The 72,089-nt window shown below is 38.0% G+C and overlaps 3 non-coding genes across 3 annotated transcripts; 2 read left to right on the top strand and 1 right to left on the bottom strand.

Moving 5' to 3' along the window:
- Positions 1 to 40,356: 40,356 nt before the first annotated feature.
- LOC130948595 (small nucleolar RNA R71) lies at positions 40,357 to 40,463 on the top strand. Its single transcript, XR_009073106.1, has one exon. It is a non-coding gene; the product is annotated as a small nucleolar RNA R71 (small nucleolar RNA).
- Positions 40,464 to 57,120: 16,657 nt separating this feature from the next.
- LOC130954124 (small nucleolar RNA R71) lies at positions 57,121 to 57,228 on the bottom strand. Its single transcript, XR_009076191.1, has one exon. It is a non-coding gene; the product is annotated as a small nucleolar RNA R71 (small nucleolar RNA).
- A 12,339-nt stretch (positions 57,229 to 69,567) lies between these two features.
- Positions 69,568 to 69,675, top strand: LOC130948221 (small nucleolar RNA R71). Its single transcript, XR_009072983.1, has one exon. It is a non-coding gene; the product is annotated as a small nucleolar RNA R71 (small nucleolar RNA).
- The last annotated feature ends 2,414 nt before the right edge of the window (positions 69,676 to 72,089 follow it).

Raw genomic sequence — 72,089 nt, 5'->3', positions numbered from 1 at the left:
ATAGAAAGTAATAGTGATTGTATTGAAACTTGAGGTACAGTAGAGCTCTACACCCTTAATCTATGGTGTGCAGAAACTCCACCGTTGAAAATACATAAGTGAAAGGTTCAGGCATGGCCGAATGGCCAGCCCCCTGAATGATCAAAAGACCGAATGATCAAAGACTAAACAGTCAAAAGATTAAACTGTCAAAAGATGTCTAATACAATAGTAAATTATCCTATTTATACTAGACTAGCTACTAGGGTTTACATGAGTAAGTAATTGATGCATAAATCCACTTCCGGGGCCCACTTGGTGTATGCTTGGGCTGAGCTTGATCTATCCCCGAGCTTAGGCTTCTCTTGGAGTTGAACTCCAAGTTATAACGTGTTTTGGGCGTTCAACTCCGGATCATGACGTGTTTCTGGCGTTTAACTCCAGACAGCAGCATGTACTTGGTGTTCAACGCCAATTTACGTCATCAATTTCCAAATAAAGTATGGACTATTATATATTACTGGAAAGCTCTGGATGTCTACTTTCCAACGCCGTTGAGAGCGCACCGTTTGGAGTTCTGTAGCTCTAGAAAATCTATTTCGAGTGCAGGGAGGTCAGATTCTAACAGCATCAGCAGTCCTTTTGTTAGCCTTTTTCAGAGTTTTGCTCAAGTCCCTCAATTTCAGCCAGAAATTACCTGAAATTACAGAAAAACACACAAACTCATAGTAAAGTCCAAAAATGTGAATTTAACATAAAAACTAATGAAAACATCCCTAAAAGTAGCTTGAACTTACTAAAAACTACCTAAAAACAATGCCAAAAAGCGTATAAATTATCTGCTCATCAAAAACCTTTTCAAAACCCAAAAATACTATTTTTCATAACCAATAATAAATCATACTTCCCTGCAATTCCTTGAGAAGATGACCCGAGGTTTGAATACTTCGGTTTATAAATTTTATTGGGTTTGTTACTTGTGACAACAAAAACTTTTGTAAGAAAGGAATTCTTGTCGGTCTAGAAGCTATACTTACAATGGGAATTTATTTGTGAAAATTTTAGATCGTGCGAGAGTTTCGTTCTTCAAAATGGCGCCGTTGCTGGGGAATTACAAACGTGTGCCTTATTATTTGGTTATTGTAAATACTTTTCTTTTACTTGTTTATTTGTTTCTGTTTTCCCTTCTTAATTCTAATAACTACTATGAGTTCTCACCCCTCTCGCTTTGAGTTTGGTTCTAATTTTGTTGAAAGGAATGGAAGCTATAACAGGACTATGCATCACGGTCAAAGCAATCAAAGATGGATAGAACCAAGAGGATCTAATCAACCCTTTAGGCAACAACACCTTCCTAGATATCATGGACAAATACCATTCTACAATGCATACCAAGCTGATAGATATGGTGGACCCCCTTGTAGTTACCAACAAGCCCCACCTTGTGCTCATAGACCGTCCTCTCAACATAGCTTCGAACCACCACACTCACAAGCTCCTTTTCACCATTCACCACCGTATGATCCTTATCCGCCCCAATTCTAATCCAATTACTCCCAAGAACCACCACTTTCCTATGTACCATGTCCATATCCATCACCTCAAGAATCACAGGCTCGCCTCAAGGAATCAGTAGATCAATTTCATGCAACCCTTCATCAACTGGAGTAAGTAATAAATCAATTATCTTCCAGACGTTCGGACACTCAAGGAATCCTCATGACTTCATGTGGAGAATCTAATGAAGAACTTATCATGAAGGAGACACTAGAAACTTCAGTGGACAATAAGGAGCTTGACTACGTACTGGAACAAGTAGAGGAAGCTGTCATTATAGAAGAAGAAGAGTTGATTGAAGACTTAGGAGACGCTGAACCTCCATGGGAATCCAGAGTTGCGGAAAATTCCGTCAAGGACGTTACAATTGATGGTAAGGAGGATAGTGCACAACCCCCAAAGCAGCAACCTTATGAAGAACGGGACGAAATAACCCAAGACACAAGTTTCCTTGATGATGATAATCACAAGTCAAGTTCTCCTAGCAATGAACTTGCATCCGCAAGTGAATTCTTTGAGACAGAGGAATCTTCCCCGAGTGAATACGAAGATGACACTAAGGTAGATTTTTCTCAACCTCCAACTTATGACTTGAGTGATGATGAGGAAGATATCGAGGACTTTGATCAAGACATGGTTGAAATTGAAGAAGTTTGTAAAGAAGTGGAGGAATTCACAGAAGAACATAAGGGAGTAGAGCTTGCAGAGTGATAAACCCCATTTGTAGGGTTTATCTTGTGCTTGATTTAGGGGATTTTATAACATTTTACCCACATTTATTCAATGAAATAGCATGGTTTTATAACTTCTCCTTTAATTGTGCTTAAGAGTGAAAACATGCTTTTTAGGTCTTAAAATAGTTAAATTTAATTCACCTTGATTCCATTAGATGCCTTGATATGTTTGTTAAGTGATTTAGGCTTTAGGAGGCAAAGATTGGATCAAGGGAATAAAGAAAGAAAGCATGAAAAGTTGGAGAACTCATGAAGAAATGAAAGAACCAGAAAGCTGTCAAGCCGACCTCTTTGCACTTAATCGGCCATAACTTGAGCTACAGAGGTCCAAATGATGCGGTTTTAGTTGGGTTGGAAAGCTAACATCCGAGGCTTCGAAACGTGCATAGTACGCACATGCACTGTTGCTGCCACCTGGTTCACTTAAAGCAAAACGTGGCCACCGAATTCTAAAGCCTTGTGAGCCCAATCCAACTCATTTCTGATGCTATTTAAGCCAAGGATTGAAGGGGGAATGAATATACTTTTCATACTTTAGAAGTTAGTTACCATTAGTTTAGTTTAGCTTAGTTTAATAGTTAGAGTTAGTTTCTAGAGAGAGAAGCTCTCACTTCTCTCTAGAATTAGGATTAGGTTTAGTTCAATAATCTTAGATCTAGATTTTAATTCATCTTCTTCTACTTCTATCTTCTCAATTCCTTGTTGTCACATTAATCTTCCATTCTTTTATTGCAATTTCCTTTATGTTGTTCTTATGTTTTGTTGTAGATCTACTATTGTTCCTTCCATTTTCTTTCAATTCAATAAGAGGTAATTCATGTAGATCTTGTTTCTTTTAATTGTTGTTGTTAATTACTTACATTTGATTGTTGTTAGAATTAATTCTTGTTGTTGATTAACTATGCTTTTCTTTTGTGCCTTCCAAGTGTTTGAGAAAATGCTTGGTTGGATTCTAGAGTAGAGTTTTATGTTCTTGGCTTGGAAAGGTAATTTAGAAACTCTTGAGTTACTAATGTCCAAGTAATTGATGATTGGGATCCATTGACTCTAGTTCTCACTAATTGAATTAGTAGAGAGTTAGGACTTATGGACTAGGATTGATAAAGCTCATTTGACTTTCCTTTACTACTAGTTGGAGGATGATTTAATGAGATTAATCCTTGCCAATTCTCATATTATGGTTAGTGATTAGGATAGAGATCCTTGACCACCAACCCTTGCCAAGACCTTTTTAGCCATTAGTTTACTTTCTTGCCATTTATCTTTCATGCCTCTTATCAAAACCCCAAAAATAACTCATAACCAATAACAAGACACTTTATTGTAATTCCTAGGGAGAACGACCTGAGGTTTGAATACTTCGGTTTATAAATTTTAGGGGTTTGTTTTAGTGACAAACAACTTTTTGTATGAAAGGATTAGTGATTGGTTTAGAAACTATACTTGCAACGAGAATTCATTAGTGAAATTCTAAACTGTCAAAAATCCAATCAATCAAAATGGTGCCATTGCCGGGGAGTTGCAATGGTGTTGTGTTATTGGTTATTGTACATATGTGAATAGTGTGAATATCTTGCTTTTTGCTTTATTTGCTAGTTGTAGAATTTTGTTTCTTTTGTTTTCTATTAGCTTTTGTTTTAATTTTATCTTTTCACCATGAATTCTTATTTTGGCTATGAGTGTGATTACAACTATGTTGTAGGTGATGGGAGCTACAATGAAGATGTGTATCAAGGATGGGACAACCAAAGGTGGGAGGAGCCATACGCATATGATCAATCCTCATGGCAACAACCTCCACCAATGCACTATGAAGAAGAGCCATTCTATGATGCATACCAATCAAATGGCTATGGTGAATCTCCTTGTGATTTTCAAGAACCACCACCATATGCCTATGAGTCATATCCTCAACATGAACCTCAACAACACTCACAAGCCTATTTTCAACAAACACCTCCATATGATCATGATCCTTACCCACCATACCAACCTCCTTTTGAACCATATGAGCCATACTGGAACCACAATTCCAAGATTACTACTCCCAAGAACCACCTCAATACACACCACCACCTTACCAAGAAGAACCACCTTCCTATAATGAACCCTTTCTCTAATACGATGAACCCTCCCATCCACCCCAACCTCTAATGGATGAAACCCTCGGTGTTCTTCTTCAAGGACAAGAGGAGATGACAAGGGATGTGCAACAATTTATGACCGCCTTGGATGAGGTGGTAAACCGGCTAGCATCCCAACTTTTGGACACTCAAGGAACTCTCATGGATACATGTGGAGAATCTAAAGAGGAACATAGCATGAAAGAGAGATTGGAAACTCTGGTGGAAAAGGAGGAATGCTACTTTGTGTTAGAACAATTGGAGAAGCCTATGATTATTGAAGAAAAGGAAGAAATGGTTGAAGACTTAGGAGATGCGGAACCTCCATGGGAACCTAGAGTTATAGAAAACTCCTCCAAGAAGATTGAAGTTGATGTTGAGGAGGAATGTGCACAACCTCCAAGGCATATCCCATATGAAGACTTGGAAGGAGTGAAGCAAGAATTGAGTTCCCTTGCTGATGAAGATCATGCGTCCAATCTTCTTGGTGAAGAATCCTTTGAATTTGAAGAACCTTCTCCTAATAAATTTGAAAGTGATATGGAGGTAGATTTCTCTCGTCCTCCCATTTATGATTTGAGTGATGGAGAAGAGTGGGATGAAAATGATGAACAAAGGATTAAAAGTGAAGAAGTTTATGAAAAGGTGGAGGCAATCAAGGAAGAAAACAAGGGAGTGGAGTTTACTAGCACATTGGAAATACCTCTCCCCAAGCCACCACCATCCACTTTCTCATTCAAGTGGGTAAATTCCTTATACTCAAGCTTTATTATTCCCCTTGAATATGGTTTGCTTGAAACGGATGGTCAACTTAGATATATTTGTGGCTTTAAGAGTAAAAAGGAGATGGTTAGTGGTTGGAAATGCCATTCTAGGTTCACCATGGTTACATGTTCAAAGCTTAATAGCAAGAGTTGGTGTAGAACTAGATTGCGTGGGTCTAGGATGATGTTTGGTCATTTCTTTGAGAATTCACCTTACTCACCACCCACATGGACTAATAATGATGATCAACCTCAAGACGGGTGTGAAAACAAAGTGTGGGATCTCGGATTACAAGAAGAGGATCAACTTTGAGAGCCCCAAGCTTGTGAAGAACTCCATCAACACTTGGCTCAATCCATAAGAAATCTTGGGGCACAATGGAGAACCAAGCATTGGTGGGAGTTCCAAGATGAGTACAAGCACAAGCCACCTTGATGAGGAGCTCCCAATAAGTCCAACTTAAGGACAATAAATAAAAATGCTAGGTGGGAGACACCCCACCATGATAATATCTTTTCCTTTTCTCTTTTGTACATATTGGTAGAATTAGTTTGATTTCATGTTCTGTTTAGATAGTCGAGTTTAATTGGTAGTTTAGTATGTTAAATAAAGGTTTATGGTGTTTTGGTAGATGTTTGGAGGTTTCGAATGCTTAGATTGGTGCAAAAACATAGCAAAACTTTTTGAAAAACAGAGCACCATCCACGCGTACGCACACTGCGTGCGTACGCGCACCTCAAGCATTCTCGACCACTTACGCGCATGCGTACATGGCGCGAGCGCGTAGATGAAGAAGTTCCATTCCCAGCCAACAAACCAGGGAGTTAGGCCTTCACTGTGCGACTGTTGAGCCCCAGGCCCAACACCATCCGCGCGCGCGCACCTGGCGCGTACGCGCCTATCATGCTGAATTCGAAATGTACGCGCAGGCGCACAGGCCGCGCGTGCGTCGATTATACCACCTGCACTCCTGGTACTTTTACCAGAGAGTTGTGCCAACTCTGGGCCAACATTGAGCCGACGGCCTAGCTAGCTATCCACGCCGACGCGCACTGTACGCGTCCGCGCCCATGCCCACATCCCCATCTACGCGCTAGCGCACTGTCTGCGGCCGCGCCTCCCTCTCTGTTCCACCACGCGCGCGCGCGCGCCATGCGTGCGTACGCGTGGATACCCTTTCTTCCATCCACTTTTTTTCTTCTCCTTTTTCTATTTCTTTCCTTCTCCTTTCTTCTTCCCTCCTCCTGCCCCTCATCCAACACTTCCAAACACCATCGATAACCATTTATTTTAGTTGGTTGTTAGTTAGTTAGTTAGTTAATTAGTTAGTTAGTTAGTCGATTAGTTAGTTTTAGTTTAGTTTTCATTTTATTTTCTCTCTTTTCATCATAAGTGTTGGATTATTGACTTTGTTTACTATACATTGCTATACCCCTTATTGCCTAAATGCTATTTTAGCATGAATGTTTTTAGATAATCTTTGTTGGATTCTATGATTGAGACTATATTTTGCTACTTAGTTTTGAGTTTTTCATGCTTACCTTTTGAAAAATACCAAGTGATGAGAATTGCCTTCGAGCTTATAACTCTTTTGAATTGCATGTTGTAGCTAGCCATCATGTGATTTGAATCCTTTTTCTCGATTAGGCAACCTCTTGATGGATGAAGTTGTGCATTTACCTTAATGCACTGTATTTTATGATCATATGCATCCATATGTGTTTGACTTGAATGCTTTCATGCTTCTTTAATGCTTGTTTTACTTTACAAGTTCACTTAGAGCATCTCAAGCATACTAGAATGAGTACAGTGCATGCTTCTTTTGTGACATTGCCCTTTTATGCTAATGTGTGTTCTAAATCGCGCAATTTAGAATTCACACACATATTTGTCATTAATGTCACACTAATTCACTCACTCAATTCTAGTGATTAGTACCTCATTCCAACAATGTATGCTTCCTTTTTTTTATATCTTCTCATCTTATGGTGTTATATTTTTATTTTTCATGAACAATGCACCACAAGCAAACATGGAAGCGGAAGAAAGAACACGCAGCAATCTGGAGATTCGCCGTACCCCCTTGCTCATCCTTCAATGCACCGAGGACGGTGCAAACTTTTAAGTGTGGGGAGGTCGTCCGACTGGTCGGCGATTTCGGGTGACAAATTTCTAATCCCAACACTTTTGTATTTCATTCTAGTTTTTTAGGATTTTTGTTGCATTTTCTTGCATATATATACACAATAAGCTTAGTCAAAATAATGAAATACCAATTGATTTGAGTGAAGACTTTTCATAAAACTTGCTTGAATTATATATCTTGTGGAACATGATTTATGAGCTAAGAACACAAGCAAGTGAGTTTTGAGCCTAATGGTGTGGTTACATTTTATAACCACTTATTTTTCCTTCTTGTGTGCAATTATTCTCTTTCTATGAATGTAATCTTTGATTTGTTTGATTCTTTATGTCCATTATTTTGTGTATTCATGCATTTATATGATTGAGGCCATCATTTCATTTAGCTCACTTACCCAAATAGCCTTACCTTTTATCTTCCATTGTTAGCCAATTTGAGCCTACGCTTAACCCACTTGTTCTTATTTTAGCACATTACAAGCCTTAAAACGAAAAACAATAATTGTCCTTATTTGGATCTTTGATTAGCTTAGGCTAGTGTGTGTGAGTATCATTCAAGTGTGGGAACCTTGGGACATTGGGTGAATAAAAGGGTAGTTTGTATTTTTATTGAAAATATTGGGAATTTGGTACATACTCATGTATTAATCAAATGTAAAACCTTATGCATTGATGCTTTTGTATAAAAAAAAAAGAAAAAAAAATGAGAAATACAAAATAAAAGAAAAAGAAAAAAAATAGAAAAAGAAAGAAAAAAAATAAAAGTAATAAAAAGGGGACAAAATGCCCCAAGTAAAGCAAAGTCTAATAAAGATCAATGCATAAGTATTGTGAAATGAAAAGGGATACATGAGTATGTGAAAAAAATGAGAAGAATGGGTAGTTAGGTTAGAACTTAATTGTATAGGATGTCATAGGTTAGGTGAGAAGTTTAAGCTTATCAAAGATTCAAATTTCAAGCTCACTTAACCAAATATGCATCCTACCTTGACCCTAGCCCCATTACAACCTAAAGAAAAGACCTCATGATACTTGTATGCATGCATGAAATATTTGTTGATTGTTAGAAGAAAAACAAATCTTGGAAAGCATGATTAGGAGAGAATTGAGTGAATCAACCCTAAACACTTGAGCGAATAGAGTGCAAACACATCCGGTGAGGGTTTGATGCTCAATTACATGTTTTCACCTATGATCATAATTTTCATGCAAGTTTGTAAAAATATTTAATAACTCAATTCAATTGTGGATTAGACTTGCTAGTCCTTAGCCCTTGTGCATATATGCTTCTTGGGAATTGATTTATTTTGACCAAGCAATTGCATTCATTTAGATAGTTGCATATAAGTAGATTGCATTTAGTTAGTTCCCATTGAATAAATGCCATACCCTTACTTCATTCTTGGTTTTAGCATGAGGACATGCTTGGTTTAAGTGTGGGGAGGTTGATAAACCCCATTTTTAGGGTTTATCTTGTGCTTGATTTAGGGGATTTTATAACCTTTTACCCACATTTATTCAATGAAATAGCATGGTTTTATAACTTCTCTTTTAATTGTGCTTAAGAGTGAAAACATGCTTTTTAGGTCTTAAAATAGTTAAATTTAATTCACCTTGATTCCATTAGATGCCTTGATATGTTTGTTAAGTGATTTAAGGTTTAGGAGGCAAAGATTGGATCAAGGGAATGAAGAAAGAAAGCATGAAAAGTTGGAGAACTCATGAAGAAATGAAAGAACCAGAAAGCTGTCAAGCCGACCTCTTCGTACTTAATCGGCCATAACTTGAGCTATAGAGGTCCAAATAATGCGGTTTTAGTTGGGTTGGAAAGCTAACATCCAGGGCTTCAAAACGATATAAGATTTGCTATGGTTGAACCGCGCATGGGAACACGTACGCGCATAGAACACGCACGCACCGTTGCTGCCACCTGGTTCACTTAAAGCAAAACGTGGCCAGCGAATTCTAAAGCCTTGTGGGCCCAATCCAACTCATTTCTGATTCTATTTAAGCCAAGGATTGAAGGGGGAATGAATATACTTTTCATACTTTAGAAGTTAGTTACCATTAGTTTAGTTTAGCTTAGTTTAATAGTTAGAGTTAGTTTCTAGAGAGAGAAGCTCTCACTTCTCTCTAAAATTAGGATTAGGTTTAGTTCAATAATCTTAGATCTAGATTTTAATTCATCTTCTTCTACTTCTATCTTCTCAATTCCTTGTTGTCACATTAATCTTCCATTCTTTTGTTGCAATTTCCTTTATGTTGTTCTTATGTTTTGTTGTAGATCTACTATTGTTCCTTCCATTTTCTTTCAATTCAATAAGAGGTAATTCATGTAGATCTTGTTTCCTTTAATTGTTGTTGTTAATTACTTACATTTGATTGTTGTTAGAATTAATTCTTGTTGTTGATTAACTATGCTTTTTGGTGGACGAAATTGTGATCACATGTTCTTTATACTTTGATGAGTTTACTCTTAGGGCACTGTTTATTTTCACAACTCCGTTCAACTAACCAGCAAGTGTACTGGGTCGTCCAAGTAATAAACCTTACGTGAGTAAGGGTCGAATCCACAGAGATTGTTGGTATGAAGCAAGCTATGGTCACCTTGCAAATCTCAGTTAGGCGGATTAAACATTGTTTATGGGTTCGAAAGTAGAAATAAGAAAATAAATAATAAAAAAGGATAGAATACTTATGTAGATTCATTGGTAGGAATTTCAGATAAGTGAATGGAGATGCTGTATGGCTCAGGGACGCCTGCTTTCCTACTGCTTCAACTCAGTCTTTCTTACTCCTTTCCATGGCAAGCTTTGTATAGGGGTTCACCATCAGCTGTGGCTACTTTCATCCTCTCGGGAAAATATCCTATGCGGCTGTCACTCGCACAGCTAATCATCTGGAGGCATCACCCATGGTTGATGGCTACATCCCATCCTCGCAGTGAAAACTAATGCTCACGCACTCTGTCACAGTACGGCTAATCACCGGTTGGTTCCCGCTCCTACTGGAATAGAATCCCTTGATTCTTTTGCGTCTGTCACTAACGCCCAGCAGGTTACAAGTTTGAAGCACGTCACAGTCATTCATTACCAGAATCCTACTCGGAATACCACAGACAAGGTTAGACTTTCCGGATTCCCAGGATCCTACTCGGAACACCACAGACAAGGTTGGACTTTCCGGATCCTCATAAATGCCGCCATCTATCTAGCTTATACCATGAAGATTCTGTTGGGGAATCTAAGAGATACACATTCAAGCTCTGTTGCATGTAGAACGGAAGTGGTTGTCAATCACGCGCGTTCATAAGTGAGAATAGTAATGAGGGTTATCTAACTCATCACATTCATCATGTTCTTGGGTACGAATGAATATCTTGGAATAAGAATAAGAGAGATTTGAATAAAAGAAAATAGAACTTCATTAATACTTGAGGTACAGCAGAGCTCCACACCCTTAATCTATGGTGTGCAGAAACTCCACCGTTGAAAATACATAAGTAAAAGGTTCAGGCATGGCCGAATGGCCAGCCCTCTCCATGATCAAGTGATCGAATATTCAAAGAGATTAAACTGTCAAAAGATGTCTAATACAATAGATAAATGTCCTATATATACTAGACTAGCTACTAGGGTTTACATGAGTAAGTAATTGATGCATAAATCCACTTCCGGGGCCCACTTGGTGTGTGCTTGGGCTGAGCTTGATCTATCCACGAGCTGAGGCTTCTCTTGGAGTTGAACTTCGAGTTATGACGTGTTTTGGGCGTTCAACTCCGGATCATGACGTTTTTCTGGCGTTTAACTCCAGACAGCAGCATGTACTTGGCGTTCAACGCCAAGTTACGTCGTCATTCTTCGAATAAAGTATGGACTATTATATATTGCTGGAAAGCCCTGGATGTCTACTTTCCAACGCCGTTGAGAGCGCGCCAATTGAAGTTCTGTAGCTCCAGAAAATCCATTTCGAGTGCAGGGAGGTCAGAATCCAACAGCATCAGCACTCCTTTTGTCAGCCTTCTTCAGAGTTTTGCTCAAATCCCTCAATTTCAGTCAGAATTTACTTGAAATCACAGAAAAACACACAAACTCATAGTAAAGTCCAGAAATGTGAATTTAACATAAAAACTAAGGAAAACATCCCTAAAAGTAGCTTGAACTTACTAAAAACTATCTAAAAACAATGCCAAAAAGCGTATAAATTATCCGCTCATCACAACACCAAACTTAAATTGTTGCTTGTCCCCAAGCAACTGAAAATCAATTAGGATAAAAAGAAGAGAATATACTATAAATTCCAGAATATCAATGAATATTAATTATAATTAGATGAGCGGGACTTGTAGCTTTTTGCTTCTGAACAGTTTTGGCATCTCACTTTTTCCTTTGTAGTTTAGAGGGATTGGCGTCTCTGGGGAACTTAGAATTTGGGATAGTGTTATTGACTTTCTTAGTTAAGCATGTTGATTCTTGAACACAGCTACTTATGAGTCTTGGCCGTGGCCCTAAGCACTTTGTTTTCCAGTATTACCACCGGATACATAAATGCCACAGACACATAACTGGGTGAACCTTTTCAGATTGTGACTTAGCTTTGCTAAAGTCCCCAGTTAGTGGTGTCCAGAGCTCTTAAGCACACTCTTTTGCCTTGGATCACGACTTTAACCACTCAGTCTTAAGCTTTTCACTTGGACCTTCATGACACAAGCACATGGTTAGGGACAGCTTGATTTAGCCGCTTAGGCCTGGATTTATTTCCTTGGGCCCTCCTATCCATTGATGCTCAAAGCCTTGGATCCTTTTTACCCTTGCCTTTTGGTTTTAAGGGCTATTGGCTTTTTCTATTGCTCCTTCTTTTTCTATATACTCTTTTTAGCCATTTTTTTATTGCTTTTTCTTGCTTCAAGAATCAATTTCATGAATTTTTCAGATCATCAATAACATTTCTCTTTGTTCATCATTCTTTCAAGAACCAACAATTTTAACACTCATAAACAACAATATCAAAAGACATATGCACTGTTCAATCATTCATTCAGAAAACAAAAAGTATTGTCACCACATCAATATAATTAAATTAAATTCAATAATAAATTCGAAATTTATGTACTTCTTGTTCTTTTGAATTAAAACATTTTTCATTTAAGAGAGGTGAAGGATTAATGGATTTTATTCATAGCTTTAAGGCATGGTTACATACTAATGATCATGAAATAAAGACACAAAACATAGATAAACATAATACTAAAAACCGAAAACAGAAAGAAATAAAGAATCAAGGAATGAATCCACCTGAGTGAGGGTGGCGCCTTTTTGAAGAACCAATGGTGCTCTTTGAGCTCCTCTATGTCTCTTCCTTGCTTCTGTTGAATGATTCCTAGTAATTTTTGTGTTCCTCCCCTTAGTTGCTTCCAATACTTTTGTGGAGGATAACTTATCCCCTGAGGTATCTCAGGGATCTCTTGATTTGCAGCCACATGTTCTAACCAACTGAGCTATTCCAGCTTATATTAGTCTTTCCATCTCCCATGACTCAGAGGTGGAAGCTTTTGTCTTCCTTTTGAGGTTTCTCTGGCTTTAGGTGCCATTAATGGTAATGGAAAAGCAAAAAAGCTATGCTTTTACCACACCAAACTTAAAATATTGCTCGCCCTCGAGCAAGAGAAGAAAGAAGAGAAGAAGAAGAAGAAGAAAATGGAGGAGAGTGAGGGGAGATGGGTTCGGCTATATGGGTGGGATTGGGTGGGAAGGAGAAGTTGAATTGTAAAGGTAGGTGGGGTGTATGGGGAAGAGTGGATAAATGTAGGTGGTGAATGAAAAACAGAAGGGATGACCATGAATGGAGAGAGAGAGGGCGAGGTAGGTGGGGATCCTGTGAGGTTCACAGATCATGAGGTGTAAAAGAAATACCATTCCTTCACCCTATAGGCATGTAAAATGCCTACATGCATCATTCTGGCGTTCAAACGCCCATTGGTGCATGTTCTGGGCGTTCAACGCCCATGTAATGCATGTTTCTGGCGTTGAACGCCAGTTTCATGCTTGTTCCTGGCGTTCAGCGCCAGTTTGTCCTCTCTGTGCATATTCCTGGCGTTCAACGCCAGGTTGTTGCTTGTTTCTGGCGTTCAGCGCCAGAATGGTGCTCTGTTCTGGCGTTGAACGCCGGCCAGATGCACCTTACTGGCGTTGAACGCCAGTCTGCGCTGCCTCCAGGGTGAAAATTTTTTTCTTCTGTTTTTGACTCTGTTTTTATTTTTTTTGATTTTTTTCGTGACTCCTCATGATCATGTACCTAATAAAACACAAAAATAAACAAGAAACAAAATAAAATAAAATTAGATAAATAAAATTGGGTTGCCTCCCAACAAGCGCTTCTTTAACGTCAATAGCTTGACAGTGGCTCTCATGGAGCCACATGGTGATCAGGTCAATTTAGTGTGTAGTCCCAACACCAAACTTAGAGTTTGGATATGGGGTTTGAACACCAAACTTAGAGTTTGGTTGTGGCCTCACAACACCAAACTTAGAGTTTGACTGTGTGGGCTCTTCTTGACTCTGAACTGAGAGAAGCTCTTCATGCTTACTCTCTTTTGTCACAGAGGGATGGCCATGTGCCTGAAACACAAGGTAGTCCCCATTCAATTGAAGGACTAACTCACCTCTGTTGACATCTATCACAGCTCCTGCTGTGGATAGGAAGGGTCTTCCTAGGATGATGCATTCATCATCTTCCTTCCTAGTGTCTAGGATTATGAAATCAGCAAGGATGTAAAGGCCTTCAACCTTTACTAGCACGTCCTCTACTAACCCATAAGCTTGTCTTACTGACTTGTCTGCCAATTGTAATGAGAACAAGGCAGGTTATACCTCAATGATTCCCAGCTTCTCCATTACAGAGAGTGGCATAAGATTTATCCCTGAGCCAAGATCACATAGAGCTTTTTCAAAGCTCATGGTGCCAATGGTGCAAGGTATTAAGAATTTGCCAGGATCTTGTTTCTTTTGAGGTCGAGTTTTCTGAATCCAAGTATCTAGTTCACTAATGAGCAAGGGAGGTTCACTTTCCCAAGTCTCATTACCAAACAGCTTGGCATTCAGCTTCATGATAGCTCCTAAGTATTGAGCAACTTGCTCTCCAGTCACATCTTCATTCTCTTCAGAGGATGAATATTCTTCAGAGCTCATGAATGGCAGAAGGAGATTTAAAGGAATCTCTATGGTCTCTAGATGAGCCTCAGATTCCTCAGGATCCTTAATAGGAAACTCCTTCTTGCTTGAGGAACATCCCAGGAGGTCTTCCTCCCTAGGATTTTCGTCCTCCTCCCCCCTTGTGCATTCGGCCACATTGACTATGTCAATGGCCTTGCACTCTCCTTTTGGATTTTCTTCTGTATTGCTTGGGAGAATACTGGGAGGAGTTTCAATAACTTTCTTACTCAGCTGGCCCACTTGTGCCTCCAGATTTCTAATGGAGGATCTTGTTTCATTCATGAAACTGAAAGTGGCCTTTGACAGATCAGAGACTATATTGGCTAAATTAGAAGTATTTTGTTCAGAATTCTCTGTCTGTTGCTGAGAAGATGATGGATATGGATTGCTATTGCCTAGCCTATTACGTCCACCATTGTTAAAGCCTTGTTGAGGCTTTTGTTGATCCTTCCAGGAGAAATTTGGATGATTTCTCCATGATGAGTTATAGGTGTTTCCATAAGGTTCACCCATGTAATTAACCTCTGCCATGGCAGGGTTCTCAGGATCATAAGCTTCTTCAGAAGCTGCCTCTCTAGTACTGTTGGATGCATGTTGCAATCCATTCAGATTTTGAGAGATTATGTTGACCTGTTGAGTCAACATTTTGTTCTGAGCCAATATGGCATTCAGAGCATCAATTTCAAGAACTCCTTTCTTCTGAGGTACCCCATTATTCACGGAATTCCTCTCAGAGGTGTACATAAACTGGTTGTTTGCAACCATGTCAATGAGTTCTTGGGCCTCTTCAGGTGTTTTCTTCAGGTGAATAGATCCACCTGCAGAATGATCCAATGACATTTTCGAAAATTCAGAGAGACCATAATAGAATATATCTAATATGGTCCATTCTGAAAACATGTCAGATGGACATCTTTTGGTCAGCTGCTTGTATCTTTCCCAAGCTTCATAGAGGGATTCACCATCTTTTTGTTTGAAGGTTTGAACATCCACTCTCAGCTTGCTCAGCTTTTGAGGAGGAAAGAATTTATCCAAGAAGGCAGTGACCAGCTTATCCCATGAGTCCAGGCTATCCTTGGGTTGTGAATCCAACCATACTCTAGCTCTGTCTCTTACAGCAAAAGGGAAAAGCATGAGTCTGTAGACTTCAGGATCAACTCCATTTGTCTTTACAGTCTCACAGATCTGCAAGAACTCAGTTAAAAACTGATAAGGATCTTCAGATGGAAGTCCATAAAACTTGCAGTTTTGTTGCATTAAAGCAACTAGTTGAGGCTTAAGCTCAAAGTTATTGGCTCCAATGGCAGGAATGGAGATGCTTCTTCCATCAAACTTGGACGTTGGCTTAGTGAAGTCACCAAGCATTCTCCTTGCATTATTATTATTATTTTCAGCTGCCATCTCTTTCTCTTGTTCGAAAATTTCTAGAAGGTCTCTTCTGGATTGTTGCAATTTAGCTTCTCTTAATTTTCTCTTCAGAGTCCTTTCAGGTTCTGGATCAACTTCAACAAGAGTGCCTTTATCCCTGTTCCTGCTCATATGAAAGAGAAGAAAACAAGAAAAGAAAGAGGAATCCTCTATGTCACAGTATAGAGATTCCTTTATGTTAGTAGAAGAAGAAAGGGGTATAAGAAAGAAGAGGGAAGGTTTCGGATTTTTGGATGAGGAGAGGTGAAGAGAAGTGTTAGTAATTAAATAATTAAATAGAAGAAGAAAAGAGAAGAGAGATTTTGAAAATAATTTTGAAAAAGGGGTTAGTAATTTTCGAAAATTGGAGATAAAATGTAATTAAAATTAAACATGAAACAATTAGTTAATTAAAAAGAATTTTTTTTTGAAAAGGGATGTGATATTTTCGAAAATAGAAGAGGGAAAAGTAGTTAGGTGGTTTTGAAAAAGATAAGAAACAAACAAGAAGTTAGTTAGTTGATTGAAAAAGATTTGAAATCAAAATTGAAAAAGATAAGAAGATAGTAAGTTAGATAAGATATTTTAAAATCAAATTTTGAAAAAGATAAAATTTTTGAAAAAGATCAAATAAAAGATAAAAAGATTTTTAAGAAAAAGATATTTTGAAAAAGATTTAATTTTTAAAATTACTTAGCTAACAAGAAACTACAAGATAAGATTCTAGAACTTAAAGATTGAACCTTTCTTAACAAGAAAGTAACAAACTTCAATTTTTTGAACCAATCACATTAATTGTTAGCTAACTTTCGAAAATTTGATATAAAGATAAGAAAAAGATTTTGAAAATATTTTGAAAAAGATTTTTGAAATTTTCAAAAAATAGAAAAAATTGAAAAAGATATGATTTTTGAAATAGATTTTGAAAAGATAAGATTTTTAAAATTGAAATTTTGACTTGACTTGTAAGAAACAACTAATTTTGAAAATTTTTGACCAAGTCAACCCAAAATTTCGAAATTTTGGAGGAAAATAAGGAAAAGATATTTTTTTTTTGATTTTTGAATTTTTAATTATGAGAGAGAAAAACAACAAAAATGCTTAATGCATGAAATTTTTAGATCAAAACAATGAATGCATGCAAGAATGCTATGAATGTCAAGATGAACACCAAGAACACTTTGAAGATCATGATGAACATCAAGAACATATTTTTGAAAAATTTTTAATGCAAAGAAAACATGCAAGACACCAAACTTAGAAATCTTTAATGCATGGAAAATATGAATGCAAAAATGCACATGAAAAACAACAAACAACATAAAACAAAAAAATCATCAAGATCAAACAAGAGGACTTATCAAGAACAACTTGAAGATCATGAAGAACACTATGAATGCATGGGATTTTCGAAAAAATGCAAGAAAAATTTTTAAAGCATGCAATTGACACCAAACTTAAAATTGACTCAAGATTCAAACAAGAAACACAAAATATTTTTAGTTTTTATGATTTTCTAATTTTTTTGTATTTTTATAAAATTTTTTTTTCGAAAATAAAATTTAGAAAAACGAAAAATAAAAGAAAAATTTTTGAAAAAGTTTTTGAAAAGAAAATTACCTAATCTGAGCAACAAGATGAACCGTCAGTTGTCCATACTCGAACAATCCCCGGCAACGGCGCCAAAAACTTGGTGGACGAAATTGTGATCACATGTTCTTTATACTTTGATGAGTTTACTCTTAGGGCACTGTTTATTTTCACAACTCCGTTCAACTAACTAGCAAGTGTACTGGGTCGTCCAAGTAATAAACCTTACGTGAGTAAGGGTCGAATCCACAGAGATTGTTGGTATGAAGCAAGCTATGGTCACCTTGCAAATCTCAGTTAGGCGGATTAAACATTGTTTATGGGTTCGAAAGTAGAAATAAGAAAATAAATAATAAAAAAGGATAGAATACTTATGTAGATTCATTGGTAGGAATTTCAGATAAGTGAATGGAGATGCTGTATGGCTCAGGGACGCCTGCTTTCCTACTGCTTCAACTCAGTCTTTCTTACTCCTTTCCATGGCAAGCTTTGTATAGGGGTTCACCATCAGCTGTGGCTACTTTCATCCTCTCGGGAAAATATCCTATGCAGCTGTCACTCGCACAGCTAATCATCTGGAGGCATCACCCATGGTTGATGGCTACATCCCATCCTCGCAGTGAAAACTAATGCTCACGCACTCTGTCACAGTACGGCTAATCACCGGTTGGTTCCCGCTCCTACTGGAATAGAATCCCTTGATTCTTTTGCGTCTGTCACTAACGCCCAGCAGGTTACAAGTTTGAAGCACGTCACAGTCATTCATTACCAGAATCCTACTCGGAATACCACAGACAAGGTTAGACTTTCCGGATTCCCAGGATCCTACTCGGAACACCACAGACAAGGTTGGACTTTCCGGATCCTCATAAATGCCGCCATCTATCTAGCTTATACCACGAAGATTCTGTTGGGGAATCTAAGAGATACACATTCAAGCTCTGTTGCATGTAGAACGGAAGTGGTTGTCAATCACGCGCGTTCATAAGTGAGAATAGTAATGAGGGTTATCTAACTCATCACATTCATCATGTTCTTGGGTACGAATGAATATCTTGGAATAAGAATAAGAGAGATTTGAATAAAAGAAAATAGAACTTCATTAATACTTGAGGTACAGCAGAGCTCCACACCCTTAATCTATGGTGTGCAGAAACTCCACCGTTGAAAATACATAAGTAAAAGGTTCAGGCATGGCCGAATGGCCAGCCCTCTCCATGATCAAGTGACCGAATATTCAAAGAGATTAAACTGTCAAAAGATGTCTAATACAATAGATAAATGTCCTATATATACTAGACTAGCTACTAGGGTTTACATGAGTAAGTAATTGATGCATAAATCCACTTCCGGGGCCCACTTGGTGTGTGCTTGGGCTGAGCTTGATCTATCCACGAGCTGAGGCTTCTCTTGGAGTTGAACTTCGAGTTATGACGTGTTTTGGGCGTTCAACTCCGGATCATGACGTTTTTCTGGCGTTTAACTCCAGACAGCAGCATGTACTTGGCGTTCAACGCCAAGTTACGTCGTCATTCTTCGAATAAAGTATGGACTATTATATATTGCTGGAAAGCCCTGGATGTCTACTTTCTAACGCCGTTGAGAGCGCGCCAATTGGAGTTCTGTAGCTCCAGAAAATCCATTTCGAGTGCAGGGAGGTCAGAATCCAACAGCATCAGCAGTCCTTTTGTCAGCCTTCTTCAGAGTTTTGCTCAAATCCCTCAATTTCAGTCAGAATTTACCTGAAATCACAGAAAAACACACAAACTCATAGTAAAGTCCAGAAATGTGAATTTAACATAAAAACTAAGGAAAACATCCCTAAAAGTAGCTTGAACTTACTAAAAACTATCTAAAAACAATGCCAAAAAGCGTATAAATTATCCGCTCATCACTTTTCTTTTGTGCCTTCCAAGTGTTTGAGAAAATGCTTGGTTGGATTCTAGAGTAGAGTTTTATGTTCTTGGCTTGGAAAGGTAATTTAGAAACTCTTGAGTTACTAATGTCCAAGTAATTGATGATTGGGATCCATTGACTCTAGTTCTCACTAATTGAATTAGTAGAGAGTTAGGACTTATGGACTAGGATTGATAAAGCTCATTTGACTTTCCTTTACTACTAGTTGGAGGATGATTTAATGAGATTAATCCTTGCCAATTCTCATATTATGGTTAGTGATTAGGATAGAGATCCTTGACCACCAACCCTTGCCAAGACCTTTTTAGCCATTAGTTTACTTTCTTGCCATTTATCTTTCATGCCTCTTATCAAAACCCCAAAAATAACTCATAACCAATAACAAGACACTTTATTGTAATTCCTAGGGAGAACGACCCGAGGTTTGAATACTTCGGTTTATAAATTTTAGGGGTTTGTTTTAGTGACAAACAACTTTTGTATGAAAGGATTAGTGATTGGTTTAGAAACTATACTTGCAACGAGAATTCATTTGTGAATTCTAAACCGTCAAAAATCCAATCATCACAGAGCCACCGGAAACACTTCTCCCAAGGCTACTACCACCCAACTCCAACTTCATGTGGGTAAAATCCTTGACCTTTATCTTTACTTTTCCACTTGAATATGGTTTACTTGAAATAGATGGACAGCTTAGAGCTCTCTGTGGCTTTAAGAGTAAAAGGGAATTGACTCACACTCAGAGTTGATATGCAAGATTCAATAAGGTTTCACACTTCAATTTGAGGTGCAAGGATTGGTGTCAAGCTCAATTGTATGGATCTCGAAAGCTATTTGGTCACTACAATGAGAATTCAGATTACTTATCACCCGGCTGGAAAAATGCAAATCAAGACAAAAACAGGTGTAAAAGTGAAATTTGGGATCTTGGAATCTGTTCTGACATTCAGCACACTGGAAGCCTGAGAACCTGTTTGAACTTGCTCAAGGGCTTTACGTGTCTTATTTGGGATCCCGGAGGCTGTTGGCATTCCAAACACTGGTGGAGATTTCTGGATGAATTCAAACACAAGCCGCCATAACAAGAAGCTCACCAGAATGTCCAACTTAAGGACTCTAACTAAAAGTGCTAGGTGGGAGACAACCCACCATGGTATAATTGTTCCTTTCCCATTTGAGTCTGTTTTAGAATTCTGATTGAACCTGGAATTGTGCATAATATTCATTGCACATTGAATTAGGCATACTGCATAAAAAAAATTTTCACCCCACATGAGCGCGCAGGCCACGTGGGCATGGACTGGAAATCGGCGTAAAAATCCAACGCCCAGAAAGTTGGGCTGGAATTGTGCGGCTGGTGTGTGTTTAGCACAAAATGGCCCACGCATCTGCGTCTCTGACGCGAATGCGTCACTTGCACAACAATCATCCCATGCGAAAGCGTGAGTGACGCGTCCGCGTCACGTGGATATTATGGCCCCTTAAATGGAAACAGAGAGTTGCGCCAAAACGACGCTGGAACTGTGCATCTAGCACGATTCACAGCGACGCATTCGCGTGCCTCACGCGTCCACATCACTCATCTTTTACCCAACTTACGCGATTGCGTCAATCACGCGACCGCATCATACCCTTTTTGCCCTAATCACGCGATCGCGTGCTTCACGCGTTCGCGTGGATTTGAATCCACTAAACTCAAATCACGCGAAACCCTACCTGTCGCGCCTCCATTCCCCCTTTCTCCTTCCTTCTCTGCAACCCCCCTCCACTGGCAACCTCTACTGCTAACCACCACCACCGCCGCGCCTACCACCCCCAACCACCCAGACCACCCCGCGACACCCCCTCTCTTCCTTCTTCCCTTCTTCTCCTCCCTCATCTCCCCTCATTCTCACCCACCCCCTCTGCCATTATACCCTACCCGAGCCCCAACCACCGAACCACCTCTACAATGCCGCCTCCCAACTCCGACCACCACCACAGCCCCATCCCCTCGCCCCCTTCCTCTCCCTCCCCTCCTTCACCATAAACCAGCCCCACAAACACAACCCTCCGTCACTGCCCCTTCCGAACCACCGCCGTGCCACCACCGTGCCACCGCCGTACAGCCACCAGCGCCACTACTCCCCTCTCTGTCTCAACTTCTGGTCCTACCCACACCAGGTTCCGCCGTACACCGATTTCTCTATCATTCGTAGTTAGTTGCATATTTTTCAGATTCTGTTCAAATCAGGATAGTTAGAGATGCATGATTGTAGTGGATTCTAGGTGATTAGGTAGCTAGGATGTTGTTAGTGGATTTAGGCCTGATAATTGCACCATTCTTGATTACTTGTTTATCTATTTCGCAAATTTTGATCTGGCTATGATAATAATTCTGTTCATATGCTGTTCTTTCATGTTTCATGCTGCTATTACACTGTTCTTTACTGTTCCTGCTATTTATGACTCTTTGCAGCACCTTTTAATCTCATATGAACTATTTTTCTTGCTATTTATTACCTGGGAAGATCAAATTTTAGCCGGAATGCTACCCAATTTTCTGTAAATTGTTTCATCTTTACCCCATTCATGTATTGGTTTTGGCAATTTTGAATTTTGCACTACTTGGCTACAACCAAACCAATTCATGAATGTACGGCCTATCATTCTTATTCCTTTTGATTCCCTGTTAATAAATTGCTTTTTTGATGATTTCATTTTCATTTTGCAACTCTTGTATCTATCTGAATTGTCATCAATAAACTGTTATCTTTGCTTGAATATGAGTTGATTATTTTATAAATTTGTGGATTTCTTGTTAACTAGAAAACCCATCATCATGCCACTTACCTTAACTGTCTTTTTACTAACTCACTATTTTCACTTTCTAACTTCCTTTTTACCTACTAACCATTTTAACTTTCCAATTTCTCTTTTTACCTGACTACTTTAACTTTCTAACTCAGGGCATGATCATTGTTTTTCCTAATTAACATGACTTCCACTTATCATATATTTTGGATTATGATTTCTATTTTTAGACTTTTCCACTTGCATAAAATCCACAATGCACACATATTTAACTCATTTCATGCTTCTCTTGCTCTTTTGCCACTCTGTGCTTATATTGCTATTATTCTATTTGCCTACTTATTTTCCTGCTTTTATTCTTCCATTATATCCTGGAATTTCTGCTTTTCAAGATGTCTGACCCTCAAAGCAAAGGAAAGGGCAAAGCAACCACTGACAAAAGGAAAAGAGGCGAATCCTCTATATCCATCCTTGGCATCTTACATGATGATTCCTGGCGGGAGAAGAACTTTACCCCGCAGAAAAAGGCTGATCAGTTAGTACCTACAGCTGACCCAGTAAAATTTGCGAACAAATACTGTGAGCTGAGGTACCCAGTTTTTGTCACATCCAGAAATCTATACCTGGAAAGGACACTCAAAATTCCAGTAGAACTCAAGCCATACACTTCAGACCAAATTAAACAAAGAGGCTGGTTCTTCCTGGAGAGAAACTTGACTAAGATCAACTCATCCTGGGTCAGAGAATTCTACTGTAACTACTTTAAAACATCCCTGGATGTAGTGCAGCTCAGAGGCAAGCAAATTCTGGTTACTGAGGAAGTCATAGAAGACATCCTCCAGCTCCCACCTAAATCAGATCAGCCAGACGGTTACCAAAAGGCTGAGGAGGATGTGAGATTCCTGAGATTTGACTGGGATGCAGTGAAATGGGCAATAGCTCTTGATCCTACTGTTCCATGGGTCATGGAAAAGAGCACAGTGGTACCCAAGGGAATCAGGCTAATATATCTGAATGATGAGGCTCGACTATGGCAGCAGATTCTGAGTAACTACGTAATGCCGAGCACTCATGAGACAGAGGTGCCAGCTGCTATGATTATCCTCATCTGGTGTGTGATGGAGGGTAAGGACCTATATCTGCCCCACTTCATCCGGCATTACATGACCAGGGTCCATGTCAGAGGCACCCTCCCGTTTCTATTCCTGATTACTCAGTTGGGTCGCCGAGCTGAGGTACCTTGGGAAATTTCTGATGAAAAGCCATCCACCGCGGACTGCAAGAAGATCATCCCTCAGCTCTTGGCTACCAACCTCCGTTTCTCACTGACTCTGCTGAGGCAGCTACCTCTTTAGCTGCCCCTTCAGCATCCATTGCCCCAGCTCCATCCACTGCACCCACACCTGCTCCTGAGCCAGTTTATCTTCTGGTGCACCGATTCTTTGACCGCTTAGACCAGATGGAGTGCCGCCACCAGTAGAAATTTGAGAGGTCTGAATGTCACAACAGGCGATGTTTTGAGAGGTCTGAACGTCGCCACAAGTGACGCTATGAGCACCTCAAGTTGATGATCCATTCTGGTGGCGACATCCCCTCCGAGCCAGACACACCATCAGAGACATTTGAGGAGGAGGCGAGCGATCATGAGGAGGAGGTACATACTCAGGCTGTGCAGGCAACACCTGAGTAGGCTGCACCACACCGTGTGGAGCCCCATCCAATACAGCCAGCTGACCCAGAGATCCCTCTACAGACTGAACCTCCCCTTCAGTAGACAGACCTCCTTCCACTCACAGAGACACCGACAGCCCATCCTTCCGGAGATGACACTTCTTCACACCTAGTTTGAGTGAGCATCGAGGACGATGCTATTATTTAAGTATGGGGAGGTCGCCATCTCTGTCATATATTTTTTGGTGAACCACTACAGACTCTTATCTTATTTCGTTCATTTTCTGTATTTTATTTGCACATTTTTCTTTTGCTTTTGCTGTATTTTTGCATTCTGCACTTTGGGTTGTATATATCTTAGATATTTTAGCTTAATTTGTACTTTTAAGTTTATAGTTATATATTAAGTGGCTTAATTAGTATAGTTTGGCCTTTTAGCATATGATAAGTTGGTTTAATTGAAAATAAAAGAGTAAACTAGGAACTTTAGTAAATTAAAACAATCCACACACCTTGTATATATAGCATTACATGTTAGTTAAAAATATTTCCTCAAGAAGGAACACTAAGATTTTAAGGGGCACCTTAAGATTTACATTGAGTTGAATGGAAACTCTTGATTTCTACTTGCATGACATACATAACTGATATATGGTTTATGAGCTTGAGAACACACAACCCGTGAGTTTTGAGCTTAATTGTATGGTTACATCAAACCATAAATTTCATTCCTGTGTGTTTCGTACTTCTTTTCTGTGCTTACAATCTTTATTTTGTTTTAATCTGTATGTCCAAATTATAGAATATAGATACATACCAAGAGATGATTGAGGCCATTATTTGTATTTGTGCTCACTTGTCCCAAATAAACATACCTTTTATGCTATCCTTGTTAGCCCCCTTGAGCCTTTTAACCCCCTTCTATTTCATAACCACATTACTAGCCTTAAGTAGAAAAATAAAATAAAAATCCCAAGTTGAATCCTTGTTTAGCTTAAGATAGATATTGTGTATAATTTAAGTGTGGGGAATTTTATGGGAACATGGGATAATAGAAAGAGTAGGGAATTAAATTAAATAAGTTATCTAAAAAATTTGGGAGCATGCTCATGTGAAATCAAAATAAATTAAATTATAATGTGCATTGAAAAAAAAATTAATAAAGGGATACAAAAATTACCCCAATGCAATTGTAAAGAATCAATGCACATGGGACAAAAAAATCAAAATTAAATTTGGTGCATGTGCATGTAACACAAAAGTGGAAAATTTGGGTAGCTAAGTAAAGAACTTTGAAATTGTATAAAATGTGTATATGTTAGGTGAGATCTTAGACTAGTCAAGGATTCATTTTGTTAGCTCACTTAGCCTTATACATATATCCTTACCCTTACCTCAGCCCCATTACAACCTGAAAAAAGACCTCATGATTTTTGTATGTCTATATTCCATATTTGTTGATTGGTTAGATGAAAAATAAGGTTTTAGAACGCATGACTAGAAGAGAAGAGAGTGATTAACCCCAAACACTGAGTGATTAGAGAGTAAACACAAAATCTAGTGAGGGTTCAACAGCTCATTCTCAAATATCCATATTTAATTATTAATTATCTTGCAAGTCGTGAACTATCTTAACTCAACTCAATTGTGACTGTGCTTTAATATGATTTGGCCCTAATTGTACATATATGATTCCTTGAAGATATGAATTAACTTAACTACATGTAAGCCTTATATACAAGTGAATAATAACTAGAATTGCATGACTCATTTAGGTAGCTTGCATCTAGAATAGATTGCATTGCATAAGATTTCACCATTTTACCTTTACTCTTTTCTCTTGGATTTATAATGAGGACATACTATTGTTTAAGTGTGGGGAGGTTGATAAACCCCTATTTTATGATTCATCTTGTGCTTAAATTGAGTGTTTTTATCAACTCTTCACCCACTTATTCATACGAATTTGTATGGTTTTACAATTCCTTCCTTATGATATGACATATGAGAAAACATATTTCCTATGCTTTAAAAATATTAAATTCAATTATCCTTTATTACCATTCGATGCCGTGATTTGTGTGTTGAGTACTTTTAGGTTTTATAGGGCAGGAATGACTTAAAGGATGGAAAGAAAACATACAAAAATGGAAGGAAAGCACAAAATGGAGTTATTGAAGAAACTGGCAGTGACGCATCCGCGTGAACGACGCGAACGCGTGCTTTGCGAAAAGTGGCATCTACACGAACGCGTGCATGGCGCGAACGCGTGGCTCATGCGAAACACAGATGACGCAGACGCGTAACTGACGCGACCGCGTGGAAGAGCAACACTCCAGATGACACGACTGCGTGACCCACGCAGACGCGTGACATGCGCGATCTGCAGAAATTACAAAAGTCAGCCCCAGCAACTGCTGGACCCCTTTTTGGTCCAGATCTAAGCCCAGATAACACAGATTAAAGGCTATAAATTGGGGAATCCATCCATTCATCGATATAGATGATACAACATACATTCATACATAGTTTGAGGATTTAGATGTAATCTTTAGAGAGAGAGGTTCTCTCCTCTCTCTTAGAAATTAGGATTAGGATTTAGGATTTTTATTATGTTCAGACTACTTCTCTTCATCACAGGTTCAATGTTCCTTTTATTTTTCCCAATTTGACTTATGAACTTTCCCATGTTGAATTTAATTTCTTTTATTAATATTTGAGGTATTTCAGACATATGAATTTTATTTGGTTTCTTATATTCTTGGTTCAAGTTGATTAATTGGTAACTCTTGAGTTGTCAAACTCATCGTGATTGATAATTGTTATCTTTGCTGATTGATTTAGATTTCTATAACTCTAGTCTTTCCTTAGGAGTTGACTAGGACTTTAGGTGTTAAATTGATTTATCCACTTGACTTACCTTCATAGTTAGAGGTTGACTGAGTGGGAGCAAAAATATAATTTCCATCACCATTGATAAGGATAACTAGGATAGGACTTCTAATTTTCATACATTGCCAAGAGTTTTATTAGTTATTAATTTACTAATTCCTGCAATTTATTTCTCTTGTTCAAAACCTTTTCAAAACCCAAAAATACTATTTTTCATAACCAATAATAAATCATACTTCCCTGCAATTCCTTGAGAAGACGACCCGAGGTTTGAATACTTTGGTTTATAAATTTCATTGGGTTTGTTACTTGTGACAACAAAAACTTTTGTAAGAAAGGAATTCTTGTCGGTCTAGAAGCTATACTTACAACGGGAATTTATTTGTGAAAATTTTAGATCGCGCGAGAGTTTCGTTCTTCACATGCCTCAACGAGGAGCTTCATGTCTTGCATTTGAAAACCACAAAATCCGCATGGGGTGAGAATCAGAGGTTCTTAGCATGGTAACAGTGCCCACATATCTAACATTAATGTCCTGGGAAAACCGAAGGCAATCCTAGAACTTCTGACATATAATTAAAGTTTATAAATATAACTAAACCATAAAAAAATGAAATAGGCAACTAGCTAAGGGTCTTCAAACTATCTAATACTCCCCTTTACAACTCCTCCGTACCTCCCAACCCACTACCGGAATCAAATGTCACAAACACATTTATTACAAGCAAGGAAATCACAAATAGAAAGCATATACAGCAAATAAACGGGTAGCAAATAGTTTATGCAATCACTTTGGCAATCCAAACAAAGCACGCCAAATAAACACATAGATTCATATGATGCATGCCTGTCCTATGGCAGATGAGTCTCATCTGTTGGTTATCAAGCCAACCTGACGTGTCTGGTAGCTAACTTGGGCACAGTCGCTCTGTTGCACCTTAATACCATTAGAGAAAATCTGTGTCCTGTCACCACTAGAGGGTATCTGTGCCCTGTCACCACTAGAGGGTATCGGTGCCCTATCACCCTTACAACCAGAGAGAAAAATACAAGCATACCACATTCATTCATTAATCATATATGCATCTTCGATATACTCACCACATTTTCACGCTTTCTCAATTAATCATAATCATTTAATTATCAATCATGTTTCAGTAATAATTCTTTTTCATTTTAACTTACATTCATTTATTCACTCAATAATTCATTTTTCCAACTTTCTTCATGTCCAAGTTATCACTCCTCTGTACCTTCTTCTCACTACTTAACATACAACTAAGGTTTAGGGGCTAAAAGAGTAGAATAGAGGTTTAGAGGTTCAAAATTAAGTTCTAAAACATGAAATTAAGTTTGGTGAAAACAAGGGTCACGTGAGCACGTATTTTGGCCCATGTCACATACGCAACACCTGCCCACATACGCACGCGCACCAAATAGAAACAAATGGCCGCATATGATAGGGTCCGCATACGCATGTAATGCAGAAATGCAAAAAAAGCTGGTAAGTCCAGAATTTTCAGCTTTGTATACCAAACTTTGATCGAGTATAAATTCCTCATTTTAAAACAATTTTCCTCTGTTCTTCAAACGGCGTAAACATCTCAGACCAAATTTTCTTTCTAAATAAATTTGATACAAAAAGAAGGTCCGGAGATCAATATATGCTCCGCCAAAGTTGGTCAAAACATGGTTTTTATAAAACTTTACAAAACCTCCATTTTCAAAACATACCAATTTCAAACCCTTTTTATAATCAACCCAAACCTTTACCAATTCAGCATCCTTCATAGATCTCAACTCTATATTTCAAGTTCAACAATATACAATACACATCCATCATCCTACCAATTCTCCATTTTTATCAAATTCCAATCCAATACTTTCAATTCCACAATATTCAACATACATCATCAAATATCTATATCAAGTACAATATCAACTTCCAATCAACCTTTATACATGCCAATCATCATCATATACAAACCACCTGCATCATCAACAAGGACATTAATTACACCCTCAAAAACCCAATAACCACATAATCAATACAATCTATTTCAACCAATCAACAACATCACAAATTCAATTCAAATCCAAGGGTCACTAGCCTAAGTTTTCATATTACATTATATTTTAGATACGAGAAACCGAAACCATACCTTGGCCGATTCCTCTCTAAACTCAAACCACTAAAATTCAAGCTTCAAAGACTCCAATTCACACCCAATGATTCTAGCCACCAAAGGTTTGTTCCTAGAGCTCCAATTTGACAAATTCAACTCTAATTCAACATAAATTCAACTAGTTCTTATAATTCAATAATTTGGCACAAGGACACACTTAATTGGGCAAACCACAAGAGTTTAGTGTTTTCTTACCTTACCCATTGATGATTGGGCTAAATCCAACAATTATCCAATGTTAGATTACACCTAAACCACCAAAAGTATCAAAATCACTAAATAAACATACAAAAATGTGAAACAGAAAGGGGATAAAAACTGGGAGCAAATTATAAAGTTTCTTACCATTTTGTTTAGATATAATTGAAGAGAACTCCGAGACGAATGCGTGACCACAAATGGCTTGTTAATCGGAGCTCCGGATTGAAAGTTATGGAAGATTGAATTTGGAAGTGGATATGAAACCCTCACCTCACACCTCTCTTTAATTCAACGTGGATGCCAAGAATGAAGGGGAGGGAGGCTGATAATCTTGGACTAAATTCTTTAAAATTAGTGTCAAAATTCTTATTTTAATTAGTTCTACCTCATTAAACTATAAAATTTTATTTTATAATTTCTTAGATTAATAATTAACTATTAGCTAATTATTCACTAATTTATCATATTTTACATCCTACCCCCTAACAGAAATTTTTGTCCTCAAAAATTTACTCTCAAATCTTCATATACGCCCTCTAAGTTTTAACCGACCTCTTACCATACATTTTGTCATTCTCCCAACATTAATTAAAACACTAAAAAATTACCTTATCTCTTATTCTGAGTCAAATCATTCTAACCTAAACCCATATACACGCACTCTCCATTTTCTTAATCCTATGTCAATCCTCAATTCATTCTCATATCCCAATACTCCATTCTCACGTCACTACAGTTCTAGAGTTACGAAAATCAATGCGCTTCCACTGTGCCACTCTGATCCTAAGACATTAAGGACTTAACCTCTCGTCTACTCTGCCAGAACACTCCTTGAGTCTCTTTATCTCTCTAACTAGCACTATCGACCTTTACTCCAGTTGTACGAGTTCGAATCCCTTGGTTTCTTTCATTATTAGGTCCATTACCGCCTCCATTGATGTAAGGGTTACCGTTGGTCTAGAATTTATCAATAAAAATTGCGTTGCAAGTATAGTTCCAAACCAACAAAAAACCCTCAATCAAAATTTAATTTTGGTTGTCACAAGTTCAATCCAATATAAATAACCGAGAGTATTACTCTCGAGTCGTTCTCTCTAGGAATTGCAATCGAATGCTCAATTATTGGTTATAAGTTTCACGAGGGTGGGTTGATAAAGAAGCAAGAAATTAAATGGCAAGAAATTTAAATGATAAGGAAGTAAATCAAACAACTAAATATAATAATTACTAAAGAGGCATTCATGGCAATGATTGAGAATCAAGATTTTCTATCCTAGTCATTAATCATAACACAATAATTATCAAGAGATAATCCTATTTTGTTATCTCCAACATCACGAGAAAATTAAATAAGACTAGTTAATCTCAATCCATAAGTCCTAGTCAACTTACTAATTGAATTAGCAAATGATTAGCGTCAATGGAAACAATATTAACTAACAACTCTAGATCACCAAAATAAGTTGGGTATTAATGACTCAAGAGCACCTAATTTCTCTTTCCAAGCTAAGAATGCACAAAATCTACTCTAAAATTCAACCAAACATTTTATCAAATACTTGGAAGGCAGGAAAATAAAGAATGATAAAATTGCAACAATAATAAAATCTAAAACTACTAAATGCGAGAAAGTAACAATAACAACTCAATTAAACAATAAGAAACAAGAAAAGATAAAATTGCATTAAATGAAATGGAAATTAATAAGAGTTCATCAACATAAAAAGTAACCAAAATGAGAATTAACAAGAAGAACTAAGAAAATTAGAGCAATGGCTCAAGAAAAAGTAAAAGAAACTAGATAAAAACAATAATTAAAACCTAAATTTAAGAGAAATTAACCTAAATCTACCTTAATTCTAGAGAGAAGATGGAGCTTCTCTCTCTAGAAAATGACCTAAAGCATGTTTCTACACTACCCTAATTGCTCCCCCCTTTGTTCTCTCTTGAATTCTGCATCAAATAGCTTTAGAAAATGAGTTGGATTTGGGCCTGGATGAGCTCAAAAATTTCCCCCAGCGTGTTCCTTTAATGAGGTCACGTGACAAGTGTCACACATACGCGTGACCTGGCAAGTTCCTCTACATCTGTAAGCGTGGGTCACGCATACGCGTCACCATGAATTCACCAAATCCTCATTTTTTTATGACTTCTCCATCTTGCATGCTTTTTCTTCACTTTTATCCAATCCTTGCCTTCTAAACCTAAAATTACTAAAGAAACACATCAAAGCATCGGGTAGAATCAAAGTGAATTAAATTTAGCAAATTAAGTGCCTAAAAAGCATGTTTTTAATCTTAAGCACAATTTAGGAGAAATTCACAAAACCATGCTATTTCATTGAATACATATGGGATAAGTTAATAAAATCCACTAAATTCAACATAAGATAAACCACAAAATTGGGGTTTATCATTCATCACTGTGTTTGTTCGCTCCATCCCTTCAGTAGAAGCTTGCACAGCAACAGTCAGAGAATCAACCGTATTACCTCACTCACGTCCATGAGACGCCATTTGGGTCTTGTCCACACCAAACAATTGATATGAAGGTGATTGATGAGTAGATAATTTATACGCTTTTTGGCATTGTTTTTAGGTAGTTTTTAGTAGGAACTAGCTACTTTTAGGGATGTTTTCATTGGTTTTTATGATAAATTCACATTTCTGGACTTTACTATGAGTTTGTGTATTTTTCTGTGATTTCAGGTATTTTCTGGCTGAAATTGAGGGACCTGAGCAAAACTCTGATAGAAGGCTGACAAAGGACTGCTGATGCTGTTGGATTCTGACCCCCCTGCACTCGAAATAGATTTTCTGGAGCTACAGAACTTCAAATAGCGCGCTCTCAATGGAGTTGGAAAGTAGACATCCAGAGCTTTCCAGCAATATATAATAGTTCATACTTTATTTGAGATTAGACGACACAAACTGGCGTTCAACGCCAGTTCCATGCTGCATTCTGGAGTCAAACGCCAGAAACACGTTACAACTTGGCGTTTAACTCCAAAAAAAGCCTCTGCACATGTAAAGCTCAAGCTCAGCCCAAGCACATATCAAGTGGGCCCCGGAAGTGGATTTCTGCATCAATTACTTATTTCTGTAAACCCTAATAGCTAGTCTGAAATAAATAGGACATTTTACTATTGTATTAGACATCTTGGTTTTTCATCTTTTATCTTAGCATCCATCTTTAGACGTTTAGTTCTTAGACTTTGGGGGCTGGCCATTCGGCCATGCTTGAACCTTGATCACTTATGTATTTTCAACGGTGGAGTTTCTACACACTAAAAATTAAGGTGTGGAGCTCTGCTGTACCTCGAGTTTTAATATAATTACAACTATTTTCTATTCAATTCAGCTTATTCATGTTCTAAGATATTCGTTTCACTTCAACATGATGAATGTGATAATCCATGACACTCATTATCATTTTCACCTATGAATGTGTGATTGACAACCACTTCCGTTCTACTTTAGACCGAGCGTGTATCTCTTGGATTCATTAATCAGAATCTTCGTGGTATAAGCTAGAACCCTTTGGCAGCCATTTGATGCACAAAATTGTGATCTCTAATAATGGCATTCAACTTAGTATGCGCATCTACTAACTCAGCACTTTCTTCACAACTTCGCACAACTAACCAGCAAGTGCACTGGGTCGTCCAAGTAATAAACCTTACGTGAGTAAGGGTCGATCCCACGGAGATTGTTGGTATGAAGCAAGCTATGGTCATCTTGTAAATCTCAGTTAGGCGGATTTAAATGATTATAATGGTTTTCAAAATTAATAATAAATAAAACATAAAATAAGGATAGAAATACTTATGTAAATCATTGGTGAGAATTTCAGACAAGTGTATGGAGATGCTTTGTCCCTGTTGGATCTTTGCTCTCCTACTGCCTTCCTTCAATCCTTCTTACTCCTTTCCATGGCAAGCTGTATGTAGGGCATCACCGTTGTTAATGGCTACATCCCAGCCTCTCAGTAAAAAAGGTCCAAATGCTCTTGTCACTGCACGGCTAATCATCTGTCGGTTCTCGATCATGTCAGAATAGAATCCATTGATTCTTTTGCGTTTGTCATCACGCCCAGCAATCACGAGTTTGAAGCTCGTCACAGCCATTCAATCCCTGAATCCTACTCGGAATACCACAGACAAGATTTAGACTTTCCGGATTCTCATGAATGCCGCCAACAATTCTAGCTTATACCACGAAGATTCTGATTAAGGAATCCAAGAAATATGCGTTCGGTCTAAGGTAGAACGGAAGTGGTTGTCAGTCACGCGTTCATAGGTGAGAATGATGATGACTGTCACGGATCATCACATTCATCATGTTGAAGTGCAACGAATATCTTAGAACATGAATAAACTGAATTGAATAGAAAATAGTAGTAATTGCATTAAAACTCGAGGTATAGCAGAGCTCCACACCCTTAATCTATGGTGTGTAGAAACTCCACCATTGAAAATACATAAGTGATGGTCCAGGCATGGCCGAATGGCAAACCTCCACAAATGGCATATGAATTCGAAAAATAGGGAAAAGGACCAAAGATGTGGTCAAAAAGAGACCCCATGGTCAAAAGACCCTAATACAATAGTAAAAAGTTCTATTTATACTAAACTAGCTACAAGGGTTTACAGAAATAAGTAATTGATGCAGAAATCTACTTCCGGGGCCCACTTGGTGTGTGCTTGGGATGAGTTTGAGCTTTACACGTGCAGAGGCTTCTTTTGGAGTTAAACGCCAAGTTGTAATGTGTTTTTGGCGTTTAACTCTGGTTTGTGACGTGTTTCTGGCGTTTGACTCCAGAATGTAGCATGGAACTGGCGTTGAGCGCCAGTTTACATCGTCTAATCTCGAATAAAGTATAAACTATTATATATTGCTGGAAAGATCTGGATGTCTACTTTCTAACGCCGTTAAGAGCGCACCATTTGGAGTTTTTTAGCTCCAGAAAATCCATTTCGAGTGCAGGGAGGTTAGAATCCAACAGCATCAGCTGTCCTTTGTCAGCCTGAATCAGATTTTTGCTCAGGTCCCTCAATTTCAGCCAGAAAATACCTGAAATCACAGAAAAATACACAATCTCATAGTAAAGTCCAGAAATGTGAATTTAGCATAAAAACTAATGAAAACATCCCTAAAAGTAGCTTGATCCTACTAAAAATTACCTAAAAACAATGCCAAAAAGCGTATAAATTATCCGCTCATCACAACACCAAACTTAAATTGTTGCTTGTCCCTAAGCAACTGAAAATCAAATAGGATAAAAAGTAGAGAACATACTATAAAGCTCAGAATATCAATGAATATTAGTTCTAATTAGATGAGCGGGACTTGTAGCTTTTTGCTTCTGAACAGTTTTGGCATCTCACTTTATCCTTTGAAGTTTAGAATGATTGGCATCCATAGGAACTCAGAGTTTGGATAGTGTTATTGATTCTCCTAGTTAAGTATGTTGATTCTTGAACACAGCTACTTTTATGAGTCTTGGCCATGGCCCTAAGCACTTTGTTTTCCAGTATTACCGGATACATAAATGCCACAGACACATAACTGGGTGAACCTTTTCAGATTGTGACTCAGCTTTGCTAAAGTCCCCAGTTAGAGGTGTCCAGAGCTCTTAAGCACACTCTTTTTGCTTTGGATCACGACTTTAACCACTCAGTCTCAAGCTTTTCACTTGGACCTGCATGCCACAAGCACATGGTTAGGGACAGCTTGATTTAGCCGCTTAGGCCTGGATTTACTTCCTTTGGCCTTCCTATCCATTGATGCTCAAAGCCTTGGATCCTTTTTACCCTTGCCTTTTGGTTTTAAGGGCTATTGGCTTTTTCTGCTTGCTTTTTTTTTGCCACAATTTTTTTCGTAAGCTTCTTCTTTTTTCACTGCTTTTTCTTGCTTCAAGAATCAATTTCATGATTTTTCAGATTATCAATAACATTTATCTTTGTTCATCATTCTTTCAAGAGCCAACAATTTTAACGTTCATAAATAACAAGTTCAAAAATATACACTGTTCAAGCATTCATTCAGAAAACAAAAAGTATTGTCACCACATCAATATAATTAAACTAATTTAAAGGACAATTTCGAAATTCATGTACTTCTTGTTCTTTTGTATTAAAAACATTTTTTCATTTAAGAAAGGTGAAGGATTCATGAAATTGTTCATAACCTTAAGACATAGTTACTAAATACTAATCATCATGTAGTAAAGACACAAAACATAGACAAACATATAGCATAAAATCGAAAAGCAGATAATTAAGAACAAGGAAGTTAAGGAATGAGTCCACCTTAGTGAGGGTGGCGCCTTCTTGAAGGATCAATGGTGCTTTTTGAGCTCCTCTATGTCTCTTCCTTGCCTTTGTTGCTTCATCCCTAGTGATTTTGGTGCTCCTTGATGTGTGGAAAACGATCCAACACAAAACTCACCGGCAAGTGTACCGGGTCGCATCAAGTAATAATAACTCACATGAGTGAGGTCGATCCCACAGGGATTGAAGGATTGAGCAATTTTAGTTTAGTGGGTGGTTTAGTCAAGCGAATCAAGTGTTGGTTGGGTGATTTGTGTTTAACAGAAAGTAAATAACAGCAAAAGTAAAGGGGAGAAGGAAATATGCAGTAAATTGTAAAGTAGAGAAGTAAACTTGCAGAATCTTAAAGAACAAGAAACTAAATGACTGAAACTTAAAGTGCAAGAAAGGTAAAATGCAGTAACTTAAATGGCAAGAAATATAAATTGCTTGAAAGTAAAAGGGAATTGAGGACAGGGATTGCAGAATTTAAACAAGAGAATGTGAATTGCAACAATTAAGAGAGCAGAAATTGAATTAGAAGCAATGAGAATTCAAACAGCAAGGAAATAAAAGTGCAGCAGGGTTCACAGAAGAACCAAAGGTAAAATTGGGTCTCAGGTCTCAAGAGACTAGGTAGCAGAGCCTAGGTCTTTATTTGCCTTCCTAGATCCAAGCTCACAAAGCAATTGACAAGAATTAGAAGAAGAAGCAGTAAAGAGAAGGTAAATAGATTCAATTATGCAGAGAAGAATTAAAAGAGAATTTGAATGGGAATTGAGACAGAATTTCCTCAATTTCTCACACCCAAAACTCAGAAACAGAAAATTAGAAGTGCTCAGGCAAGAATGAGGAAGAAGAAAGATCAATTCTCCTCCCCAATTCTCAGAAGTCTCGGTGAAATCACCAAGGATATTCCAAAGCTCAAAATAAAAGTGAAAGTCTAAAGCTCAAAAGTCAAGGTAAAAGTGTGTGTGTAAAGGTTCTAATTACATCAAACTAACTCCTATTTATACACTTTCTATTCTTGGATATTGGGATTTGGATGGGCTTTTGAATTGGTGAAGAAATGAATTCAAATGGATTTTTAATTGAATTTTTCGGCCCAAAATTGTGACTCCCAGGAGGCTGCCCTGCCCTTGTGGAGGGCAGGGCAGAAAATTGATGCTTGGTGCGTGCTTTTGGTGCGGCCAGGGGCAAGGATTGGTGCGGCCAAGGTTGCGCGCGATGCGCGTTGGTGCGAGAGATGCTGCCCTGCCCGCGCCAAGGGCAGGGCAGGAAAGGTTTGGTGCGCCAGGGACGAGTGTTGCGCGCGCTGATGCTGCCAGGGGAGAAAATTGGTGCGCCAAGATTGAAGATGATGCGCCAGGATTGTGCGCCATTTCAAATGCTGCCCTGCCCGCGCCAAGGGCAGGGCAATGTCCCTTCCTTCACGTCCCAAGTTCGAATCACGGAGGAGGCAAACACGCTACATTTTTTCTCGGCTTCTTGGCACGGCAATGGGTCTTAGTGCTTGGCTTCCTCATGGTTCCAAGATCGATCCTTGTGGCACGCATGGTTGATATTTTTCGTTGAATTTATTCTTTGGAGAGCCCGATTCTGCTCTTGTGGAGGGCAGGGCAAGGTTCTCTTCCTCTTGATCCCAAGGCACATTTTGTGCTCTGCCCTTGGAGTGGGCAGGGCAGAGTTGGCTTCCTTGGTTGGTTCCTTTATGTTGCCCTCCGAGAGGGCATTGTGCCCTTGTGGAGGGCAATGTTGCTTCCCCCATTGTGTTGCGGCACGCTTCTCTCCTCTTTGGCCACGCTTTCCTTTTCTTGTGCTACGCTTCTTAGGCCACGCTTTTCATTTTCTTTTCTCTTCTTCACCTATAATAAACCAAAACAACCACTCAAAGTATCACTAAATTCAAGAGGTTTATAAATCAATTAAAATTCAATTAAAATTAGCTTAAACCTCATGATTTAACATTAATTTCATGGTAGTTGCTTGATTTAGAGAAGTTATGCATTTTCACTCCAAATCACTTACTTAGGATGCAAGAAAGTGCATAAATGCTAACAAAACAAGTGAAATTAGCTTGAAAAATGGGTATATGATGACTTGTCATCACTCCTATCCTTAGTTGCTCCCAATAATTGTGTGGAGCAAACTGTATCCCCTGAGGTATCTCAGGGATTTCTTGATGAGGAAATTCCTCATGCTCTTGTTGAGGTCCATGAGTGGGCTCTCTTGATGTGCAGTCAAATGCTCTACTACTAAGCTATGGACCCTTGAGATGAATCTCTCCATCTCTCATGACTTGGAGGTGGAAGCTTTTGTCCCTTTCCTCTTTCTAGAGGTTTCTCCGGCCTTAGGTGCCATCAATGGTTATGGAAAAACAAAAAAGCTATGCTTTTACCACACCAAACCTAGAATGCTGCTTGCCCTCGAGCAAAAGAAGAAATAATAGAAGAATAAGAAGAGGATATGGAGGAGAGGGAGAGAGGTGTGTATTCGGCCATGTAGGGTGGGTTTGGGTGGGAAAGAGATGATGGATGTGAGTGGTGAAGAGGTAATGGGGAAGAGTGATTAAGGTGATTGGTGAATGATTTTGGGGAAGAGTGTTTATTGGATTGTGTGAAAAAGAAAGAGGGTGAGTTGAGGTAGGTAGGGATCCTGTGGGGTCCACAGATCCTGAGGTGTCAAGGATTTACATCCCTGCACCAATGAGGCGTGTAAAACGTCCTCTGCATGCAATCCTGGTGTTTAACGCTAGATTGATGCTTGTTTCTGGCGTTAAACGCCAGTTCTATGTTTGTTTTGGGCGTTCAACGCCAGTCTGCAGCATGTTTCTGGTGTTGAACGCCAGCTTTCCTCAGTGTGCAATCCTGGCGTTTAAACGCCAGATTGCTGCATGTTTCTGGCATTCAACGCCAGATCCATGCTCTGTTCTGGCGTTGAACGCCAGCCAGATGCTCCTTACTGGCGTTTAAACGCCAGTAAGCCCTTCCTCCAAGGTGTGCTATTTCTTCTGCTGTTTTTGATTCTATTTTTAATTTTAGTATTTGTTTTGTGACTCCACATGATCATGAACCTAATAAAACACAAAAGAATAAAAAAATAAAATTAGATAAATAAAAATTGGGTTGCCTTCCAATGAGCGCTTCTTTAATGTCAATAGCTTGATAGTGGGCTCTCATGGAGCCTCACAGGTGATCAGGTCAATGTTGTAGACTCCCAACACCAAACTTAGAGTTTGGATGTGGGGATTCAACACCATACTTGGAGTTTGGCTGTGGCCTCCCAACACCAAACTTAAAGTTAGATTGTGGGGGCTTTGTTCGACTCTGTACTGAGAGAAGCTTCTCATGCTTCCACTCCATGGTTGCAGAGGAGTATCCTTGGGTCTTAAACACAAGGTAGTCCCCATTCAATTGAAGGACTAATTCTCTTCTGTTAACATCTATCACAGCTCCTACTGTGGCTAGGAAAGGTCTTCCAAGGATGATGCATTTATCCTCCTCCTTCCTAGTGTCTAAGATTATGAAATCAGCAGGGATGTAAAGGCCTTCAACCTTCGCTAACACGTCCTCTAAAAATCCATAAGCTTGTCTTTGTGATCTGTCTGCCATCCGTAATGAGAATATGGCAGGTTGTACCTTAATGATCCCCAGCTTCTCCATTACAGAGAGTGGCATAAGATTTATCCCTGACCCCAGGTCATACAAAGCCTTTTCAAAGGTCATGGTGCCTATGGTGAAGGGTATTGAGAATTTACCAGGATCTTGTCTCTTTTGAGGTAGAGTTTGCTGAACCCAAGTATCTAGTTCACTAATGAGCAAGGAGGTTCACCTTCCCAAGTCTCATTACTAAACAACTTGGCATTCAACTTCATGATATCTCCTAGATATTGAGCAACTTGCTCTCCAGTTACGTCTTCATCCTCTTCAGAGGAAGAATAGTCTTCAGAGCTCATGAATGGCAGAAGAAGGTTTAATGGGATCTCTATGGTCTCTACATGACCTTCAGATTCCTTTAGGTCCTTAATAGGGAACTCCTTCTTGTCTGGGAGACGTCCCATAAGGTCTTCCTCATTGGGATTCATGTCCTCTCCTTCTTCTCTAGGTTCGGCCATGTTGATTATGTCAATGGCCTTGCACTCTCTTTTTGGATTCTCTTTAGTATTGCTTGGGAGAGTACTAGGAGGAGTTTCAGTGACTTTCTTACTCAGCTGCCCCACTTGTGCCTCCAAATTTCTGATGGAGGATCTTGTTTCACTCATGAAACTTAAAGTGGCCTTAGACAGATCAGAGACTATGTTTGCTAAATTAGAGGAGCTCTGCTCAGAATTTTCTATCTGTTGCTGAGAAGATGATGGATAAGGCTTGCTATTGCTGAGCCTATTTCTTCCACCATTATTAAAGCCTTGTTGAGGCTTTTGTTGATCCTTCCATGAGAAATTTGGATGATTTCTCCATGATGAATTATAGGTGTTTTCATAAGGTTCACCCATGTAATTTACCTCTGCTATTGCAGGGTTCTCAGGATCATAAGCTTCTTCTTCAGAAGATGCCTCTTTAGTACTGTTGGATGCATTTTGCCATCTATTCAGACTTTGAGAAATCATGTTGACTTGCTGAGTCAACATTTTGTTCTGAGCCAATATGGCATTTAGAGCATCAATTTCAAGAACTTCCTTCCTCTGAGGCATCCCATTATTCACAGAATTCCTCTCAGAAGTGTACATGAGAATTGGTTATTTGCAACCACGTCAATAAGTTCTTGAGCTTCTGCAGGCGTTTTCTTTAGGTGAATGGATCACCTGCAGAATGGTCTAATGACATCTTAGAGAACTCAGATAGACCATAATAGAATATATCCCAAGTGGTCCACTCAGAAAGCCTGTCAAAAGGACACCTTTTGGTCATCTGCTTTTATCTTTCCCAAGCTTCATAGAGGAATTCACCATCTTTTTGTTTGAAGGTCTGAACATCCACTCTAAGCTTGCTCAGCTTTTGAGGAGGAAGGAATTTAGCCAAGAAGGCTGTGACCAGCTTATCCCAGGAGTCTAGGCTATCTTTAGGTTGTGAGTCCAACCATGTTCTAGCTCTGTCTCTTACAGCAAAAGGGAAAAGCATGAGCTTGTAGACTTCAGGATCTACTCCATTAGTCTTAACAGTCTCACAGATCTACAAGAACTCAGTTAAAAACTGGTAGGGATCTTCTAATGGAAGTCTATGGAATTTGCAGTTCTGTTGTATTAGAGCAACTAGTTAAGGTTTTAGCTCAAAATTGTTTGCTCCAATGGCAGGGATTGAGATGCTTCTTCCATTAAACTTGGAAGTAGGTGTAGCATAATCACCAAGCATTCTCCTTGCATTATTATTTTCGGCTGCCATCTCCTCCTCCTTTTCGAAAATTTCTGTAAGGTTGTCTCTGGATTGTTGTAATTTAGCTTCTCTTAGTTTCCTCTTCAGAGTCCTTTCAGGTTCAGGATCTGTTTCAACAAGAATATTCTTATCCTTGCTCCTGCTCATATGAAAAAGAAGGGAACAGAAAATAATAATAGGGATCCTCTTTACCACAGTAGAGAGATTCCTTTATGTTAGTAGAAGAAGAAAGGAATAGAAGAATGAAAAGGTAAGAATCCAAACACAAGGGTGAAGATAGGTTCAGATTCTTGAGATGAATTAGTTAATTAAAAGAATTTTGAAAAAGATGGAGGTAATTTTCGAATATTAGAGAGAGGAAGTAGTTAGGTGGTTTTGAAAAAGATAAGAAACAAACAAAAAGTCAATTAGTTAGTTGAAAAAGATTTGAAAATCAATTTTGAAAAGATAAGAAGTTAGAAAATATTTTTGAAATAAAATTTTTGAAAAAGATATGATTTGAAAAAGATATTTTAAAAAGATATGATTGAAAAAGATATTTTGAAAAAGATTTGATTTTTTAAAATTAAAATTGATTACTTGACTAACAAGAAACTAAAAGATATGATTCTAGAATTTAAAGATTGAACCTTTCTTAACAAGAAAGTAACAAATTTCAAATTTTTGAATCAATCACATTAATTGTTAGTAAAGTTTTCGAAATTTTGAAATAAAGATAAGAAAAAGATTTTGAGAATAAATTTTAAAAATTTTCGAAAAATAATAGAAAAATGAAGATTTGATTTTTGAAAAAGATTTTGAAAAGATAAGATTTTTAAAATTGAAAATTTGATTTGACTTATAAGAAATAGCTAAGTTTTAGAAAATTTTGACTAAGTCAACTCAAATTTTCAAAATTTTGAAAAAAATAAGGAAAAGATATTTTTTTTATTTTTTTGAATTTTTAATGAGGAGAGAGAAAAACACCAATATGACCCAAAACATGAAAATTTTGGATCAAAACCAATGATGCATGCAAGAACACTATGAATGTCAAGATGAACACCAAGAACACTTTGAATGTCAGGATGAACATCAAGACTTATTTTTAAACAATTTTCAAGAAAAGAAAAACATGCAAGACACCAAACTTAAAAATTTTCAATGCTTAGACACTATGAATGCAAAAAGGCATATGAAAAACAATAAAAAACACAAAACAAGAAAATATCAAGATCAAACAAGAAGACTTACCAAGAACAACTTGAAGATCATGAAGAACGCATGCATCAATTTTCGAAAATTGCAAGAAAAAGATGAACATGCAATTGACACTAAACTTAAAACATGACACAAGACTCAAACAAGAAACACAAAATATTTTTGATTTTTTTTCGATTTTATAAATTTTTTTTGGATTTTATTTTATATTTTTCGAAAACATATTTTGGAAAAAGGAAGTAATGAATCCAAAGTCCTCAATCAGAATTCCCGGAATCATGTAATGTTAGTCTAAAGCTCCGGTCCAGGAATTAGACATGGCTTTACAGCCAACCAGGCTTCAACATGTTCCATGAAACTCTAGAATTCACTCTTAAAAACTCTAAAAATTTTCGAAAATAGGTGATAAATTTTTGAAAGATTTTTGAAAATTTTTTGAAAATAAAACAAAAAAAAAAAAGAAAATTACCTAATCTGAGCAACAAGATGAACCGTCAGTTGTCTAAACTCGAACAATCCCCGGCAACGGCGCCAAAAACTTGATGCACGAAATTGTGATCTCTAATAATGGCATTCAACTTGGTATGCGCATCTACTAACTCAGCACTTTCTTCACAACTTCGCACAACTAACCAGCAAGTGCACTGGGTCGTCCAAGTAATAAACCTTACGTGAGTAAGGGTCGATCCCACGGAGATTGTTGGTATAAAGCAAGCTATGGTCATCTTTTAAATCTCAGTTAGGCGGATTTAAATGATTATAATGGTTTTCAAAATTAATAATAAATTAAATATAAAATAAGGATAGAAATACTTATGTAAATCATTGGTGAGAATTTCAGACAAGTGTATGGAGATGCTTTGTCCCTGTTGGATCTCTGCTCTTCTACTGCCTTCATTCAATCCTTCTTACTCCTTTCCTTGGCAAGCTGTATGTAGGGCATCACCGTTGTAAATGGCTACATCCCATCCTCTCAGTGAAAAAGGTCCAAATGCTCTTGTCACAGCACGGCTAATTATCTGTCGGTTCTCGATCATGTCGGAATAGAATCCATTGATTCTTTTGCGTTTGTCATCACGCCCAGCAATCGCGAGTTTGAAGCTCGTCACAGCCATTCAATCCCTGAATCCTACTCGGAATATCACAGACAAGGTTTAGACTTTCCGGATTCTCATGAATGCCGCCAACAATTCTAGCATATACCATGAAGATTCTGATTAAGGAATCCAAGAGATATGCGTTCGGTCTAAGGTAGAACGAAAGTGATTGTCAGTCACGCGTTCATAGGTGAGAATGATGATGAGTGTCACGGATCATCACATTCATCATGTTGAAGTGCAACAAATATCTTAGAATAGGAATGAACTAAATTGAATAGAAAATAGTAGTAATTGCATTAAAACTCGAGGTACAGCAGAGCTCCACACCCTTAATCTATGGTGTGTAGAAACTCCACCGTTGAAAATACATAAGTGATGGTCCAGGCATGGCCGAATGGCCAGCCTCCACAAATGGCATATGAATTCAAAAATAGGGAAAAATACCAAAGATGTGGTCAAAAAGAGACCCCATGGTCAAAAGACTCTAGTACAATAGTAAAAAGTTCTATTTATACTAAACTAGCTACTAGGAATTACAGAAATAAGTAATTGATGCAGAAATCCACTTCCGGGGCCCACTTGGTGTGTGCTTGGGCTGATTTGAGCTTTACACGTGCAGAGGCTTCTTTTGGAGTTAAACGCCAAGTTGTAACGTGTTTTTGGCGTTTAACTCTGGTTCGTGACGTGTTTCTGGCGTTTGACTCCAGAATGCAACATGGAACTGGCGTTGAGCACCAGTTTACGTCGTCTAATTTCGAATAAATTATAAACTATTATATATTAATGGAAAGCTCTGGATGTTGATGAGCGGATAATTTATACGCTTTTTGGCATTGTTTTTAGGTAGTTTTTAGTAAGTTCAAGCTACTTTTAGGGATGTTTTCATTAGTTTTTATGTTAAATTCACATTTCTGGACTTTACTATGAGTTTGTGTGTTTTTCTGTGATTTCAGGTAATTTCTGGCTGAAATTGAGGGATTTGAGCAAAACTCTGAAAAAGGCTGACAAAAGGACTGCTGATGCTGTTGGAATCTGACCTCCCTGCACTCAAAATGGATCTTCTGGAGCTACAGAACTCCAAATGGCGCGCTCTCAACGGCGTTGGAAAGTAGACATCCAGGGCTTTCCAGAAATATATAATAGTTCATACTTTATTTGGAAATTGACGACGTAACTTGGCGTTGAACGCCAAGTACATGCTGCTGTCTGGAGTTAAACGCCAGAAAAACGTCATGATCCGGAGTTGAACGCCCAAAACACGTCATAACTCGGAGTTCAACTCCAAGAGAAGCCTCAGCTCGTGGATTGATCAAGCTCAGCCCAAGCATACACCAAGTGGGCCGCGGAAGTGGATTTATGCATCAATTACTTACTCATGTAAACCCTAGGAGCTAGTTTATTATAAATAGAACATTTAACTATTGTGTTAGACATCTTTTGATCACTTTAGATCTAAAGAGCATCTTGGGACGCATAGTTCTTAGACCATGGGGGCTGGCCATTCGGCCATGCCTGAACCTTTTACTTATGTATTTTCAACGGTGGAGTTTCTGCACACCATAGATTAAGGGTGTGGAGCTCTGCTGTACCTCAAGTATTAATGCAATTCTATTTTCTTTTATTCAATTCTCTTTTATTCTTATTCCAAGATATTCATTCGCACACAAGAACATGATGAATGTGATGATTATGTGACGCTCATCATCATTCTCACCTATGAACACACGTGATTGACAACCACCTACGTTCTACATGCAACAGAGCTAGAATGTGTATCTCTTAGATTCCCCAACAGAATCTTCGTGGTATAAGCTAGATAGATGGCGGCATTTATGAGGATCCGGAAAGTCTCACCTTGTCTGTGGTATTCCGAGTAGGATCCTGGGAATCCGGAAAGTCTAACCTTGTCTGTGGTATTCCGAGTAGGATTCCGGTAATGAATGACTGTGACGTGCTTCAGACTCGCAAGTGCTGGGCGTTAGTGACAGACGCAAAAGAATCAAGGGATTCTATTCCAGTAGGAGCGGGAACCAACCAGTGATTAGCCGTGCTGTGACAGAGCGCGTGAGCGTAGTTTTCACTGCGAGGATGGGATGTAGCCTTCGGCCAGTGTGATGCCTCCAGACGATTAGCCATGCGAGTGACAGCCACAGAGGACCATTTTCCAGAGAGGATACAAAGTAGCCATCGTCGAACGGTGAACCCCTATACACAGCTTGCCATGGAAAGGAGTAAGAAGGATTGAGTTGAAGCAATAGGAAAGTAGGCGTTCTTGAGCCATACAGTATCTCCATTCGCTTATCTGAAATTCCCACCAATAAATCTGCATAAGTATCCTATCCCTTTTATTATTTCTTCTATTTTCTTATTTCTATTTTCGAAACCATAAACGAATTTAATCTGCCTAACTGAGATTTACAAGGTGACCATAGCTTGCTTCATACCAACAATCTCTGTGGGATCGACCCTTACTCGCGTAAGGTTTATTACTTGGACGACCCAGTACACTTGCTGGTTAGTTGAACGGAGTTGTGTCCACTCGTGCCAATTTCAAATTCCATAAAAGTACAATTTAAAGAATAGTGATCACAATTTCGTCCACCAAGTTTTTGGCGCCGTTGCCGGGGAACAATCAATTTCGAACAACAATTCAAACAATTGTTTCCAACCCACAATGGTGCCTAGTTTTTAATCCGGCAACAACACCAAGTTTTTGGCGCCGTTGCCGGGGAATTGTTCGAGTATGGACAACTGACGGTTCATCTTGTTGCTCAGATTAGGTAATTTTCTTTTCAAAAATCTTTTTCAAAATTTTTCTTTTCTTTTTCGTTTTTATCAAAAATATTTTCGAAAAAAATTAAAAATCCAAAAAAAAAAAATTAGAAAATCATAAAAATCAAAAATATTTTGTGTTTCTTGTTTGAGTCTTGAGTCAATTTTTAAGTTTGGTGTCAATTGCATACTTTAAAAATCTTTTCTTGCATTTTTCGAAAAAAATCCATGCATTCATAGTGTTCTTCATGATCTTCAAGTTGTTCTTGATAAGTCCTCTTGTTTGATCTTGATGATTTCTTGTTTTGTGTCTTATGTTGTTTTTCATGTGCATCTTGGCATTCATATTTTCCATGCATTAAAGATTTCTAAGTTTGGTGTCTTGCATGTTTTCTTTGCATAAAAAATTTTTCAAAATTATGTTCTTGATGTTCATCATGATCTTCAAAGTGTTCTTGGTGTTCATCTTGACATTCATAACATTCTTGCATGCATTCATTGTTTAGATCTAAAAATTTCATGCATTGAGTATTTTTGTTGTTTTTCTCTCTCATAATTGAAAATTCAAAAATAAAAAAAAATATCTTTTCCTTATTTCCCTCCAAATTTTCGAAATTTTGGGTTGACTTGGTCAAAATTTTTAAAAATTAGTTGTTTCTTACAAGTCAAGTCAAAATTTCAATTTTAAAAAAATCTTATCTTTTCAAAATATTTTTCAAAAATCATATCTTTTTCAATTTTTTTTTTATTTTTCGAAAATTTTAAAAATTATTTTTCAAAAATCTTTTTCTTATCTTTTATATCTAATTTTCGAAAATTAGCTAACAATTAATGTGATTGGTTCAAAAATTTGAAGTTTGTTACTTTCTTGATAAGAAAGGTTCAATCTTTAAATTCTAGAATCTTATCTTGTAGTTTCTTGTTAGTTAAGTCATTTTAAAAAATTAAATCTTTTTCAAAATATCTTTTTATTAAAATTTTTATCTTATCTTTTTATCTTATTTTTCTCAAAATTTTATTTTTTTTAAAATTTGATTTCAAAATATCTTTTCTAACTTCCTATCTTCTTATCTCTTTAAAAAAATTGATTTCAAATCTTTTTCAATCAACTAACTAACTTTTTGTTTGTTTCTTATCTCTTTCAAAACCACCTAACTACTTTTCCCTCTCTAATTTTCGAAAATATCTCATCCCTTTTTCAAAAATTCTTTTTAATTGTTTTAAATTTTAATTTTAATCTTATTTTATTTCTAATTTTCGAAAATTACTAACTTCTTTTTCAAAATTATTTTCGAATTTTCTCTCTCTCTTTTCTTCTTCTATTTAATTATTTAATTACTAACACTTCTCTTCACCTCTCTTCATCCAAAAATCCGAATCTCCTTCTTCATTCTTCTACCCCCTTCTTCTTCTACTAACATAAAGGAATCTCTATACTGTGACATAGAGGATTCCTCTTCTTTTCTTGTTTTCTTCTCTTTCATATGAGCAGAAACAAGGATAAAGGCACTCTTGTTGAAATTGATCCAGAACCTGAAAGGACTCTGATGAGAAAATTAAGAGAAGCTAAATTACAACAATCCAGAAACAACCTTTCAGAAATTTTCGAACAAGAGAAGGAGATGGCAGCTGAAAATAATAATAATAATACAAGGAGAATGCTTGGTGACTTCACAAAGCCAACGTCCAAGTTTGATGGAAGAAGCATCTCCATTCCTGCCATTGGAGCCAATAACTTTGAGCTAAAACCTCAACTAGTTGCATTAATGCAACAAAACTGCAAGTTTTATGGACTTCCATCTGAAGATCCTTATCAGTTTTTAACTGAGTTCTTGCAGATCTGGGAGACTGTAAAGACGAATGGAGTTGATCCTGAAGTCTACAGACTCATGCTTTTTCCTTTTGCTGTAAGAGACAGAGCTAGAATATGGTTGGATTCACAACCTAAGGATAGCCTGGACTCTTGGGATAAGCTGGTCACTGCCTTCTTGGATAAATTATTTCCTCCTCAAAAGCTGAGTAAGCTGAGAGTGGATGTTCAAACCTTCAAACAAAAAGATGGTGAATCCCTCTATGAAGCCTGGGAAAGATACAAGCAGCTGACCAAAAGATGTCCATCTGACATGTTTTCAGAATGGACCATATTAGATATATTCTATTATGGCCTCTCTGAATTTTCGAAAATGTCATTGGACCATTCTGCAGGTGGATCTATTCACCTGAAGAAAACGCCTGAAGAGGCTCAAGAACTCATTGACATGGTTGCAAACAACCAATTCATGTACACCTCTGAGAGGAATTCTGTGAATAATGGGATACCTCAAAAGAAAGGAGTTCTTGAAATTGATGCTCTGAATGCCATATTGGCTCAGAACAAAGTGTTGACTCAACAGGTCAACATGATCTCTCAAAATCTGAATGGATGGCAACATGCATCCAACAGTATTAAAGAGGCAGCTTCTGAAGAAGCTTATGATCCTGAGAACCCTGCCATGGCAGAAGTTAATTACATGGGTGAATCTTATGGAAACACCTATAACCCATCATGGAGAAATCATCCAAATTTCTCCTGGAAGGATCAACAAAATCCTCAACAAGGCTTTAACAATGGTGGACGCAATAGGCTGAGCAATAGCAAGCCATATCCATCATCTTCTCAGCAACAGACAGAGAATTCTGAACAAAACACTTCTAATTTAGCCAATATAGTCTCTGATCTGTCAAAAGCCACTTTCAGTTTCATGAGTGAAACAAGATCCTCCATCAGAAATCTGGAGGCACAAGTGGGCCAGCTGAGTAAGAAAGTCATTGAAACTCCTCCCAGTATTCTCCCAAGCAATACAGAAGAGAATCCAAAAGGAGAGTGCAAGGCCATTGACATAGTCAATATGGCCGAATGCACAAGGGAGGAGGAGGACGAAAATCCTAGTGAGGAAGACCTCCTGGGACGTCCCTCAAGCAAGAAGGAGTTTCCTATTAAGGATCCAAAGGAATTTGAGGCTCATATAGAGACCATAGAGATTTCATTGAATCTCCTTCTGCCATTCATGAGCTCTGAAGACTATTTATCCTTAGAAGAGGATGAAGATGTAATTAGAGAGCAAGTTGCTCAATATTTAGGAGCTATCATGAAGCTGAATGCCAAGTTATTTGGTAATGAGACTTGGGAAAGTGAACCTCCCTTGCTCATTAATGAACTGGATACATGGATTCAGAAAATTCTACCTCAAAAGAAACAAGATCCTGGCAAGTTCTTAATACCTTGTACCATAGGCACCATGATCTTTGAAAAAGCTCTGTGTGATCTGGGGTCAGGGATAAATCTTATGCCACTCTCTGTAATGGAGAAGCTGGGGATCATTGAGGTACAACCTGCCTTGTTCTCATTACAACTGGCAGACAAGTCATTGAGACAAGCTTATGGAATAGTAGAGGACGTGTTAGTAAAGGTTGAAGGCCTTTACATCCCTGCTGATTTCATAATCTTAGACACTAGGAAGGAAGAGGATGATTGTATCATCCTTGGAAGACCTTTCCTAGCCACAGCAGGAGCTGTGATAGATGTCAACAGAGGTGAATTAGTCCTTCAATTGAATGGGGACTACCTTGTGTTTAAGGCACATGGCCATCCCTCTGTGACAGAAGAGAGTAAGCATGAAGAGCTTCTCTCAGTTCAGAGTCAAGAAGAGCCCACACAGTCAAACTCTAAGTTTGGTGTTGTGAGGCCACAACCAAACTCTAAGTTTGGTGTTAAGATCCCATATCCAAACTCTAAGTTTGGTGTTGGGACTATACAACATTGACTTGATCACCTTGTGGCTCCATGAGAGCCACTGTCAAGCTATTGACATTAAAGAAGCGCTTGTTGGGAGGCAACCCAATTTTATTTATGTAATTTTTATTTTATTGTTATTTTGTGTTTTATTAGGTACATGATCTTGAGGAGTCATAAAAAAATAATAAAAATTAAAAACAGAATCAAAAACAGCAGAAGAAAAATTTTTCACCCTGGAGGACGCACAGGCTAGCGTTCAACGCCAGTAAGGTGCATCTGGCCGGCGTTCAATGCCAGAACAGAGCACCATTCTGGCGCTGAACGCCAGAAACAAGCAACATCCTGGCGCTGAACGCCAGGAATGTGCCCAGAGAAGAAAAACTGGCGCTGAACGCCAGTAACAAGCATGAAACTTGCGTTCAACGCCAGAAACATGCTTTACATGGGCGTTGAACACCCAGAACGTGCACCAAAGGGCGTTTAAACGCCAGAATGGTGTGCCAAGGCATTTTACATGCCTATTTGGTGCAGGGATGGAATTCCTTGACACCTCAGGATCTGTGGACCTCACAGGATCCACCTACCTCGCCCTCTCTCTCTCCATTCATGGTCATCCCTTCTGTTTTTCATTCACCACTCACTTCTATCCACTCTTCCCCACTCACCTTCAAAATTCAAAAACTCTTTCCCACCCAAACCCACCCATATAGCCGAATACACACATCCCCCCATCTCTTCTTCTTCTTCTTCATCTTTTCTTTCTTCACTTGCTCGAGGGCGAGCAATATTTTAAGTTTGGTGTGGTAAAAGCATAGCTTTTTTGCTTTTCCATTACCATTAATGGCACCTAAGGCCAGAGAAACCTCAAAGGGAAGACAAAAGCTTCCACCTCTGAGTCTTGGGAAGATGGAAAGACTCATATAAAGCCGTCATAGCTCAGTGGTAGAACATGTGGCTGCAAATCAAGAGATCCCTGAGATACCTCAGGGGATAAGTTGTCCTCCACACAAATATTGGAAGCAACTAAGGGTGGAACATCATGAGCACTCCATCATTCTCCAAGAAATAAGAGAAGATCAAAGAGCAATGAGGGAGGAGCAACAAAGGCAAGGAAGGGACATAGAAGAGCTTAAGGACATTGTTGGACCTTCAAGAAGAAGACGCCACTAGAGGTGGATTCATTCCTTGTTCTTTATTTCTTTCCGCTTTTCGGTTTTTAATGTTGTGTTTATCTATGTTTTGTGTCTTTACTTCATGATCATTAGTATGTAGTAACTATGCCTTAAAGCTATGAATAAATTCCATTAATCCTTCACCTCTCTTAAATGAAAAATGTTTTAATTCAAAAGAACAAGAAGTACATGAATTTCGAATTTATCCTTGAATTTAGTTTAATTATATTGATGTGGTGACAATACTTTTGTTTTCTGAATGAATGCTTGAACAGTGCATATTTTTGATCTTGTTGTTTATGAATGTTAAAATTGTTGGCTCTAGAAAGAATGATGAACAAAGAGAAATGTTATTGATGATCTGAAAAATCATGAAATTGATTCTTGAAGCAAGAAAAAGCAGTGAAAAAGAAGAAGCTTGCGAAAAAAAAGTGGAGAAAAAAAAAAGAAAGAAAAAGAAAAAGCAAGCAGAAAAAGCCAATAGCCCTTAAAAACAAAAGGCAAGGGTAAAAAAGATCCAAGGCTTTGAGCATCAATGGATAGGAGGGCCCAAGGAAATTAAATCCAGGCCTAAGCGGCTAAATCAAGCTGTCCCTAACCATGTGCTTGTGTCATGAAGGTCCAAGTGAAAAGCTTGAGACTGAGTGGTTAAAGTCGTGATCCAAAGCGAAAGAGTGTGCTTAAGAGCTCTGGACACCACTAACTGGGGACTCTAGCAAAGCTGAGTCACAATCTGAAAAGGTTCACACAGTTATGTGTCTGTGGCATTTATGTATCCGGTGGTAATACTGGAAAACAAAGTGCTTAGGGCCACGACCAAGACTCATAAGTAGCTGTGTTCAAGAATCAACATACTTAACTAGGAGAATCAATAACACTATCCGAAATTCTAAGTTCCTAGAGAAGCCAATCATTCAAAACTTCAAAGGAAAAAGTGAGATGCCAAAACTGTTCAGAAGCAAAAAGCTACAAGTCCCGCTCATCTAATTATAATTAATATTCATTGATATTCTGAAATTTATAGTATATTCTCTTCTTTTTATCCTATTTTATTTTCAGTTGCTTGGGGACAAGCAACAATTTAAGTTTGGTGTTGTGATGAGCGGATAATTTATACGCTTTTTGGCATTGTTTTTAGGTAATTTTTAGTAAGTTCAAACTACTTTTAGGGATGTTTTCATTAGTTTTTATGTTAAATTCACATTTCTGGACTTTACTATGAGTTTGTGTGTTTTTCTGTGATTTCAGGTAATTTCTGGCTGAAATTGAGGGATTTGAGCAAAACTCTGAAAAAGGCTGACAAAAGGACTGCTGATGCTGTTGGAATCTGACCTCCCTGCACTCAAAATGGATCTTCTGGAGCTACAGAAATTTAAATGGCACGCTCTCAACGGCGTTGGAAAGTAGACATCTAGGGCTTTCCAGCAATATATAATAGTCCATACTTTATTCGGAAATTGACGACGTAACTTGGCGTTGAACGCCAAGTACATGCTGCTGTCTGGAGTTAAACGCCAGAAAAACGTCATGATCCGGAGTTGAACGCCCAAAACACGTCATAACTCGGAGTTCAACTCCAAGAGAAGCCTCAGCTCGTGGATTGATCAAGCTCAGCCCAAGCATACACCAAGTGGGCCTCGGAAGTGGATTTATGCATCAATTACTTACTCATGTAAACCCTAGGAGCTAGTTTATTATAAATAGAACATTTAACTATTGTGTTAGACATCTTTTGATCACTTTAGATCTAAAGAGAATCTTGGAACGCATAGTTCTTAGACCATGGGGGCTGGCCATTCGGCCATGCCTGAACCTTTTACTTATGTATTTTCAACGGTGGAGTTTCTGCACACCATAGATTAAGGGTGTGGAGCTCTGCTGTACCTCAAGTATTAATGCAATTCTATTTTCTTTTATTCAATTCTCTTTTATTCTTATTCCAAGATATTCATTCGCACACAAGAACATGATGAATGTGATGATTATGTGACGCTCATCATCATTCTCACCTATGAACACACGTGATTGACAACCACCTACGTTCTACATGCAACAGAGCTAGAATGTGTATCTCTTAGATTCCCCAACAGAATCTTCGTGGTATAAGCTAGATAGATGGCGGCATTTATGAGGATCTGGAAAGTCTCACCTTGTCTGTGGTATTCCGAGTAGGATCCTGGGAATCCGGAAAGTCTAACCTTGTCTGTGGTATTCCGAGTAGGATTCCGGTAATGAATGACTGTGACGTGCTTCAGACTCGCAAGTGCTGGGCGTTAGTGACAGACGCAAAAGAATCAAGGGATTCTATTCCAGTAGGAGCGGGAACCAACCAGTGATTAGCCGTGCTGTGACAGAGCGCGTGAGCGTAGTTTTCACTGCGAGGATGGGATGTAGCCTTCGGCCAGTGTGATGCCTCCAGACGATTAGCCATGCGAGTGACAGCCGCAGAGGACCATTTTCCAGAGAGGATACAAAGTAGCCATCGTCGAACGGTGAACCCCTATACACAGCTTGCCATGGAAAGGAGTAAGAAGGATTGAGTTGAAGCAATAGGAAAGTAGGCGTTCTTGAGCCATACAGTATCTCCATTCGCTTATCTGAAATTCCCACCAATGAATCTGCATAAGTATCCTATCCCTTTTATTATTTCTTCTATTTTCTTATTTCTATTTTCGAAACCATAAACGAATTTAATCTGCCTAACTGAGATTTACAAGGTGACCATAGCTTGCTTCATACCAACAATCTCTGTGGGATCGACCCTTACTCGCGTAAGGTTTATTACTTGGACGACCCAGTACACTTGCTGGTTAGTTGAACGGAGTTGTGTCCACTCGTGCCAATTTCAAATTCCATAAAAGTACAATTTAAAGAATAGTGATCACAATTTTGTCCACCAGATGTCTACTTTCCAACGCAGTTGAGAGTGCGCCATTTAGATTTCTGTAGCTCCAGAAAATCCATTTCGAGTTCAGGGAGGTCAGAATCCAACAACCTCAGCTGTCCTTTGTCAGCCTGAATTAGATTTTTGCTCAGGTCCCTCAATTTCAGCCAGAAAATACTTGAAATCACAGAAAAACACACAAACTCATAGTAAAGTCCAGAAATGTGAATTTAGCATAAAAACTAATGAAAACATCCCTAAAAGTAGCTAGATCCTACTAAAAATTACCTAAAAAAATGCCAAAAAGCATATAAATTATCCACTCATCACCATTCTTGAGAATCCGGAAAGTCTAAACCTTGTATGTGGTATTCCGAGTAGGATTCAAGGATTGAATGACTGTGATGAGCTTCAAACTCGCGATTGTTGGACGTGATGACAAACGCAAAAGAATTAATGGATTCTATTCCGACATGATCGAGAACCGACAGATGATTAGCCGTGTTGTGACAGAGCATTTGGACCATTTTCACTGAGAAGATGGGATGTAGCCATTGACAACGGTGATGCCCTACATAGAGCTTGCCATGGAAAGGAGTATGAAGGATTGAAAGTAAGAAAGCAGTATGTTGTAGAGATTCAACAGGGACAAAGCATCTCCATACACTTATCTGAAATTCTTATCAATGATTTACATAAGTATCTCTATCTTATTTTATGCTTTATTTATTATTAAATTCGAACCCTTTATAACCATTTAAAATCTGCCTAACTGAGATTTACAAGATGACCATAGCTTGCTTCATACCAACAATCTCCGTGGGATCGACCCTTACTCACGTAAGGTTTATTACTTGGACGACCCAGTGTACTTGCTGGTTAGTTGTGTGGAGTTGTGACAAAGTGTGATTCACGTTTGAGAATGCTACCAAGTCATTGGAGCCATTGTTGATGATCACAATTTCGTACACCAAGTTTTTGGCGTCGTTGCCAGAGATTGTTCGAGTTTGGACAACTGACGGTTCATCTTGTTGTTCAAATTAGGTAATTTTCTTTTTGTTTTATTTTCAAAAATTTTTTCAAAAATCTTTCAAAAAATTTTTTACTTCTGTTTTCAAAAAATTATTCTAAATTTTTAAGATTGAATTCTAGTGTTTCATGAGGCATGTTGAAGCTTGGCTGGCTGTAAAGCCATGCCTAATTCAATTGGATTGAGGCTTCCCCTTATCAGTATATGAAGTTGGATAAAGTATCAACTATTGTGTGTCTGATTTATAGGCTAAAGCTTGGCAGGCTATTAAGCCATGTCTAATTCCTGGACCGGAGCTTTAGACTAACATTGCAAAGATTTCTGGAATTCTTATTAAAATTTTTGAATTTCTTATTTTATTTTTCCTATATGTTTTCCAAAAAAACAATAAAAAATAAAAAAATTTAAAATAAAATACAAAAAAATTGATAAAATCATAAAAATAAAAAATATTTTGTGTTTCTTGTTTGAGTCTAAAGTCAATTTTTAAGTTTGGTGTCAATTGCATGTTTTAAAAACTTTTGCATTTTTCGAAAATTCATGCATGTGTTCTTCATGATCTTCAAGTTGTTCTTGATGAATTTCCTTGTTTGATCTTCATATTTTCTTGTTTTATGTTTTTTGTTGTTTTTCATATGCATTTTTGCATTCATAGTGTCTAAGCATTAAAAATTTCTAAGTTTGGTGTCTTGCATGTTTTTCTTTTCTTGAAACTTTTTCAAAAATATGTTCTTGACGTTCATCTTGACATTCAAAGTGTTCTCGGTGTTCATCTTGACATTCATAGTGTTCTTGCATGCATCATGTGTTTTGATTCATAATTTTCATGTTGTGAGTCATTTTTGTGTTTTTCTCTCTCATCATTAAAAATTCAAAAATAAAAAAATCTTTTCCTTATTTTACTCATAATTTTCGAAAATTTGAGTTGACTTAGTCAAAAATTTTTAAAACTTAACTATTTCTTATAAGTCAAGTCAAATTTTCAATTTTAAAAATCCTATCTTTTCAAAATCTTTTTCAAAAATCAAATCTTTTTCATTTTTTTATTATTTTCAAAAATTTTAAAATTATTTTCAAAATCTTTTTCTTATCTTTATTTCAAAATTTTGAAAATTTTACTAACAATTAATGTGATTGATTAAAAAATTTGAAGTTTGTTACTTTCTTGTTAAGAAAAGTTCAATCTTTAAATTCTAGAATCATATATTTTAAGTTTCTTGTTAGTCAAGTAATTAATTTTAATTTTAAAAATCAAATCTTTTCTAAAATATCTTTTTTAAATCAAATCTCTTTCAAAATATCTTTTTCAAATCATATCTTTTTCAAAAGTGTGATTTCAAAATATATTTTCTAACTTCTTATCTTTTAAAAATTGATTTTCAAATCTTTTTCAACTAACTAATTGACTTTTTATTTGTTTTAAAATTCTTATCTTTTTCTAAACCACTTAACTACTTCCTCCTCTCTAATTTTTAAAAATTCCTCCCTCTTTTTCAAAACTTTCTTAATTAACTAATTGTTTCAAATTTAATTTTAATTTTAATTCTTCTCTTAATTTTCGAAAATCACTTACCCTTTTTTAAACTTAATTTTCGAAATTTTCTCCCTCTCATCTTCTTCTATTTATTTATTTATTTACTAACACTTCTCTTCATCTCAAGAATTTGAACCTATCTTCCCCCTTGTGTTTGGATTCTTAATTCTTTTCCTTCTTCTATTCCTTTCTTCTTCTACTAACATAAAGGAATCTCTATACTGTGACATAGAGGATTTCTCTTCCTTTTCTGTTCTCTTCTTTTTCATATGAGCAGGAATAAGGAAAAAGGCATTCTTGTTGAAGCTGATCCTAATCCTGAAAGGACTCTGATGAGGAAACTGAGAGAAGCTAAAATACAACAATCCAGAGACAACCTTACTGAAATTTTTGAACAAGAAAAGGATATGGCAGCCGAACCCAACAACAATAATACAAGGAGGATGCTTGGTGACTATACTACACCTACTTCCAAGTTTGATGGAAGAAGAATCTCAATCCCTGCCATTGGAGCAAACAATTTTGAGCTGAAACCTCAATTAGTTGCTCTAATAAAATAGAACTGTAAGTTCCATGGACTTCCATCAGAAGATCCCTATCAGTTTTTAACTGAGTTCTTGCAGATCTGTGAGACTATTAAGACTAATGGAGTAGATCTTGATGTCTACAGGTTCATGCTTTTCCCTTTTGCTGTAAGAGACAGAGCTAGAACATGGTTGGACTCACAACCTAAAGATAGCCTGGACTCCTGGAATAAGCTGGTCACGGCTTTCTTGGCTAAGTTATTTCCTCCTCAAAAGTTGAGCAAGCTTAGAGTGGATGTTTAGACCTTCAAACAAAAAGAAGGTGAATCCCTCTATGAAGCTTAGGAAAGATACAAACAGATGACCAAAAGGTGCCCTTCTGACATGCTTTTAGAATGGACCATTTTGGATATATTCTATTATGGTCTATCTGAGTTCTCTAAGATGTCACTGGACCATTCTGCAGGTGGATCCATTCACCTAAAGAAAACACCTGCAGAAGCTCAAGAACTCATAGACATGGTTGCAAATAACCAGTTCATGTACACTTCTGAGAGGAATTCTGTGAATAATGGGACGTCTCAGAGGAAAGGAGTTCTTGAAATTGATGCTCTGAATGCCATATTGGCTCAGAACAAAATGATGACTCAGCAAGTCAACATGATTTCTCAAAGTCTGAATGGATGGCAAAATGCATCCAACAGTACTAAAGAGGCATCTTCTGAAGAAGAAGCTTATGATCCTGAGAACCCTGCAATAGCAGAGGTAAATTACATGGGTGAACCTTATGGAAACACCTATAATTCTTCATGGAGAAATCATCCAAATTTCTCATGAAAGGATCAACAAAAGCCTCAACAAGGCTTTAATAATGGTGGAAGAAATAGGCTCAGCAATAACAAGCCTTTTCCATCATCTTCTCAGCAACAGATAGAGAATTCTGAGCAGAGCACCTCTAACTTAGCAAACATAGTCTCTGATCTGTCTAAGGCCACTTTAAGTTTCATGAGTGAAACAAGGTCCTCCATCAAAAATTTGGAGGCACAAGTGGGCCAGCTGAGTAAGAAAGTCACTGAAACTCCTCCTAGTACTCTCCCAAGCAATACTGAAGAGAATCCAAAAAGATAGTGCAAGGCCATTGACATAATCAACATGGCCAAACCTAGAGAGGAAGGAGAGGACGTGAATCCCAATGAGGAAGACCTCATGGGACGTCTCTCAAGCAAGAAGGAATTCCCTATTGAGGACCCAAAGGAATCTAAAGGTCATAGAGAGACCACAGAGATCCCATTAAACCTCCTTCTGCCTTTCATGAGCTCTGAAGACTATTCTTCCTCTGAAGAGGATGAAAATGTAACTAGAGAGCAAGTTGCTCAATATCTAGGAGCCATCATGAAACTGAATGCCAAGTTGTTTGGTAGTGAGACTTGGGAAGGTGAACCTCCCTTGCTCATTAGTGAACTAGATACATGGGTTCAGCAAACGTTACCTCAAAAGAAACAAGATCCTGGTAAATTCTTAATACCCTGTACCATAGGCACCATGACCTTTGAAAAGGCTCTGTGTGACCTAGGGTCAGGCATAAATCTTATACCACTCTCTTTAATGGAGAATCTGGGGATCATTGAGGTACAGCCTGCCACATTCTCATTAGAGATGGCAGACAGATCACAAAGACAAGCTTATGAATTAGTAGAGGACGTGTCAGTGAAGGTTAATGGCCTCTACATCCCTACTGATTTCATAATCTTAGACACTAGGAAGGAGGAGGATGAATGCATCATCCTTGGAAGACCCTTCCTAGCCATAGTAGGAGCTGTAATTGATGTTGACAGAGGAGAGCTAGTCCTTCAATTGAATGAGGACTACCTTTGGCAGCCATTCTTGAGAATCCGAAAAGTCTAAACCTTGTCTGTGGTATTCCAAGATGGATTCAGGGATTGAATGACTGTGACGAGCTTCAAACTCGCGATTGTTGGGCGTGATGACAAACGCAAAAGAATCAATAGATTCTATTCCGACATAATCGAGAACCGACAGATGATTAGCCGTGCTGTGACAGAGAATTTGGACCATTTTCACTGAGAGGATGGGATGTAGCCATTGACAACGGTGATGCCCTAGATACGGCTTGCCATGGAAAGGAGTATGAAGGATTGAAAGTAAGAAAGCAGTATGTTGCAGAGATTCAACAGGGACAAAGCATCTCCATACACTTATCTGAAATTCTTACCAATGATTTACATAAGTATCTCTATCTTATTTTATGCTTTATTTATTATTAAATTTGAACCCTTTATAACCATTTAAAATCTGCCTAACTGAGATTTACAAGATGACCATAGCTTGCTTCATACCAACAATCTTTGTGGGATCGACCCTTACTCACGTAAGGTTTATTACTTGGATGACCCAGTGCACTTGCTGGTTAGTTGTGCGGAGTTGTGACAAAGTGTGATTCACATTTGAGAATGCTACTAAGTCATTGGAGCCATTGTTGATGATCACAATTTCATGCACCAGTGATCAGTCTTAATATCTAAAGTTTAGTGCTTCGAATCTCCAAAGGTAATACTCATGAACATTTATGCTATATATATCAAGCAGATACCCAAAAAATCATGTACACACAGGCAGAGTATGCTCAAAAGCATAGTCAGTCCATTCCCTAAGCTCTATGAGAACAAACTACTCTGATACCATAATGTAATTCCCTACCACACAGAGCCTTATGCTTAAGTCATAAGACAGAGGTGGTGAAGTATTATGACCTCTAAAAGTAAAATTATATATATAATAATAGTGAAAAAGAATTTTAACTAGGAGCCTTTAAAGAAAAGGGTAAAGCAAAATAGTTAAATTGAAAAGCGCAACACTCCCGAATGCGGTAACATAAGCGAAGCAAGATAAAAGATAAGCTAACATGGATAAAATTAGTGGAAAAATTCTTATTTTAATTAGTTCTACCTCATTAAACTATAAAATTTTATTTTCTAATTTCTCAAATTAATAATTAATTTTTTAACTAATTATTTACTAATTTCTCGGATTTTACAAAAGGTCTTACGGCACTTCAATATGCAATACTGTAAGCTAATCTCTACCATACATCTTATCAATTTTAAATTATCCTCGAATTATGTGCCCTAGCAATGAAGCGGAGAGGATGGAAATAACTCAAATACCGTATGCATAAGCAGTAGGAAGCTTTACATATGCCATGATCTATAGTAGACCAGATGTCACTCAGTCAGTCGGGATAGATTCATGGCCAATCCAGGAAAAGAGAACTGAAGTGTTGTTAAACGGATCCTATGATACATTAAGGGAATCTCATATATTGATTATGGTTTGGAGGATCTAAGTTTACTGTCGAAGTTTACATTGATTCGAATTTCACAGGGGATTTTAACAAAAGAAAAATCCACTACAAGCTCTTTGTTCAGACTTGTAGGAGGATCAATAAGTTGGTTATCCAAGCTAAAATATATTATAGCATTATCTACTATAGAAGCTGAATATATAGTAGCTACACAGTCTTGTAATAAAGTAATTTGGTTACAAAAGTTATTGGAGAAACTTGGGCACAAATAGTGTATGAACCAAAAACTTATTAGCCGTTTAATTAGAATAAAATAATAACTTAATTGTCCATAATATATTAGAAAATTTAGATATATTAATTTGAAAATTTAAAGGTGAGATTTAGATTTAACGAATTTTTTTGAGTGGAAAAATATAATTTTCTACAGAAAAATGTGTAAAAAACGTATCGATAATTTAGCCAGTAGTACCAGCTTAAGTCTGTCCAATACCGCGCATGAGAAAATAAAAACTATAGAAATATTTAGAATATAAAATTGGACATTTATTTTAAAAGTTTTGGCCCGAGGTTGGGCCAAGCAAACCAAAAACACAAACCGGTTAGACTGGAGTGAAGTTGTGCCCAAGACCAACATATATAAATTCATTAATGAGGCCATTTCAGCCTCATTCACCACTAAAAGTGGGAGAGAGCAACAGAGATAGTGAAGGAGAGAAGAGAAGGGTTTACTATTCACCTTCATCTTCTTTTGATCATATCTTGTGATCCGGAGCTCCGATTGGCATGCCGTTTGTAGCCACATGAAGCTTTCACCAATCTTTTCAATTTTATCTGAACAAAGTGGTAAGAAACTTCTAATTTTATGCCCTGTTCTTTCTTCCATACAATTTTGTATTTTGGCTATGGGTTTTGAAAATTTTTTGTATTTTTGGTTGTTTAGATGCAAATTAGCATTAGGTAATTGTTGGGTTTTACTTTAATCCACAATAGATAAAGTAAGAAAACTTTGTACCCTTGTGGTTTGTCATATATGTGAATCCTAGTGTTAATTTTTGGATATATTTTATGAATAGATTGAATGTGAGTTGAATTGGTGAATTGGATTCCTTGGTGTTAAGCTTTTGGTGGTTGAGTCTTGGAAGCTTGTTTGGTGGTGATTTTGTGCTTGGAGGAAATCGGCCAAAGAATGGTTTCAGTTTTCTTTAGTTAATATGTAATGTTACGTAAGTCTTAGGCTAGTTACCTTAAGATAGGTTAAATTTGTATGAATGGTTGAATTGTTGTTGAGAATTGTAAATGTGTGTGATATGAGAATGTTAAAATGGAAATTGAATGAGTTTGCATGATGTTATAGATTGGTGACAAAAATTGATGAGCATGTGAATGATATAGGTATATAATGAATATGATGATGATTATTGATGTTGATCAGACTTGATAGAAATTAATGAGTATTGGTGAGATTTAGGTTGGATTGGAAATTGTTGAATGAGTTGATAAGGTAGGAGTTGAACGATTTAAGTGTTTGAATGCTTGAGAAATGATTGAGGAGTGTTTTGGGTATGGTTGGTTTGGCTTTGGATTGTGTAACACCCTATCACCCTAAGCCTTACCTCTATCCATTTCTGTTTTGAGTGCTCGCGTACGCGGATGGTTTTTGCATACACAACAATGCCTTTTTAACACCTATGCGTACGCGGAAACAGTCATACGTATGCATGACCTCTTGTTTTTCTGTAATTGAGATTTTTAAGTTTTCAAGCGTTCCTCTAGCATTCTAAAACTCTGTAACTACTTTTTTAGGATTCTTTAGCTAGTATTTAGGCTTTGAGACAAGAGAGAATATTATGAGAGGACTTAAATGGATATTTCTATGATGAGATTAGAGATGGTGACTTCTGCTTGGAAAGTTCCGTGGATAAAATAACTAGAGCGAATTGCCAGAGTGTTGCATTGATAATAAATTAAGAAAAATGAATGATTAAGGTTGTTGAAAATGATGAGAATGATTGTGATCACTGAGATTGAGTAACATATTACTGACATGCTATGATTGGTAAGTCGCTATGTGCTTGGAAAGGACGGTGGTTAATTTCGCCTGTCAAGGTTGCGGTGCTCGTATAAGGACAGTGGTTAGTCCTATTTATGTTGAGATATGGGGTCTGAGGCAGTCTCCTATCCGCATCTTTTCTGGTCACAAGAGTGTGCTCGGGCACTATATCCCGTAAGAGTGTGCTAGGGTAGTATATCCCAGGGAACAATTTATATACATGACAGAAAGGCAACATCCCGAGGGGATGTGTCGGGTTGGTAGTTGAATCGACAAGTGATATCACGGCCATTAGGACAGGCATTCATTATATGCATTTTTATGTGTTTGTTTGCTTTGTTTACTTACATTGTGTCAACTTGTATAACATGTTTACTTACTAATTGAATTACTTGTGGTATATGCTATTCACTTGTGTTTTTACTTGCTTGCATCTATTTGTATTTTTTGCTGGGAATGAGGAGATTTGGTAGGCTGTGGAGATGGAATCGCATGGAAGATAGGTTGGCGAAGGATATGGGACAGCGGTGTTTTGTAGAATAGAAAATCCTTTAAGTTAGATGACCCTTTTTGGTTTAAGATTTTGTTATAAGTTGAATTTTATATCAATTTGAAGTTCTAGGATTGCCTTTGACTTCCCGAAACCTTATATCTTATTTATTAGGCACTGTTACCATACTGAGAATCCCCGATTATCATACCATATGTTGTTTTTCAGATGCAGGTCTCAACCCACCTCGGTGAGTTTGATGACAGTGACAGAGCAGAGGATGGTTCGACTGTTATATTTTGTTTATTTTGTTATAGTACTTCTCACTTTTTGATCACTGTACTTTGATGTGTTAGAGGCTTAAAGTTTGAGAGATAGGATGTATCTGGTTTTATCAAAAACTCTATTGTATCTTGTTTATCTAGTCGGCCTAAACTTCGCGGGCTGCACCTAGTTACCTTTTGAATATTGTATACACACACACACACACTCACACATACACACACACACACACACACCACTTGTTCATCTTATATTAACTACCTTGTGTATCCTAGAGCTAATTTCAAGGTTTTATATATTACGTTCTGTTCCTTTCGTGCTAATATACTTCAGTTATCGTGTGTGAACGTTTCGTGCTTTGTATATCTGCTTTATACGTCTTTGGTCTTCTTTTCCATCATCGAACTTCTAGTCTTAATATTTCATGATTATATACTATTGTATGGAGCATTAAAATTGTCGTGACACATTATCGTCCTTTGCTTTGCGACAAGAGGTAAGGCTTAGGGTGGTAGGGTGTTACATTTAGTGGTATTAGAGTGGTTTGTCCTCGTAAGCCTGAGGGATGGATTGATTGTGCTTTATTGCATACTCTGGGACATTTTTCTTTCGTTCTATTTATGATATCTGCTTGATATGCATAGCATGCTTGTTTGTGAGTACCTTTTGGGATAATTGAAGCATTGAGCTTCAGGTATTGAGATTGATCACGTTGATATCGATTGTTTAGTGTGGACAAGACCCTAAATGGCAACTCGTAGACAAGTTCGATCATGTACTCGAAGAAAGAATGAGGATAATTCACTGGCTGACAACCATGCCGAATTCATGGCAGTGATGACTAACCTAGCTAACTTAATGCAAGTGACTGCTACTGCGACGACTCAAGCTATAGAAAGGATAGGGCAACCAGCCAGAAATAGAAACAGAAACATAGAAGGAGATGGGAATAACTTAGGTGGTATTCCAATGACCTTAGCTTCTTTCCTGAAAATTAACTGGTGCGGAATTTATAACCTACAAACTAACTGGCAAGTGCATCGGGTCGTACCAAGTAATATCTCAGGTGAGTGAGGGTCAATTCCACGAGGATTGATGGATTGAGCAACAATAATTGATTAATTTACTTAGTCAGGCAAACAAAAAAGATGTTTTATGGTTTGTGGTGCACGAAATTGTGATCAATACTTTTCAAAACATAAACAATCCTTAGTAATGGCTCCAAAGACTTGGTGCTCAATACCATGGCATAAACACAACTTCGCACAACTAACCAGCAAGTGCACTGGGTCGTCCAAGTAATACCTTACGTGAGTAAGGGTCGATCCCACGGAGATTGTTGGTATGAAGCAAGCTATGGTCACCTTGTAAATCTCAGTCAGGTAGACTCAAATGGGTATAGTGATAAACGAATAAAGCATAAAGATAAAGATAGAGATACTTATGTATATCATTGGTGAGAGCTTCAGATAAGCGAATGAAGATGCCTTCCCTTCCGTCTCTCTGCTTTCCTACTGTCTTCATCCAATCCTTCTTACTCCTTTCCATGGCAAGCTTGTGTAGGGTTTCACCGTTGTCAATGGCTACCTCCCATCCTCTCATTGGAAATACGTCCCTGATGCTCTGTCACAGCATAGGCTAACCATCTGTCGGTTCTCAATCAGGCCGGAATAGAATCCAGTGATTCTTTTGCGTCTGTCACTAACGCCCCGCCCTCAGGAGTTTGAAGCACGTCACAGTCATTCAATCATTGTATCCTACTCAGAATACCACAGACAAGGTTTAGACCTTCCGGATTCTCTTGAATGCCGCCATCAGTTCTTGCCTATACCACGAAGACTCTGATCTCACGGAATGGCTGGCTCGTTTGTCAGGCGAGCACTCGGTTGTCAGGCGATCAACCATGCATCGTGCAATCAGGAATCCAAGAGATATTCACTAAGCCTCAGATGCTTGTAGAACAAGAGTGGTTGTCAGTCACCTTGTTCATGGGTGAGAATGGTGATGGGCGTCAATCATCACCTTCATCAAGTTGAAGAACAAGTGATATCTTGGACAAAGAACAAGCGGAATTGAATAGAAGAACAATAGTAATTGCATTAATACTCGAGGTACAGCAGAGCTCCACACCTTAATCTATGGTGTGTAGAAACTCCACCGTTGAAAATACATAAGCATAAGGTCTAGGCATGGCCGTGAGGCCAGCCTCCCAATAATCTAAGAACTAGATGTCCAAAGATGATCAAAGGATCAAAAACAATCCAAAGATCAAAATACAATAGCAAAAGGTCCTATTTATAAGAAACTAGTAGCCTAGGGTGTACAGAGATGAGTAAATGACATAAAAATCCACTTCCGGGCCCACTTGGTGTGTGCTTGGGCTGAACATTGAAGCATTTTCGTGTAGAGACTCTCCTTGGAGTTAAACGCCAGCTTTAGTGCCAGTTTGGGCGTTTAACTCCCAATTAGGTGCCAGTTCCGGCGTTTAATGCTGGAATTTCTTGAGGTGACTTTGAACGCCGGTTTGGGCCATCAAATCTTGGGCAAAGTATGGACTATTATATATTGCTGGAAAGCCCAGGATGTCTACTTTCCAACTCCGTTGAGCGCGCGCCAATTGGGCTTCTGTAGCTCCAGAAAATCCACTTCGAGTGCAGGGAGGTCAGAATCCAACAGCATCTGCAATCCTTTTCAGTCTCTGGATCAGATTTTTGCTCAGAACCTTCAATTTCAGCCAGAAAATATCTGAAATCACAGAAAAACACACAAACTCATAGTAAAGTCCAGAAAAGTGAATTTTAACTAAAATCTAATAAAAATATACTAAAAACTCAACTAAATATACTAAAAACATACTAAAAACAATGCCAAAAAGCGTATAAATTATCTGCTCATCACAACACCAAACTTAAATTGTTGCTTGTCCCCAAGCAACTGAAAATCAAATAAGATAAAAAGAAGAGAATATACTATAGACTCCAAATTATCAATGAAACTAAGCTCCAAATTAGATGAGCGGGACTAGTCGCTTTTTGCCTCCGAACAGTTTTGGCATCTCACTTTATCCTTTGAAATTCAGAATGATTGGCTTCTTTAGGAACTCCGAATCCAGATAGTGTTATTGATTCTCCTAGTTAAGTATGATGATTCTTGAACGCAGCTACTTACTGAGTCTTGGCCGTGGCCCAAAGCACTCTGTCTTCCAGTATTACCACCGGATACATACATGCCACAGACACATAATTGGGTGAACCTTTTCAGATTGTGACTCAGCTTTGCTAAAGTCCCCAATTAGAGGTGTCCAGGGTTCTTAAGCACACTCTTATTGCCTTGGATCACAACTTTATTTCTTTCTTTTTCTTTCTTTTCTCTCTTTTTTTTTTTTCGTTTTTCTCCTTCTTTTTCTCTTGCTTCAAGAATCATTTTTATGATTTTTCAGATCCTCAGTAACATGTCTCCTTTTTCATCATTCTTTCAAGAGCCAACAATTTTAACATTCATGAACAACAAATTCAAAAGACATATGCACTGTTCAAGCATACATTCAGAAAACAAAAAGTATTGTCACCACATCAAACTAATTAAGCTAGTTTTAAAGATGAATTTGAAATCCTGTACTTCTTGTTCTTTTGTGATTAAAAACAGTTTTCATTTAAGAAAGGTGATGGATTTCATAGGACATTCATAACTTTAAGGCATAGACACTAAGACACTAATGATCATAAGACACAAACATGGATAAACATAAAGCATAATTTTCGAAAAACAGAAAAATAAAGAACAAGGAAATTAAAGAACGGGTCCACCTTAGTGATGGCGGCTAGTTCTTCCTCTTGAAGGTCTTATGGAGTTCTTGAGCTCCTCAATGTCTCTTCCTTGTCTTTGTTGCTCCTCTCTCATGATTCTTTGATCTTCTCTAATGATGATGGAGTGTTCTTGATGCTCCACCTTTAGTTGTCCCATGTTGGAACTTAATTCTCCTAGGGAGGTGTTCAGTTGCTCCCAATAGTCTTGTGGAGGAAAGTGCATCCCTTGAGGTATCTCAGGGATCTCTTGATGAGAGGGGTCTCTTGTTTGCTCCATCTTCTTCTTAGTGATGGGCTTGAGGTCATGCCTTCTCAGTTGAACCGGCTTTGGATGCCATAAATGGTTATGGAAAAACAAAGAGCAATGCTTTTACCACACCAAACTTAGAAGGTTTGCTCGTCCTCGAGCAAAAGAAGAAAGAAGAGAGTAGAAGAAGAAGAAATGAGGAAGAAGGCAATGGCTTTGTGTTTCGGCCATTAGGGGAAGAAGTAGTGTTTGGGGTGTGTGAAAATAAAGGAGTGATGATGATAGTGGGATTTGATAGGTGGGGGTTTTTGGGGAAGAGGTATTGAGGTGATTGGTGAATGGGTGAAGAAGAGAGAGGGTGGTGGGTTTGGTGGGGATCCTGTGGGGTTCACAGATCCTTAGGTGTCAAGGAAAAGTCATCCCTGCACCAAATGGCAATCAAAATCACGTTTTGTGCCAAATCTGGCGTTAAACGCCGGGCTGGTGCCCATTCCTGGCGTTTAACGCCAGGTTCTTGCCCTTTTCTGGCGTTTAACGCCAGTCTGGTGCCCCTTTCTGGCGTTAAACGCCCAGAATGGTGCCAGACTGGGCGTTAAACGCCCAACTGCTAGCCTCACTGGCGTTTAAACGCCAGTGAATTCTTCCTCCAGGGTGTGCTATTTTTCTTCCTATTTTTCATTCTGTTTTTGCTTTTTCAATGGATTTTGTGACTTCTTATGATCATCAACCTACAAAAGACATAAAATAACAAAGAGAAATATATAAAATATAATCATTGGGTTGCCTCCCAACAAGCGCTTCTTTAATGTCAGTAGCTTGACAGAGGGCTCTCATGGAGCCTCACAGATATTCAGAGCAATGTTGGAACCTCCCAACACCAAACTTAGAGTTTGAATGTGGGGGTTCAACACCAAACTTAGAGTTTGGTTGTGGCCTCCCAACACCAAACTTAGAGTTTGACTGTGGGGGCTCTGTTTGTCTCTGATTTGAGAGAAGCTCTTCATGCTTCTTCTCCATGGTGACAGAGGGGTATCCTTGAGCCTTAAACACAAAGGATTCTTCATTCACTTGAATGATTAGTTCACCTCCATCAACATCAATCACAGCCTTTGCTGTGGTTAAGAAGGGTTTGCCAAGGATGATGGATTCATCCATGCACTTCCCAGTCTCTAGGACTATGAAATCAGTAGGGATGTAATGGTCTTCAACTTTTACCAAAACATTCTCTACAAGTCCATGAGCTTGTTTTCTTGAGTTGTCTGCCATCTCTAGTGAGATTCTTGCAGCTTGTACCTCAAAGATCCCTAGCTTCTCCATTACAGAGAGAGGCATGAGGTTTACACTTGACCCTAAGTCACACAGAGCCTTCTTGAAGGTCATGGTGCCTATGGTACAAGGTATGGAAAACTTCCCAGGATCTTGTTTCTTTTGAGGTAATTTCTGCCTAGACAAGTTATCCAGTTCTTTGGTGAGCAAAGGAGGTTCATCCTCCCAAGTCTCATTTCCAAATAACTTGTCATTTAGCTTCATGATTGCTCCAAGGTATTTAGCAACTTGCTCATCAGTGACATACTCATCCTCTTCAGAGGAAGAATACTCATCAGAGCTCATGAAAGGCAGAAGTAAGTCCAATGGAATCTCTATGGTCTCATTTTGAGCCTCAGGTTCCCATGGTTCCTCATTGGGGAACTCAGAGGAGATTGGTGCACGCCCATTGAGGTCTTCCTCAGTGGCGTCCACCTCCTCTCTTTCCTCTCCATATTCGGCCATGGTTATGGCTTTGCACTCTCCTTTTGGATTTTCTTCTGTATTACTTGGGAGAGTACTAGGAGGGAGTTCAGTAACTTTCTTGCTCAGCTGTCTCACTTGTGCCTCCAAATTCCTAATGGAGGACCTTGTTTCAGTCATGAAACTTTGAGTGGTTTTGATTAGATCAGAGACCATGGTTGCTAAGTCAGAGTGGCTCTGCTTAGAGTTCTCTGTCTGTTGCTGAGAAGATGATGGAAAAGGCTTGCCATTGTTAAACCTGTTTCTTCCACCATTATTGTTGTTGAAACCTTGTTGAGGTCTCTCTTGATTCTTCCATGAGAAATTTGGGTGATTTCTCCATGAAGAATTATAGGTGTTTCCATAGGGTTCTCCTAGGTAATACACCTCTTCCATTGAAGGGTTCTCAGGATCATAGGCTTCTTCCTCAGATGAAGCATCCTTAGTACTGCCAGGTGCATTTTGCATTCCAGACAGACTTTGAGAAATCAAATTGACTTGTTGAGTCAATATTTTATTCTGAGCCAAAATGGCGTTCAGAGTATCAATCTCAAGAACTCCTTTCTTCTGACTAGTCCCATTGTTCACAGGATTCCTTTCAGAAGTGTACATGAATTGGTTATTTGCAACCATTTCAATGAGCTCTTGAGCTTCTGTAGGCGTCTTCTTCAGATGAAGAGATCCTCCAGCAGAGCTATCCAAGGACATCTTGGATAGTTCAGATAGACCATCATAGAAAATACCTATGATGCTCCATTCAGAAAGCATGTCAGAAGGACATTTTCTGATTAATTGTTTGTATCTTTCCCAAGCTTCATAGAGGGACTCTCCATCCTTCTGTCTGAAGGTTTGGACTTCCACTCTAAGCTTACTCAATTTTTGAGGTGGAAAGAACTTTGCCAAGAAGGCATTGACTAGCTTTTCCCAAGAGTCCAGGCTTTCTTTAGGTTGAGAGTCCAACCATATTCTAGCTCTGTCTCTTACAGCAAAAGGGAATAGCATAAGTCTATAGACCTCAGGGTCAACCCCATTAGTCTTGACTGTGTCACAGATTTGCAAGAACTCAGCTAAAAACTGATGAGGATCTTCCAATGGAAGTCCATGGAACTTGCAATTCTGTTGCATTAGAGAAACTAATTGAGGCTTAAGCTCAAAGTTGTTTGCTCCAATGGCAGGGATAGAGATGCTTCTCCTATAGAAATTGGGAGTAGGTGCAGTAAAGTCACCCAGCACCTTCCTTGCATTGTGGGCATTGTTGTTGTTTTCGGCTGCCATGGGTTCTTCTTCTTTGAAGAATTCGGTTAGGTCCCCTAGAGAGAGTTGTGCCTTAGCTTCTCTTAGCTTTCGCTTCAAGGTCCTTTCAGGTTCAGGGTCAGCTTCAACAAGAATGCCTTTGTCTCTGCTCCTGCTCATATGAAAGAGAAGAGAACAAGAAAATATGGAATCCTCTATGTCACAGTATAGAGATTCCTTGAGGTGTCAGAGGAAAAGAAAAGTAGAAGACAGAAGTAGAAAATTCGAGCTTATCAAAGAAGATGGAGTTCGAATTTTGCATTAAGGAATAGAGTTAGTTCATAAATAGAAGGATGTGAGAAGAAGGGAAGTAATTTTCGAAAATTAAGTAAAAGATTTTGAAAACATTTTGAAAAACACTAATTGATTTTCGAAAACACAAGTGGGAAAGAAGTAAAGTGATTTTTGAAAAAGATTTTGAAATTAGAAATTAAAAAGATTTGATTGAAAACTAATTTGAAAAAGATGTGGTTAAGAAGATATGATTGGTTTAAAAAAAATGTGATTGAGAAAATATGATTTGAAAACAATTTTAAAAGATATGATTTGAAAATAATTTGAAAAGATATGATTTTAAAAATTAATGACTTGCCTAACAAGAAAAGATATGATTCAAACATAAAACCTTCCTCAACAGAAAAGGCAAAAAATGTTCAATCAAATCATTAATTGTTAGTAAGTATCTTTGAAAAAGGAAAGAAATTGATTTTGAAAACATTTGATTGAAAAGATATGATTTGAAAAAGATTTGATTTTGAAAAACTTTGAAAACTTGAAAAAAATTGATTTTGAAAACAAAATCTTCCCCCTTTGCCATCCTGGCGTTAAACGCCCAGAATGGTGCACATTCTGGCGTTTAACGCCCAAAACTCTACCCTTTTGGGCGTTAAACGCCCAGCCAGGCACCCTGGCTGGCGTTTAAACGCCAGTCTGTCTTCTTCACTGGGCGTTTTGAACGCCCAGCTTTTTCTGTATAATTCCTCTGCAGTAGGTTCTGAATCTTCAATTCTTTGTATTATTGACTTGAAAAGACACAAATTAAAAATATTTTTGGATTTTTAATAATGAGGAATAATCAAAATGCAACTAAAATCAAATAACAATGCATGCAAGACACCAAACTTAGCAGTTTGCATACTACTGACACTAATGAGAATGCATATGAGACACATAAACACTCAAGTCAAGAGAATTCAAAGATCAAAACAAGGAAATCATCAAGAACAACTTGAAGATTAATGAAGACACATGCATAAATTCGAAAAATGCAAGAAGAACAGAAACATGCAATTGACACCAAACTTAAAATGAGACACTAGACTTAAACAAGAAATATTTTTGGTTTTTATGATTTTGTAATTTTTTTTTGTTTTTTCGAAAATTAGGTGAAAAGGAAAATAAAGGTATCAAAATTCTTAATGAGAATTCCAGGAATCATGCAATGTTAGTCTAAAGCTTTAGTCTAAAGGAATTAGACATAGCTAGCCAAGCTTCAGCAGAACATTGCATTCCAGAGCTAAATTGATGAGGATCAATCAGCTTTGGTGATGATAAGAACATCACCTTGAAACACTAGAATTCATTCTTAAGAACTCTGAAAAAAAATACCTAATCTAAGCAACAAGATGAACCGTCAGTTGTCCATACACAAACAATCCCCGGCAACGGCGCCAAAAACTTGGTGCACGAAATTGTGATCAATACTTTTCAAAACATAAACAATCCTTAGTAATGGCTCCAAAGACTTGGTGCTCAATACCATGGCATAAACACAACTTCGCACAACTAACCAGCAAGTGCACTGGGTCGTCCAAGTAATACCTTACGTGAGTAAGGGTCGATCCCACGGAGATTGTTGGTATGAAGCAAGCTATGGTCACCTTGTAAATCTCAGTCAGGTAGACTCAAATGGGTATAGTGATAAACGAATAAAGCATAAAGATAAAGATAGAGATACTTATGTATATCATTGGTGAGAGCTTCAGATAAGC

The sequence above is a fragment of the Arachis stenosperma genome, chromosome 1, assembly GCF_014773155.1.
Source record: "Arachis stenosperma cultivar V10309 chromosome 1, arast.V10309.gnm1.PFL2, whole genome shotgun sequence".
In the NCBI taxonomy this organism is placed as follows: Eukaryota; Viridiplantae; Streptophyta; class Magnoliopsida; order Fabales; family Fabaceae; genus Arachis; species Arachis stenosperma.
The sequence above is the reverse complement of the archived record's forward strand: the minus strand, read 5'-3'. Positions and strand labels throughout refer to the sequence as shown.